This window comes from Canis aureus, chromosome 10 (assembly GCF_053574225.1).
Source record: "Canis aureus isolate CA01 chromosome 10, VMU_Caureus_v.1.0, whole genome shotgun sequence".
In the NCBI taxonomy this organism is placed as follows: Eukaryota; Metazoa; Chordata; class Mammalia; order Carnivora; family Canidae; genus Canis; species Canis aureus.
Genome location: NC_135620.1, coordinates 35,637,520 through 35,709,608, shown reverse-complemented (window position 1 = coordinate 35,709,608; position 72,089 = coordinate 35,637,520). Strand labels below are relative to the sequence as shown.

At 38.2% G+C, this 72,089-nt stretch overlaps 1 long non-coding RNA gene across 3 annotated transcripts; it reads right to left on the bottom strand.

The window, feature by feature from the left end:
• Positions 1–25,369: 25,369 nt before the first annotated feature.
• Positions 25,370–45,112, bottom strand: LOC144321648 (uncharacterized). Of its 3 annotated transcripts, XR_013387242.1 has the most exons (5): positions 44,790–45,112; positions 41,158–41,306; positions 39,694–39,961; positions 30,877–31,012; positions 28,969–30,347 (listed from the first exon to the last, which is right to left on the bottom strand). It is a non-coding gene; the product is annotated as an uncharacterized LOC144321648 (long non-coding RNA). The 3 variants fall into 3 exon arrangements; XR_013387241.1 differs by lacking the exons at positions 28,969–30,347; positions 41,158–41,306 and adding an exon at positions 25,370–25,591; XR_013387240.1 differs by lacking the exon at positions 41,158–41,306.
• Between the last annotated feature and the right edge of the window lie 26,977 nt (positions 45,113–72,089).

Here is a 72,089-nt window from a genome sequence, read left to right as displayed (position 1 = left end):
AGCCATTAAAAAATAGAATAATAATCTTTTACTGAATCTTTAATACTCTAGAATTAAAAGTTCTGATCTTGCAAAGCTGAACTTCATACTCAAAATTAAAATGATCTCAACAAATACTGTCCCTCACAGTTTATGTCTAAGTAGCCTGCAAGCCTTCTATTGTTGGGCACATTAGGTCCATTAAACCTAAATATCAATTTTGGGAGAATATACATCTTTACTATGTACATCTTTACTATTCTTATAATTCATGAACATGGTATGTTTCTTAATTTATTTTTTAAAGATTTTATTTATTTATTTACGAGAGACACAAAGAGAAGGCAGAGACCTAGGCAGAGAGAGAAGCAGGCTCCATGCAACTCAACCACTAAGCCACCTAGGCATCCCTCTTAATTTATATAGATTCCTAATTTCTTTCATCAGAATTTTGTCATCTTTAATATATAAGTCCTGAATATATTTTGTTGAATAAGAGTAGTAAGAGCAGACATTCTTGCTTAGTTCCTGATATTATGGGGGAAAGTATTCAATCCTTCACTATTAAGTATAATAATAGCTGTAGAATTTTTGTAGATGCACTTCATCCAGTTGAATAATTTCACCTCTATTTCTTATTTTTTAAGAGTTTTTTAATGAATGGATATTGAACTTTGTCAAATGCTTTTCCTGCATCAATTGATACAATCATGCCATATTTCTTCTTTAGTTTCTTAATATACTGGATGACACTAAATGACTTTTCAAATATAGAACCAGTCTTACATCCCTGGAATAAACCACAGTTGGTCATGGAGCCATATAAGTTTTTTTCACATGTTGTTGAATTCTGCTTATATTTTGTTACAGATTTTTATTCTATAGTCAGGATGGACATTGGCCTGTAATTGTCTTTTTTTTTTGTTGTTGTCTGAGTATCATGGTAATACCAGCTTTATGAAATGAATTGGAATGTATACTCATTTTCTGGTGGAGTGTCCTAGTGCACCTGGGCTGCTATAACAAAATACCATAGACTATGCAGCTTATAAGCAACAGGAATTTATTTCTCACAGTTCTGGAGGTTGGAAGTCTGAGATCAGAGTGCCAGGATGGTTCGGTAATTGCCCTCTTTTGCTTGCAGGCTTCTCCATGTATCTCACTTAACAGAACAGGATAAGAAGCTCTGTGGAATCTCTTTTTTTAAAGAACTTTAATTCCAGAGTGCCTGGGTAGCACAGTTGGTTAAGTGGCCGACTCTTGGTTTTAGCTCAGGTCATGATACCAGGGTCCTGAGACCAAGTCCTTCATGGAAGTCCATGCTCAGCAGGGAGTCTGCTTGAGGATTCTCTATCCTCCTCTCCCTCTGCCCCTACCTCCTCACCTCCGTTTGCTCACTTGCTCTCTCTCTCTCTCTCTCAAATGAATAAATAAATCTTTAAAAACAAACAAACATTAATTCCATTTAAGGGCTCAACCCTCATGACTTAATTACCTTCCAAAGGTCCAACCTCCTTACATCACCATATTGGGCATTTGAATTCTAAAGTGAATGTTGGGGATGGGGAACACCAAACATGCAGACTGTAGTAAAGAGACTGTGTAGAATTGGTGCCAATTCTTCTTAAGTTTGGTAAAATTCCCCAGTGAAAGAATTTGGGCTTAGAGATTTCTGTTTGGGGGAATTTTTAAATTATAGGTTTAATATTCATTATAGTTGAAAGATGATTCAAATATGTATTTCATGTTAAATGAGTTTTGGTAACTTATGTTTTCCAAGTAATTGGTATATTTTATCTAAATTGTCAAATTTATACATGTAGATTTGATGTCTGCAGAGTCTGTAGTGTTATCTCTGTTTCATTTCTGATATTGGTAATTTGCATCCTCTCTTTTTTTTCTTTGTTAATCTTGCTAGAGGTTTTCTAATTTTATCAGTCTTTTCAAACAATCAGCTTTGCTTCATTGATTTTTCTCTGTTGTTTCTGTTTTTGATTTCATTGATTTCTGATATTGTCTTTATTATTCCTCTACTTGCTTTGGGGTTATTTTGCTTTCCCTTTTTTTTCTTTTTAAGTTCTTTAGATGAAAGCTTAGATCATTGATTTGAGACTTTTCCTTTTCTCTAATGTATATATTTAATTTCTTTGTCATCACTGCTTTAGCTATGTTTCACAAATTTTGATATGCTGTATTTTCTTTTTTTCATTTAGTTAAATGTATTTTTTAAAACTTCATTTGAGACTTATTTTTGTTCTATGGATTATTTAGATGTGTGTCATTCAGTTTCTAAATGTTTTGGGATTTTCTTATCTTTTTTATTATTGGTTTTCAGTTTAATTCCATTGTGGTTAGGGAATACCTGTTATAAAATATATATTTTTCAAATTCTATTGAGGTTTGTTTTATGTGAATTTTTCTATTTTTACTGTGAATATTTCTTTTCAGTTCTATCAGTATATTTTAGAGTTCAATTCTGTATTTATTTGTTTACTTTTACTGTACTCATAGTTCATCATTTCCCTTTTTTTCTTGGTTTTCTTTGGTTTGAATATTCTTCTTTAGTATCCCATTTTTTGATACATTTGTAGTGTTTGGAGTATATAACTTTTTATGTCTTCTCTTTCTTTGGTGGTTGCTTGTTTTATTAAATAATACATACACAACTTACAGTCAGCTAGTATTGTCATTTTACCCATTCAACTGAAATATAAAAACCTGACCTTTCTTTACCCTCTAGTGGTTACAATATAATTATCTTAACTATTTCCTTTACATACATTTAGAACCACATGATGATGCTATTTTTTTTTGTTTTATATATCAAACATAATTTAGAAAACTCAATAGGAAAAGGAAGTCTATTGTATTTACTCATATTTTGCTTATTTTGCACTTTCATTCTTGCCAATATTCCAAGACAACTTCGTGTATCATTTCCTTTCTGCTTAGAGAAATTCCTAATTTTGGGGGGTAGGTCTGCTACCCTAAAAGTGAAAATTATCTTACTTTTTTAATCTGAGAATGTATTGAATCTATCCTCCATTTCTGAAGAATAATTTCATTGTATATAAAATTCTGAGTCAAAGAATGTGCATCACTTCTGTCTTCCATGAGTTCTAATGGAAGCCCACTGTCATTCAAATAGTTTTTCCTCTATAGATAAAATGTCATTTCTTTCTCACTGCTTTCAATATTTTATTCTTTTGTCTCCATTTTTGTATGTTTAATTCTACTGTTTCTGTGTGTGGAATTTTCTGTTTATCATTTTAGGGATTTATACAGGCTTTTGAGTTCATAGGTTTGTGTCATTTGCTAAATTCAAAAGTTTTAAGCATTTATTCTTCAAGGGACATTTCAGGCCTACTCTCTTTTCTCCATGCAGGAGTCTGATGAAATGAATGCTAGATCTTTGCTATAATTTCACAGGGCCCTGAGACTATTTTTATTTTAAACCTATTTTTCCTCTTTTGTTCGGGCTGCATAATTTCTTTCTTTCTGCATTTCTCAAAAAAGGAATTGGTCCATATAGTATTGTTGAATTGGTGTCTCCATTATGCCATTCATTCTGTTGAGCCCATTCACTAGGTTTTTTTGTTGTTGTTTTTAATTTCAGTTATTGTATTTTTGGGTTAGCAGAGTTGCCTTCCAATCATCTCCTTCTTGACATATTTTTTGTTGTTGTTGTTAAGAGAGAGAGCATACCTGTGTAAGCCAGCAGGGGGTCCGGATGGGGGCGCCATGGGCAGGAGGGCAGGGGTAGAGTGACAGAGCAAATCTTAAGCAGGCTCCACATCCACCCTGGAGCCTGAGGAGGTGGGGCTCCATCTCACGCCCCTGAGATCATAACCTGAGCCAAAATCAAGAGTCAGAGGCTTAACCAGCTGAGCCACCCAGGTGCTCCCCCTCCCTCCTGACATTTAGTTTATTATTTTTCAGTACTTTGGTTTCATATTTATTTTATTCCCCCAAACTACTACTACTTATTATTATTTTATATGGTCACTGCTTATTTAAATTTACTCATGTTTATCATTTTTGTTATATTACTATTATTTCTCGTGTGCCACACTTTGATGATTTTATATTTCTTCTTTCTGAATTAGATGGTAGAGTTGTTCCTTCAGCAAAGGTTTGAGTACAATCCTCTAAGTCTGTATACGAAAATATTTTTATTGAACTCTCTCTCTTGGCCGGGAATACCAGGCTGACAATTATTTGTTCTCAGCTCAATAAAGAAATGACTCTATTGTTATTTGGCTTCTACAGTTGTTGTTGGGAAATCTGTTTCTATAATTTACATTCCTTTGAAAATTATCATTTTACTCTCCTTGCATTGAAAATTTCTTCTTTGTCAGTTATGTTCAGAAATTTTAGTAAAATGGTTTTGGGTGTGGATTTGTGTTTATTCCATGTAACTTCCTGCACTTCTTAAATATTAGAATTTTTCCTGTATGATAATTCTTGAAAATTTTCAGTGACTATCACTATTGTTCCACTTACAGACCCCTTTTCCCTCACGCCATTTCTTGCCTGTCTGGTTTTATTCCCTATCTTCAAATGATCGATTCCTACAAGGTACTTTGCTCAATTCCTTAATTTATGACTTTAATAATTTTAATATAGTTACATTGTAATCTTTAAAACCAATTTCCATTAACTGAACTTCTTGGGCATCTGAACTTTATTTCTTTGAATCTTTCAAGTCATATTCAAGTTGATTGGGATCATATGTATGTTGTAATTTAAGAGTGTGGCTTATACCTCGACAACCTGGGCCCAGAGAGTGTCTCTCTGGAGAGCTTTTGTGTTTCATGTTTTGAAGTGTAAATAGATAAAACAAAATCAGCTGGAAGATAATGGCTCCTGAAGTGAGATGGTGGGTACTTAGAGGTTATTATACAATTCCCCCTACATTTGTATATATTTAAATGATACTAAGATAAATAATTTAGCCAGTTCACTTCCTCCTGCAGTCATTGAAATCAATTTGATCTCCTAGGTAGTTTCAGCTTCTGTGTATAGATAGGGATGAGTTGCATTCTTAGGCTAATATACTGCATGATAATGAGAATTCCCTATACCTTTCTTTATTTGCTTATTCAACAAGTCCTCATTAACTGCACTATGCTAAGTGTGAATGACACTGACACAGTCCCTGCCCTTGTAAAGTTTATCTAGTAAGGCCATCAGATTATCACTAAGGACTATATGCCAAGAACAGAGGAAGAGAGTTGGAATGTGAGGGAGCAGTTCAGGCATGCACAGATATCGATTAAGGGAATATTAACTGGAAGACTAGTATGTGTTAAACACTGTGTGAGGTGCTGTCACTTGGATATGTTATTTAGAAGGATCAATGTCTTGCTGAAATGACTAAACAAATTCAGTTCAAGCAATGGGGTAAAATAATTCCGTTTTCACGAACAGAAAACACCCATCTTGGTGTTATTCTTGATCACCACCATCCAGTAGGCACGCTGCTGTGTAGTTTCTGTCACCATGTCCAGTCCTCACAAGACACTGCAAAGTAGGTGTTTTTGAAATGAGAAAACTAACTGAGAGAAGTGACTGAACAAGTTTATGGAGCTGTTAAGTGTATGAGCTAGGATGTGAATTGAGGTCTATGAGCCTCTAAATCATGTTCTTTCCACTACATCATGCTGCCTCCCAAGTAGACAAGTGCCTTCTCCATGGAAATGTGGGATCCTTAACTGCCTAGATATTTTCATATTGTGAGTTAAAGGCCTGCGTGATGTAGGTGCTGGGAAGCATTTAATTCATTATAATAACGGCTTTTTGTCGTTCAAATATTTGTATATTTTTTGATGACTTGCCTTGGTCCCATGTGAAGGAACTTTTGGAAGTGTCCTGCTGGAGTGTCAACATCATTGCTAAATGTTAGGCTCTGAATTTTATGATGTAAATATTTACAGGGTATGTGCCAGATCACCAGGGTAACCAGCCAGTTCTTGTCCTGGTTTTGGAATATTGGGGTCTGAAGACAGAGGAAGAAGGTGGAACAAACTTCCAATGGTTGGTGACAGCATAGTGTGGCTCAGAAGTTTGGCCCCTTTCATGTTCCATGGGTTTACCTTCTTGACCGGAATATGGTTGGTAATGACCGCAATCGTGATGCCCAACACCAGCCTCTCAGAACCTGCAGCTGTAATTTACAACTTTCCTCATGTCAGATGACCGGCTTTGACCTTGCCATGCTTTAATCCTACTGCCCACCTTGGGAGACTAAGGAATAGCCCATTTTTCCTTAGCAGAAAATTAGAAAAATAATCACATATTTGAATGAAAAAAATCAAAACCTCTACCAGTTCAGATCTTTCTCCAAGCAAGAGATTTCTGGAAAAGGAATAATCCACCAGACATTTTTCCAGAAACTCTCACTTCATTATCCCTGTAAAAGAGTTTAAATTGCTGAATTGCCTCCCTCTGTGCTGTGCCTGTTTAATTCTGTCAATGGTGTTATATAGAAATGCCCAGCATCCAAAACTTGGGATTTATTAAAACATAGCTGAAAATAATACAGACCCTTGCCAGTTACCAAAAATAGTTTTTTTTTTTTAATTCTTAGTTTGACCTCTCACAACCCTATAATTTAAACCATTTCAAAAACTTTCAAAAGATATAAGAGCATGGTCTCTTATGCAGATTCCCTCAATTTTTCTTACCTGACACAGTATTTTGTAGAATAACATATTTCCTTAGACTGTCAAATACATAGAGAGGACATTACTTCATTTGGGCTGTTTTCTGTTATTTTAATTAGAAAATTTTTCAATAGTTTTAATGGATATATAATTCCCTCATTGGGATTGTTTTAAAGTCCTTATGTAAGAAAGATACATATAGGGGATGATGTGCTGAATCTATACATTCTCAGAAATTTTCACATAAGCTTCCAGAATAAAAAAGCCTGTAGGTGAGTAGCCCTCATGAAAAAAAAAAAAAAAAATCACAGTAAAATCATTTTAAATTTGAGAACGTGCACATTTCTTGATTTGGTTCCACTTCTTCACATCTCAGGGGAAATTCTCTTTTGGTTTCAGTACTTAGTTGAGGCGATTTTCAAAATATTCTATTAAGCTGATTAAGATAATTCACTGCTGCAGGTGTTACCCTTATACAGTGAACTGTTAATAACATAATCATTCACACTTGCAAAGTGATTCAGCATCTGGTTCAAAGCTCCCTCTTCTAGGGGGCCTGATAAGTGCTAGAGAATTATTCTGGGGAAAAATAAGCAATATCACTAATGGTATGCACCACAGTTGTCACAGAATGTTTATTGTTTCCATCCCAACTTCACTGTGTTTAACTGGGGAAGCCCTTGTGAAATGTTGGTGGAGAAGCTGATGAGAAGACATCGCACTTCCATGGTCCCCTTCAGATCACGTATTGTTATTTTGAGCATTAATTAGCAAAATCACAGGCATAGTCAGGAAGAAGGGAGTGGGCATGGAGTTGAAACACACTTCAGAGCAAGACTCAAGGCACCAGTTTACAAGAGGAAGCAAAGAAGATTGTGTCTAATTAGAACTTCAGGGGTAATTTCAAAAGGCCTAGTGTAATTACCTGAGCGGGAAGTTAGCCAGATGGAGGATAACACCTCTAGTTAGGAGAGAAAGTTCTATTTATATTCACAAACTCATTCAACTATAATTTCTAAGTACCCATGAAGGAAAATAAGATTTCTACCTTTCAAAATGTTGTGTTAAGTATATTTCAAGTTTCCGTGAGCCATGTTTTTACTAAAATCTGACATCATTAAACAACAAATGATCTGCTAATCCAATATTAAATCCTGTCTCATTTTGAGATAAAGGTGCAAACTCTGAAATCTCTGTTTTTTTGTTTTTTTTTTTTTTTTTTTAATTTTTATTTATTTATGATAGTCACAGAGAGAGAGAGAGAGGCAGAGACACAGGGAGAGGGAGAAGCAGGCTCCATGCACCGGGATCCTGATGTGGGATTTGATCCTGGGTCTCCAGGATCATGCCCTGGGCCAAAGGCAGGCGCCAAACCGCTGTGCCACCCAGGGATCCCTGAAATCTCTGTTTTAAGGGGTCTTGCCTTAAAACCTAATGAAAAATATCTAAGAAGTCATCACAGTTTTTTGATGTTTTGATCATTGTGTATGTTAAAGATGGTTTTCAAATTCATTCTTTTCTAAACAATCTTTTGAAATTTAGTTGGTAGAATATTATAACATAAATTATTTGGTAGATTTGGGGAGCCCAGGTGGCTCAGCAGTTTAGCGCCACCTTCAGCCCAGGGAGTGATCCTGGAGACCTGGGATCGAGTCCCACGACGAGCTCCCTGCATGGAGACTGCTTCTCCCTCTGCTTGTGTCTCTGCCTCTCTCCCTCTCTGTGTCTCTCATGAATAAATAAATAAAATCTTTTAAAAAATAAAATAAATAAATTATTTGGTAGATTTAATTTAAAATTTAAAAATACGCTAATTTCCATTAGTTCATGACAAAAAGAAAATATTATTCTTAAAGAGAAAATTAATGTGAGAGAAGTGATTAGCTCCAATGTTGCATAACAGTGTGGTCAAGATAACTTAGAAACACAATCTATTTTTTTCTGATAGGCACACATGTAGCATCTTCCATGCATATGCTTCCAGAAAAGAAAAGCTTGCTCTGAAATTTAATAGAGCCATGTTGACAAGGAATAAAATGTTAGATTTCTTTATATTCAACATATATGGCACATTTAAATTATTCTAGGCAATTTATTTCATATGCTAAGCCTAAGAATAGCAAATAATGAATATTTTAATATGCTATGTAGTGTAGCTGCTTGCTGCTTTTATATTCCAGGTGGGAATTATAGAGTCCTCTGCTTTTACTCATGAGCTCCTGAAGATGGTGTGGCCAACCATGATGTGAGTTTAACTACTTTCTCTTGTCAATGATTTTAACCTGACACTAGGTCAAGGCCATGGAACCACACCATTCTCTTTGGAGAAGACCGACATTTGCTTTGTCTACTAGGTCATGCTTATTGTATGGAGCAACTCTACAACATGAATTACCTTCGTCTGCTAGTCACTGGAAAGTCTGCTCTAATCAGCAACGGTAAACACTGTTACCCTCGGGGATAAAAAACAGAGAGGAGGAGGAGCCCAGCAGCTGCCTATGCATCCTGCTAACCAGTAGCAGGCATTGGGCCATGCAACAAGGACAAGTGTTGTGGTCAAGAACTTTGAGCAGAAGAACGATAATAGAAACTAGAATGGTCATGGCAAGAAAATGAGAAGGTAAGAAATGAGACAGAGGTATGCTTTCTCCAACCATGTCGTATGGTTTTAGAACTCACAAAAGTGGCATTTCCAGGAAGGACCTTTGTCTTTAGGACTCACTTGGCTACTGTCTCTCTCTGCCTTAGAGGATGCTCACTGTGTGGAGAGGGGTGGAAAGGAAAAAAGTTTGCAGAGTCCCAGGCACTACCCAAATTCCCAAGTCTAAGTTATATTTGAGTAGCAAAAGAAGTAGATCTCTGATTCTATGAGTTTCCATGTGATGCTTGGTTCCCTGGGCTTCTGCTCAGGTGCAAACACCACTTTCAATTACCTGCCGGCAAGCTCTGGCACTTGGCTTCTCAGTTGCCATAGAAAAGGGCATGTGGTGGGCAGGGATGGGAAGGAACCCAAGAAGACAGTCAAAATATTGGCTTTGTGGTCATCTTCTGGCTTCATGAAATCAACTGTTGCATATCTGGTTAGGCAGAATTTAAGTTGCTGTTACTCTGACTGAGACTTAGAATCAAGGAGAATAAGGTAGACATTCTCTTTTTTTCACAGGCTGAGTGTCTTCTTTAAACTGAGCCTCTTTGGCTTACAATTTCTGATTCTAATTATCCTTTCTCTTAACTATTATTAAAGCTTATATTGATCGGCCATAGGGTATGTAATAGCATTTCACTAAAATCAGAGGAAAGACTAGAAGTATTTACTGGAAATCTAATTTTGCTAAAAGCAAAGCATCTGGTGAGTTCCTGACTTCTTTAGCTTAAGATTTCTAGACCCAAGAGGTAGAGAGATTACAATGATCTGAATGTTTAGATCCTCTTTTTGGCGGATTGGGATAATGTGACCATGTAGCCTTTAGTAACTTGATAAATCAGGGAGGGAGAGGCTAAGCATAATGAGATAGGCACACTGATAGAGGAGGAGGGTAGGAATGAAAAAGGCAAAACAAACACACAGAAAAAGGACTACTTCCAGGGGCTAAAAATACCTTGAAAATAGAAGTGGCTGATAACAGTACAAAGATGTCAAAATTTAAACATGCCTGATCACAATAGGGAAAAAAATAGAAGCACATAAAGCAGGACGATTTATTGGAGGCATATGTGTAAAAGGCAACCAGGAAGCCTTCTGACCAGGAAGACTTTAGAAATGACACAAACCTTAAGAGAGTGTCAGAGATGCTAGATTGTAGGATACGCAGAAGCACTGAAAAATTAGGGGGAAAATGTAAAAGAATGCTTTAAAACCAATAAAATTATTTTTCAAGTTGAAACAAGCTTTAGAAGACAAAGAATTTTATTCTCAATAGTAGGAATAGAGTGTACTTTTGTTTTAAAGATGTGGAAATGGAGCCCCAGAGGCAAAGGTATAACCAAGAGCACAGAGCAGATAAATGGAAGAACTCAGACCACAATGTAGTTCTTCTGAATGTGTGTCCTTTGTTTTCCCCACTGCTCAAACCATGACCTTCTTACCAGGTGACTTATAATATCTCAAGTGCTGCTCTTAGGACTAAATCCCAACTCAAGAAGTACTGCATAAGTGATCCCTGGCTGAGAAGCAGCAGATTTGAAAATAACTTCGCTTTTGGGGCCCCTGGGTGGCTCAGTGGATTAAGTGCCTGCCTTCGCTCAGGCTCAGGTCATGATTCCAGGGTCCTGGGATGGAGCCCCACGTCTAGCTCCTTGCTTAGCGGAGAGTCTACTTCTCCCTCTCCCTCTGCCTGCCCAACCCTTCCCCTCCGCCCCCCGCTCATGCTCTCTTTCTCTCTCTCTCAAATAAATAAATAAAATCTTTAAAGAAAAAAAAAAAAGAAAAAAGAAAAGAACTTAGTTTTTCCCACAGACTTACTAGTCTATTCCTTACTCAATATCGTGTAAACAATCTTTGATGGTACTTGTTCTACTATACTTTGGCTAGACAACTTCAAGAATGCTGTATCATTTACAAGTCATAGTTAAAGCAAAGAGAGGCTATAAACCTCATTCAGAAGAGTCTAGAATTAAGAAGATTTGAAATGATGTCATCTGAGCAAGTTCTAAAGCATGAGTTGCAAATTCAAGTACTTACAGTACCGAGGCTACCAATATAAATAACTGAAATGGGATAGGAGCAGAGAAATATTTCTCTACTGCTAGGGGAAAAAATCAGTGTGAGCCTGATAAACAAAACCTGGCAGTCTACCTCAGAGCACATACTCCAGGAGAGAATGACAGGGCTGTGGCACACCAACCCCAGGCCCATTCTAACAAAGGCAAGTACATCTACCTCCAGCCAATTACTAGAGTATAGGAACGCTTACCCAGTGCTATCAGAACTCCTCATTTTTTCAAGGGAAAACCGAAATTTGGGTATTTGTATAAAATTGCCTAATTTTTATGTATTGGCACAATTAATAAATAAGCCAGTAACAACAACAACAGCCACAATCAGTGTGTGCAATGAATATGCCATTTCCAAACTTGATCAGGTCCCGAAGCCAACAATTTACTACCTCTGAACTGAAGGACTTAGGGATGTTTATTCTGAACAAGAGACATTGCTAATGGTAATTTCCATTTTTAAAAAGGGATATTAGGTAACAGAAGGAATCAGTTACTCATTCTACATGCTGAATGCAAACTGACACTTACTATGTGTAGAGGTAGAATCTAAGGAAGAACCTTCTCAGAGAGATGGCCAAGGATGTTCTCCAGAGGCATTGCCTCAGTGAACTGATTCTGTTGCCTATTGAACGACATAATACAATTAAGATGATAATCAGGAGAGATACACAAAACCACAGGAACATTGCCCTGTGTGTATCCAAACCACAACATATCTTTTTCTCAGATAAACATAGAGCTTCAACCACTGGATTTCAAGAAATGTCTAACTTATCTGAAGGAGGTGAAGAAAAGAAAGAGTAAAATGATAAAGGAAATGGGGCTACTCCTTTCTAGGAACAAATATAAAAGATGAAAAATCTTTAGTCAGTAAATAAGATGTGGAGGTGACATGATTATAGATCAGTCCTTAATATGCTAATGTGTAATCTGTATTTCTTAAGGTGTTATGGTGCTCTGACTTCCCTGGACTTATTTGCACTGGTCCATTGGAACTTCTTGGCTCCCTATGATGTCTAGGGATGTTTATGGGGTTCCTAATTCCATGGAAAATGAATCTTTGGAAGCTTTGCTGTGGCTCATAATTTTGGAATATTTGAATGACAGGAACTCAGAGATCACCTAGTCCAATTTCTCATTTTCTGATGAAGCAACTAAGGCTTTGAAGAATTAAGTGATTTTTATCAGTTTCCCAGATAGAAGCAATGAAACTGGAACTCATTAATTCAACTCCACACCATTTCTTTAGGCCACGCTTCTCAGTCTTTAATCATGGACGAGGGCTCCAGCTGAATGTCAATTTCAAATCAAGGAGGAAGAAGGTGAGCACTCCTTGAGATTAAGAGAGAGAAAGAAAGTAGTAAAAAAATGGCAACTCTACACCAAGAACACTGAGAAACAAACATATAAATATTATTAGTAAAATAAATATTACACCAGGTCCCCGTGCCTGTCTGCCTTCTCAGTATACCTGTCACCGCAGATCTGTTCTAGAGCTAGCTTCTTGTCCAGCCTCATATTAGGTTTAAGTAAATAATAGGACCCCTGAGCTCAGGCAGATGTAAAAGTGTTGAACAGAAAGCATTCTAGTGTTCATATTTCTGCTTAGAAGGAGATCAATTTACAGATTAGAAGTTAAGCAGGAAATGACTCTTCTCATTAAATGGTGTCTTTCAGCATTGCTGTGACTAAAACCACTGATCCCACAGGAAAAAAATGCATGGTCCAGGAAGAAGGCAGACATAGTGTGGACTTAGAGACAGCTATTGCTATGCAACCGCACAGATGTTGTCATTAGCAAATGAAGCAGCTTTGGTCAAAGGAAGTTGGATGTAGGAAAATTTCTCTTATTCATTCGTTCATCAAATACTTATTGAGCATACATTCTGGGTGTGTTAGGGCTACTATAGTGGATTAAGTTCCTGCCCTCATGAAGTTTTCACTCTTGTTGGGAAAAGGGAAAGAACAATGCACAAATATAAATCAAAATATATAATATAAAGTCAAATAATAATAATTGTCAGGAAAAAATAAGTAATGTGAAGCAAGAGGAGACCAGGAAGTATGCAATTTCAGAGGTGATATTTGAACAGAGATCTAAATAAATTAAGGAAATGAAAGAACAAATAAATGGTGGAAGAATTTCTGGGAAAATGTATGCTCTGGAATAGCAGGGAGATCAGGAAAGTAAGCCCACGAGATACCAGCTATTCAGAATGATAGCTAATGATTAGAAAGGCTATATTTTTAGTAAGTTTTTGAATAAAAATGAAAAGTTAGCAATGATAGCCCCAAAGCAGGATGTGAAACTCCAGTTTAACACAGATTATGGAGAAAATTTCATGGAGCAAAACTAAGAGCTGTCAGAACTAAAACTAACTACTCAGGCAACTGGATGGCTCAGTGGTTGAGCATCTGCCTTTAGCTCAGGGCATGATCCTGGGGTCCTGGGATTGAGTCCCACATCAGGCTCCCTGCACAGAGTCTGCTTCTCCCTCTGCCTGTGTCTCTGCCTCTCGCTCTGTGTCTCTCATGAATAAATAAATACAATCTTAAAAAAAAAGCTACTCATCTTTACTACTTGCAGATTACTAACAGCTTATGTGGAAGAGCTGTACATTAATATTATATACACATTTACATATGATAAAAATGATTAGAATTTTAAAACACCATTTGAGTATAATAATTGTGAATAAATTCTTTATCTTCATAACACTGAGGGTAAAGAATTCCTTCAGATACTTTTATTCAGAGATGCCTACACAACCACGGTCATTATCCCAGTGTCTACTTTCATGATCCACTGGAGTGTAGATTGATAAAAATATTCTGGCAAGCTATTAGGGTTTAGTGTATAAAGGCCTTGAAAAAATCCATGCCATTAGACACAATAATCCCACTTCTAGGAACCCATCCTAAGGAAATAAACAAATACAGACAAAGATTTATGTGCAGGGATATTCACAATAGCTCTATTTATAATAGTGAAGAATTAGAAACAGCCTAAATGTCCAACAACAGAAATTATGGTGCATCCATATGATGGGATATTTTGCAACCGTTGGAAACTGTGACTTCAGAGATTTTTAATAAGAAGGGGGAATTCTAATGAGCTCAGATAAAATGGGAAAACTTTTGAAAAGTTATGTATATAAAATGTACAAAAGATGTATGTGTCCATACCTATCAAGGAGAAAAAACTGAGAGGATAACTCCAAATAGCTGAGTAGTAGACGGACAGATAGTTTTTACTTTCTTCATGCTATTTTTCTCCAATTTTCCACATTAAGAACCTGTCACTTCTATATACTAAAAAGCAAAGAATGTGAACATTTGACTCTCCTCAGACGGCTCCCCTTGGTGAGGGTGGAAACTTACTCTTTCTCTTAAGTCTTCAAGTTGGCTCTAGCAGATAGCATCTTGGTATATTTGTCCTGCTGATGTCTAGGGCCAGAAGTTATATGTCTTGAGTCTAAGAATTTAGATTCTTTAAAAAAGGATACCTACGTCCCTGCCAAAGTTTTCCACAGTTCATCTTATTGTATTTCCAAGAGATGCTCTTTGAAACAAATATTTCCTTGGTAAAATATATTTGGGAAATGCTACATAGTATATCCTCCTCTTAGAAGCCACATTGCATAGTAAGATATTCAAGTTTCCAAGATGTACTATGATATAGACAATGAAGTGAAGTTGTTTACCCAACATATACCAAACATGATGAGAAAAAGCTTTTTTGTTTGTTTTTTTGTTCATATGCTTTCTTGTAACATTTCTTCAGCACTAGAGTTCCATGGGAAACACTTTATAAAGTACAGGATTACATGATTTTGAGAAAGACAAATGGTCAAAGGACTCTCAAAAATGGAGTGCTTGGGGGAAATGTTTTCAGAATTATTAAGGACTGAAGCCTTTTAAGTTGATAGTAAAAGTACAACCATGATTTAACTTAATGTTTCCATTTTACTTCTATTAGAAACCTGATTCTCAACAGGATCAAATCATATTGCCTGTTTACTCATAAGCCTGGATATAGACTGAGAATGATTCAGTTTAGTTCTTTGAATTTAATCACTTTGTTTTGGAGGAAGAAACCTCATGATTTGGTTATAGCTTCACTTTTTCTTTGTGCCTGCATATAGAGATAGAACAGCCTAGTAATAATTTAGCATCTATGGATAGAATGAGTGAGTTGAAAAATGTGTTACTGCTATCCATCGCCTTGAATACAGCAAGAAGGACACAAACCTTGCTACGTTTTTGTAATAATTTTATCACTGAAAAAGACCTTAAAGTAGTCTCCTTCAACCCTTGTGTCTTCATAAAGCTGAGCATTTTTTTAAAGATTTGTTTATTGGGGACCTCAGTGACTCGGTGGTTGAGAATCTGCCTTTGGTTCAGGTCATGATCTCGGGGTCTTGGGATCAAGTCCCTACCCCCTCTGCCTATGTCTCTGCCTTTCTCTGTATGTCTCTCATGAATAAATAAATCAAAATCCTTTTTAAAAAAAGATTTTTATTTATTTATTTGAGAGAGGGAGAGCATGAGCGGGGGTATAGAGAGAACGAGAGGAATCCTCAAGTAGACTCCCTTTTGGGCATGGAGCCCAATGCCAGGCTCATCTCAGAACCTGGAGACTGTGACCTGAGCTAAAAGCAAGAGCCAGATGCTTAATGGAGTTAAAGTTGAGCATTTTGAATCTCATATTCAAGGGAAAAGCAAGGATGTTAAGTGACATGTTCAGGGTTACACAGCAATGCTTAGTCTTCATCCAAGATTTCTTGGCTCTTTGCTTCCGGAAAGGAAGCAACGGCAGTGACTATCTGAGCTGACAGACATGACTGGGAGCAGGGCCAGCCACCAACTCCAGCACAACATCTCATTTTCAGTCACTGTGATCCTGTGTCCACCTGTGGGAGCCCAAAGTCACCAAGTCAGCCACTAAAGATGCAGGACTCAAACGTAGCTCTTCAACATCCCCTCTGCTCTGCTGTCCTTGGAACTGGTATTTGAACAATGTTCAGGTTTTTAAATCAAGGTGTACTGTTCTGTCATGAATAGAGTAATTAAAGAAAGCCAGGGTGACCAGGATCTCCCCTACCTATTTGGAGCAGATAAGTCTCCCCATTGCATGAATCAGAGACACTCAGGAACAGGACACACAGCTCTTAGGACTTTGCAGAATCTCCTTCGGCAAGTTACAGCTTCTAAAGAGAAATCTCCCTTCTGCCTTCTTCGTCAGGATGCCTCAATGATTTCTTGAATGGGTTTAGACTTTACAAAAGACAGAAAGAGCCAGAGTCTTTAGGTGCTTCTGTCTTTAAATCTTTCGAAATTCCTTAAGTAGGGAGTTTAAAAGCCCAAATGCTGCCTTAAATTATAAGGAGAGGGGTGCCTGGGTGGCTCAGTTGGTTAAGTGGCTGCCTTTGGCTCAGGTCAGGATCCCACAGTCTTGGGATTGAGCCCATGTAGGGTTCCCTACTCATCAGGGGAGTCTGCTTCTCCTTCTGTCCCTCCCCCACCTCGTGCTCAGTTGCTCACTCTCTCTCTCTCTCTGTCTCTCTCTCTCTCTCAAATGAATAAATAAAATCTTGAAAAAATTATAGGGAGAAAAAGTAACAATAAAATAAAATAATAATCATTATAGCTACTATTTACTGAGTGTTTTTTGTCAGTCCCTCAAATACTTTTTCACAATTTTATGTAATCCTACCTTATGAAATAGATCTTAGCCCCATCATATAGATGACAAAAATGAGTCTTAAAGGAGTAATAAGTATCCAGCCCTACCGAGGTCACCCATCTCATGAAGCATCAGTGCCAGAGAGTGAGGCCCCCCATTTAGTCCCCCCTAAACCCACACACTTAATATCGCATTATTAACTTCCAGAACTTCAGAATGGGATCCTCTCTCCTCACAAGCTAAGATGGTAGTATGTTTTGTATCAGTAAAGTTGGTTAGTTCTTAAATTAATGGCATCAATGAAGCCAGATATCAGAGCTCTAGTTCGTGTGTGGGCTTGTTGATTTCTTTCCTCTGGCCACAGAGTGGGTCTCTAATCTCAGCCAGCTGGCCACCACTTAAAATGTGCTGTTAAGAGACTAGATAGCAAAACACTCTAGATGGCTTTGTGAAATCTACCAGAATTACACACACAAAAATGACATAAGGTCAAAGTACTGCTATTGTTGGTCAGTGCCATCATCTCCGCACGAGAAGGACAGGGTTATATAAAATCTCAGAGTTAAGTCCAACACTAAGGAACCCAGAGGGTCAAGCACAGAACTCTGTTTGTTTATGACATGACCTTAGTGGAGTAGCTTGTTTCTTGTGGATATCTGTCCAGATTTCGAAAATTCTGGTTATTACATTTTACCAAATGTGGTTGCAGGCACCAAGCATGCTATGAGGAGATGGCTGGCTCGCCCACTGATGAAAATGGGTTGACTTATTAAAATGTCCACTAACAAATATGTAGGAAATGGGCTTTTTCCCTTTGGTTCGATGAATATTAAATCAGTGTTAGAAATAAGGAAATACTGGTTTCAGCATACAATTAGAGAGTTTAAAAGGTCAGTTTGAGGTGTTTGTAACAAACTGGAGTCAGAGTGAGGCAAATAAGAAACAGAAATTTCCTTTTTATTCAGATAGAGATAAAAAGTACATGGGTAATTGCCTGAAGATTATGCTAGTTTTCAAAATGAAAAAAAAAAAAGCTTCTCTGATATCACATGAAAATGTAGATGACACTAATAATATAGCACATAACGTTTCTTCTCAAAAACCTTTAAATTTTACAGTTGGTTGTAAAAATATGCACAAATATAATGGAATCAAAGTAGCTTGACACTGTAAACATTTTGCAAGTTTTAACTGGAAAATCCGTTAGCTTAAAATCCTACTTTGAAAAGTACTTAGTCGAAATAATTGCATACCTTGAAGGAACATGGCCATAGGTCCAGAGCCAGCCTCTTTCCTTCTCAAAATTAGTGGGTGATGCTGATTTACACTCAGCCATTGGCCGTGCACAACCTCTAATGACATCTTCACAGCTGTTACAATCTAGTGGTCCAATACACCATGAATTTCAAATACTTTGCCAAAATTACCACTCCATTCGAGCACCTCTTTTTTCATTAAAAGAAAAAGGTTTCGATGAAACGAAGAATGGAATTTTTTGTGTGCGTGCAATGTTGAAAATTAAAAGGAGAAGGACAGAGCACAGAAAGCACTGAGCGCAATTAATCAGATGGCCAAGTTCTTGCCAAGGGCATGAGAACCAAATGCTTTTCTTTACTAAATCTAAATCAACGTTTGTCTGGGGCTATCATTTCATAATTGTACTTCTCATCCTGCCTTAACTTCCTTTTCTTCCCCTTTAAACACCATTCCTCCGTAACTGCTGCTTCCATTCCCCCCAAGGGCCTGCCTCAGCAGGCACAAAAGCTCGCTAATGCTGGGTGAAAGTTGGCACTTCATTCGTCATTCACTCCCCTGAGCCTTTATATTTTTCACCCACAAAGACAGATCTTGGAGATAGATAGAGCCCTATCCTTCCTTAATTTTGAATTTCTTGGCTTTTGTCACTTGAAAACCAGATCCTTCGTGTTATTTAAATGTGACACTCCCCCCTTCCTTGGGGTAAGGGGAAGGGTAAAGAATTTAATGTTATTTTTAACTCAACTATCTTGTTAACCTTGGGGGACATCCCTGGAGCTGAAATCCATTCAAGTAATAATAGATCAGCAACTCATTCCCTGCCGAGAGCTCTCTGCCGAGTCAGTCTGGAAAAACTCTTTAAAAGCACAGTCTCTGCCTGGCGCTTTTCTTTTGGTTTCTGTGGAATTTTTCTTAGTAACAATTTTTAGCTGAAGGGGTTAGCGACAATTGTAAACTAAGGAGTACTGAAAAGGGAGTGTGGTGGGGAGGGCTGTTGGCCGCACTAATTAAAACAAAGCCTGCTTGTGTGAGCTGTGTCCCACCCTCACCCCCCTCCCCTTGGTGCAAAGGGGCAAACAGCACAAGATCCTCTCTCTCAGCACACAGTTTTCCAGTCTGCAGGGACTTATATTTTTAAATACAATTAAAAGTAATGCCCCTTTGTTGATTATACTCGCCTTGCCAAACTTGAGGACCCCCAAAGCTGCCAAACATTTACTTTCAAATTTTGTATGCCAAGCTGCCTTCCAAATGCTGTCAATCTCACAGAGGGCAGGGCAGCCTGTGATTACCAGCTTCCCAAAATTCTAGTAAGCTGCTCCGACGATATTTCACATGGAGGCTGGTTCGGAGACTGAGCAGATCAAGCCAGAATCTGGTGTCACTTTCATCTTTAAGAGGGAGATAGAATTGTTCTTGCTTCCTGATAGAGTGCATGAGCTTGAAAGGGGAGAACACCAAAGCAAACTTCCCAGCTCTGTGTGTGCAAGCAGCAGAGACTGTGTAGTCCAGACCCAATTCAGAAAGACTTGTCAAATGAAAGAGAAATGCACAAACATGTCTGTACTTTGTCCTCTGAATTTTAAAAGCATCTAATGTTACATAGCTCATGTGAACTTTATTTAAAGCACAGCCATTCACCAAGTACTCCCTTTACGGTTTTAGTGGCTGTCCGTCCTCTCTCCTTGCTGTTCACCACTGATTATTTTATAAGCTTTTTTGTAGGGGTGGTGGGGGGCAGTATTTGACTTAACCTTTTAAATGTAGCTTTCTTTCTGACAATACAGGAAGTAGAATGCCAAAGGAAAACTCTGCATGGGGCGGTGGTGGGGGTGCAGGAGACAGGCACACTATTGGAAATGAGTCTTGGGAAGACAGTAAACTAATTTGGGAGTTTGATTTTTCCAATGTGACTATCTATAAAAGCTAAGCGCCAAGTTTTGATTCCTAGGTTTTATGAGGTTGCAGAAGTACAAAACTAATACTTGGCTAGGTGTTTTTTTTTTCTTTTTCTTTTTCTTTTTTTTTTACTGATGAAAAATGCAGGCATGAAAAACAAGGTGTAGCATCCGTTTTCAATTAAAAAAATAAAAATTTAAACCTCTCCCTCTGGGCCTGGTACTGAGCCAGGTAAGGGAATGGGATGGGTGTAGTCACTGAGAAAGTAGTAAGATGAAAATACCCTCCTGCTTGAAGTAACTTTATATTTCAGAGGGGCTCCCCTGCCTCCATTCCAATAAAGAAAGTTACACTGTACTATCATTTTATTTCAATTTTTCTTTAAAAATTCACTTATTTTAAATTTTACTAATTCCCAAAGGCACTGGATTTGATTTCTATTTTTTTCTGTGCATCTCTGATTTCTGTTCGATCCCACAGGGGTAAATATTTGACATCCAGCCATTCCCAGGGGTGGCAGACCAATGTACCAAACACAGAGTCGTTTCAGTTCACCAAGAGATGAAGTCAGGCTCCAGGGGATAAACAACCATCCATAAATAACCTCTCAGAAATAGCCTGAGGAACATGTCCTGCAAAGAAATCCTGGCTCAGTACATTCTATTTTGTTTATTTTGCATAAAAGTTTTCTTTGTCTAGATTTGCACCAGCATAAAAGCACTTTCAGCAAATCATGTCGTTAAAACAAAACAAAGCCAAGTTTAAGAAAAAAAAATCCCACCTGAAATTAGTTGCCCCTTGAAATGCCAGGAGAAAACCAACTTACCTGTCATTCTAATGACTGAAGAGTGGTAAGAAGAGGAAAAGGACATGGAGAGCATTCCATGCCAAGTACTAATATTCATAGCCTTTGCCTGAAGCCCAGGGCCTGAATGGCACAGCTAGCTGAACGCATTTTCAATTATCTGGCTCCTAGTGGTAAATCCAACTGTTGTCATTAGTAGGGAGACATGCTTCAAGACTTAATATTTGGCAGAGATGTAACTGACCCATCAGTCCTGCAAAATAGCTTGAGTCACTTTTCAATAATATGGAGGAAATTATCTACTTTAAGATCTTCTTTGGGAACTTATTTTACTGAGATGAATTCAGCAAGGGGAGGGGTGGTAGGGAAGTGTTAGATGGATCTGCACTCTATATTGTGTTCACTTTTGAATGCCGTCATTTAACTCAATTTCACCATTAGTGCCCAAAGAAGTGATTCAATTTATATGTTGGGATGACTTATGTATATAAATCACTTTCAGAGGGTTAATAAAAAGAATACAGACTCCAAAGACCCCATTCCCTACAGGGTGAATTAGTAAGAATAATTTTTATATTAACAATTACCTCCTAGATTTTTAACAGTCAAGTACTTTCATTGCCGTGAATCTTAATCAGTTTTTCTTCTAATTTCTTTGGGTTTCTGTCTTCTTTATTTTATTATCACCACTGTAGGTCAAATTCTTCTCATTTCAGAAATGTATCATTATAACATCCAGCCTCAGGACTGACTTGACTGCCTTCAAGCTCTCCCTGCCACTACATCCCCATCTCCACCTCTGGGTTAATTATCTGAAAATCGTGCTTGACATTATGAATTCACCCTGCTTAGAATTTGTGTTGGCACCCACTTCCTAAGGGAGGAAGTCCAACCTCTGGCTTTTCTCCACTCTTTTAATTTCATGTCTACTTTCCTCACTAACCAAACTTGCTAGGGAGCAATCCTTTAAAATCTCTCATGATCCACTGCTTTCACCTTTATTTATACAGTGACCCTGCTTGGAATGTCCCTTCTTCAGTTTGAAGTCTTGAGGTCTACTTTAAGCCCACCCTTATTCCACTATAACCTGTTGTTTTTCTGAAGTGCTATGAAATAATGCATCACTTACTTTGGATTATTGGTTGATCACGCTGACATAGCTCATAACCTTAATTAGATGGCAAATTCCTTGAAGACCAGAACTGGGTCTTCCAAATTTTTGTATTTCCAAGCAGTGTTTGTCCACAATTAGTTTGAAAAAAACAATCCTTTCCTTAGGAATGTTTGAGCTACTTTATTAACATGTGGTTATCAAGAACATTTCTTCATGGAGATAGTTTCAGCTTCCAAAAGAGTGAGGCCATTTTCAGCCTCTCTTAACTGATGGAGGGGATGACCTCTCTAAACAGAACCAGACATGGGATCCTGGGATCCCAGAGTCCTGGGATCGAGTTCCGCATAGGGGCAAAAATCTATGGAAATGAGAAGAAAAAAGACTAGCTATTTTCTCTTGTTCTTAACTCAAGATTCTGTACATCCAAGAAGGGATTCTTACTTATAGGGTTTCAAAAGCATATCTGTCACATAAAGAACTCAACAAGGAAAGAGTCAGTATAATAGATAGCAGACTTCAACAAATTAGCCTTATTATGTAGCCCAGATTGCCTAGATTCTGCTATTAATTTCCTTTTGATATCTTGAAGCTTTTGGTAAAGTCACATTGAATGTTACAGTCTTGTCTTAGCTAACCTACAGAAGTCAAAGGAATGGTCATCATTGTTAGGAGAGAGTTTTTCCCATTGGTGGCCAATATGTTGGTGGCAACAATGGATGGCGAGACAGATCAACCCTAGAAGTATGTTGTACAACTCTCCTCCTCAGCAGGAGAAGACAAAATCAAGAATTCTGAGTTTTACGTGATTTTTCATTTAAGTAAGAAAAGTGGCAAGTAACATTTCTTTTTAAAATTCTTGTTAAAATATGGGCAGCCCCAGTGGCCCAGCAGTTTAGCACCTGCCTTCAGCCCAGGGCATGATCCTGGAGACCCAGGATCGAGTCCCACATTGGGCTCACCCTATGGAGCCTGCTTCTCCCTCTGCCTATGTCTCTGCCTCTCTCTGTGTCTCTCATAACTAAATAAAAATCCTTTAAAAAATAAATTCTTGTTAAAATATGTATGATACTGAAGTTTTCTAAATATTTTTTCATGTATTGATGCGGTTGAAGCAGCTTAAAAATTTATGCTTTATAACAGATATATAGAGAGATGTTTTCATTTTCCATAGCTAGAACTTGTTCAGAAGCTTCTATTTCTACATAGTTGTGGAAAGAAGTTTAAATTTCCCAATCAATGGGATGCCTGGGTGGCTCAGCAGATGAATGTCTGCCTTCAGCTCAGGGTGTGATCCTGGAGTCCTGGGATCAAGTTCCACATAGGGCTGTCTACATGGAGCCTGCTTCTCCCTCTGCCTGTGTCTCTACCTCTCTCTCTTTCTGTGCCTCTCATGAATAAATAAATAAAATCTTAAAAAAAAAATTAAAGGTGGCTAATTATTTGATTGGGAAATTTTTTTTTAAAGATTTTATTTATTTATTTATTCATGAGAGACACAGAAAGAGAGAGAGGCAGAGACACAGGCAGAGGGAGAAGCAGGCTCCATGCAGGGAGCCCAATGTGGAACTTGATCCCAGGACTGCAAGATCACCCCCTGGGCCAAAGGCAGGTGCACAACTGCTGAGCCACCCAGGCATCCACCTTTAAGTTTTAAGGGAGACTTTTCCATATAATCAGTCTTTTGTGGAAATTCTCAGTTGTTTGGCTTTTCTTCCCCATTTTTTCTTTTCCTTTCTCTTGAGGCAGCATCTGGGCACAGAAGAAATCTTCCATTATATTTTAGACTCAAGAGAATGAGGTGAGCCATTGCTCTGTGATTCCTTACCTCACATTATATTAAAAAAAAAAAATTAATTCAAAAAACGTAATCCTACATGTAAGTACTAAAAATTTTTAAAAATCTATTAAAAAATAGGAGAAAATTCTTTTTGATTTGAGATTAGTCAGAGTTCTTAGAAAAGACCTAAAAAATATAAACTCTTAAATAAAAATATTGATGTATTAAACTTCATCAAAAGTATAAAATCTCACAAAAGACACTGTGAAGAAAATAAATACATAAGTCCCAGACTGGAAGGTAATATATGCAAAGTATTCTGTATCCAGAATAGATCAATAACTATCACAACCAAATAATAAAAAGAAAAACCTTAAAAAAATGAGAAAAGATTGAAAAGACTCTACCAAAGAAGTGATACAGATGTCAACTAAGCATATAAGAAGAACCTTGGGCAGCCCGGGTGACTCAGCAGTTTAGTGCCACCTTCAGCCCAGAGCCTGATCCTGGAGACCTGGGATCGAGTCCCACGTCAGGCCTCCTGAATGAAGCCTGCTTCTCTCTCTGCCTGTGTCTTTGCATCTCTCTTTCTCTCTCTGTGTCTCTCATGAATAAATACATAAAATCAAAAGAGCTATTTAAAAATAAATAAGAAACTCAACATCAGTAGTCATTAGGGAAATTAAACTTAAAACCACATGAGATATCACTACATACTTTTTAGAATGGCTAAAATCAGAGACAGGCAATACCAAGTGCTGTGAGGATGTGGGGATGCACAATGGGAAAGCTGCTCTGGAGATAGTTTGTCACTTCTTTAAAAGGAAGGAGAGGCTGCCTGCTTCCCTAAGTCTCCATTTCTTGATACTCCTTTAGCGATAGTTGAAGATGGCAATAGGCTTAGAACACTACATTCTGCAATCTCCCTTACTAGTTATCTATGGGACTAAATAGTTGTCAATAAAATGTAAGCAGAAATTGTTGGGTTGGAATTCCAAGGAAGCTCTTTAAATCATAACTTTCAACAGAAGTATAAAGCAAGACACAAATGAGACTCACATATGTAATTTAAATCTTTCAAGTAGCTATATTAAAAAAGTAAGAAGAGGAGCACCTGCGTGGCTTAGTGGGTTGAGCTGTAGGCTTCTGATTTTGGCCTGTGATCTCAGGGTTGTGGGATTGAGCCCTGTGTCTGGCTCCATGCTGCTTGCGATTCTGCTTGGGATTCTCTCTCTACCTCTGCCCTTCCCCCTGTTCATGCTCACTCTCTTTCTCTCTCTCTCTAAAATAAATAAATTAAATAAATAAATAATTTTTAAAAAGTAAGGAGAAACAGGTGAGGTTAACTTTAGCAATATACTTTATCTAACCCAATATATCCAAAATGGCATCATTTCAACACAAAAATCAACAAAACAAAATTATTGAGATAATTTACAAACTACTTTTTATATGAAATCTTCAAATTCTGGTGTGTATTTTACACTTTCAGCACATTTCAGCTCAGACTAGCTATATTTCAACTGTTCAATAGCCTCATGTAGCTGATAGTTACTGTATTAGAGAGCACAGTTTTAGATAGATAAGCATTTTTTTTTACCCTCTGCCTTACTTCCTTCTGAGATGGAATAGATTTGTGTTGGCTGGAGTTTCGGCAGCTTTTCTAGACCATAAATTTTCTTGAAGTTGGACACTGTGGAACAGAAAGGTAAAAGGTATTTGTTTCTGGACATCTATGTAATTGCCTTACTAGTCCTTAGGCTGCCAAATTATAGAATTTTTTTTTTACATGGCTGTAATAATATCAAACAGCATAAATTATCCAAAGTCATTCTTAGTAATAAAGAAGGCTACTAGATAATAACAGATGACAGAAAGTGCATTATATTGGTTAAAGGCTTATTTTTAGGAGCTATGTATCTAGTTGCAATCCTGACATTGCCACATACTGATGTGTGAACTTGGGGAAATTACTTAAGCTCTTCTAACTTAATCTCTTTACTCAGCTATAAAATGGAGATAATAATATCTCCCTCTTAGAGTTATTGTAAGGACTCAAAAAAAGTTCATATATGTGACATCCTTAGATTATGTGTGTCACATAGTAATTACTTTGTTAGAGTCAGCTGTCATTACTTCATTAAGAAAATGTAATAATTCTGAACTTGTATGCACCTGATAATGTAAGCTCCAAATATACAAAGCAAAATTGACAACAAAATTATAGAGTGGTTGATAAATCTACAATCCTAGTTCAAGAGTTTGACAGACACATTTCCCAATACCTGACAAATGGAGGAGACAGAAAAATTAAATGTACTTAAATGAATGAATGTGATTAATGTGTCTTGGGTAAGCTTCACATTTGATGATTTTTCAAATTTGAATCTATGCTTTCTGAAAACTATTACAAATATGAAAACAAGTCAGTTTAAATAATTTTTATTGGGGAAAAAAGAATGCTATTTTCTTATGTTTACCATGCTATTTATATTTGGGGATAAAACATCTATATGCTTAACTCTAGTTTCCTTCCAGTGAATTCACACACTAAATCTATAAAAATGTGTATTTCAATTTGACATAAATCATTAATTTCATTATTTATTTATCATATAAATATTCAGATTCTGGTTACAAACTCTTAACTTACAGTGTATATCCCTTAGCAAAATAGCATAAGCAAATAGTGGATAATGCTTTCTTTGGAGGTTGATGAATGTTCTCTTCAGTAGGAAGTTTCTAATACAGCTTTTTTTTTTTACCCTAAGCTATTCCCTTAGTCCGTCTTCCAGTAAGACACAGCAGGTGGAAATAAATACAAACGTCCTAAGTGTTAAAACACTTTCAGTGATTCCTATTTATAATATCTCCTTAAAAGTTTGGATATTTTCACCCCAACTTTTTACTATCTTTTTAAAAATTACCTCTGTTTACCTGTTTGTTTCACTGAGATAATTTGTCTCATTTGTGAAGAATCAAATCGAACAGGATGTGTTAAAAAAACAAAAAACAAACAAACAAAAAAAAACAGCATTAGGTAAATATTAGACTAGAGCCTGAGAGATGGAAAGAGAAACAGAACTCAGCTCAAATTTACTAAACAATCTCAATCGTACAGAAACCCCAGGCAACTAAAATACCCTCTGGAGAGTAACATTTCATGCTTAGGAAGAAGTTATTTACTTCATGCAGGAAAGTACTTTGCTCCAAAGAGGGGCCCTGGCTCACCATAATATTGGGTTTGGCCTATCATGGGACTAGACCTAAAATATTTTATGTTCTTAATTTATTTTCTCCCACATCTGGATTAAGGATAATTTTTCTAGACCTGAATTATGGAAAATTTCTCTTGTCAAATATATATGCCATATACTTGACTGTAAACATATTGGTCTAATTGCAAAATTTACCACTGGGGAAGCTAATTATTTAAGGTGTGGGTCCAAAGTAGAATTTCTCCACCTTTATGCAAACCACAAACACATATCTCTGGTAACTTGAAGTGCTGAACTCCCCTGCAAGGCAAAGAGGCATTTCCTGCTGGGCCCTCCCAGGGGGAGGCCCAGGCCTTTGGCTGGGGGTTGTTTCCACAGGCTGGAATCTTTTTTTCTGGATGTGGGGGTCTTCTTAAACACAAGGGAGTTGTGGTGGCCCTTTGAGGTTGCACAGGGAATTATTTGAGTGCCTCCTTTCAGTTTCACTCATATCCCTTAGAGTTGTTATAACAAGGAACTCATTCTCTTGTTAAGCGCTTCTTTGGCCATGCCCTAGGCCGGGCTATTGCTGAACTGCCTCCTGTCTATACCCCCCAGGTTTGCTGGAGCCAGGAGAGCAAAAGCGAGGGATTCCCTTTTAGCTTTTTGTGCCAGGCACTTTTATAGCTCTGACTCATTTTTATTTTTCTCCTGGGAAAAAATTAGGAGTTTTTATTGTCTCAGAGCACAACTTCTCAAGCTCAAACTTTAATGGCAAAAACAAAAACCAAAATCATGCATATTACTAAAATAGAAATGTTATTGCTTTTATTTTTTAAAAATGTCAATGCCAATGCAGAGAGCAAGTATGAATGCTTATGAAAGAAATTTTTAATTGTACCATATATAGAAAAAAATTTTATATATTCAGTATATATTCTTCAGTCCACAGTGTGTACTAGCCTGTATTAGTCACAAAGACTGTGAAAATAAATAACACTACTTAGTTCTACTATGAAAATATTCACACTCTCTCCTGGGAAATGTATGCAGCAGGGTGACAGGTATGTAAATATATAATTATAATGCAATGTATATGCTACTGTAGCTCAGAGAAACAGTAAACTCTGACTGCTATGTCTTACAACAATTGCATATGGTAAACAGTATTTGATGTGGGTCTGGAAGGAGCAAGGAGAAAAAGCACTGTTTCTAGAAAGTGGAGACAATATGTAAAAAAAAAAAAGGAACAATGACAAAAATAGCAAGGCATGTTTGGGAAATAGATAGTATTTTGGTATGGACAGGAGGCAGTGTTCAACTGATGGAGTAATGCTAAGTGAGTCTGGAAAAGAAAACATTATCCAGGTGATAATGCATGTTAGATGAAATGTTAAGGCTTTGGTATTTTGTTCTTTAAACAATGGAGTTTGCCTTTGAAGTCTTAAAGAAGGAGAGTAATAGGATTTTTTATTGAGCACTTACCATTTGCCACACATTGTTCTAAGTGCTCTAGATAAACTTACTCATATAATCCCCATTAAAACCATACAAGGGAAGGACTACAATTATAGCCACTTTACTGATGACCCTGGACAAGTCATCAATTTCTTCGTATTTTCAAATTGATCTATAGATCCTACACAATCCCAAGCAAAACCACAGCTGTCTCTTTTTATTTAATTTTTAAAAATAAATCAGCAAGCTGATTCTGCATTCATTTAGAAATGTGAAAGTCCTAACATAGACAAAACAACTTTTATAAAAAAAGAACAAAGTGAGAGGACTTATACTACATAATGTCAAGATTTATTGAAGCTATAGTAATAAAGACAATACAATATTTACATTCAGATTGACAAGTAGAATAGAGTCCAAAGCTAAAGCCTCATATATATTCATATATATGGACAACTGTTTTTTGTTTGTTTACAAAGATGCAAATGCTATGCAGTGAGGAAACTATAGTCCATAGTCTTTCCAATAAATAATACTGTAACAGTTGGATATCCATAAGCCAAAAAAAGGGACTTTGATTCATATCTCACACCATATAAAAACTTAATCACATGAATCACTCACTTACATTTTAAACCTAAAACTATAAAACTTCTAGCAGAAAACATAGAAGGAATTCTTTGTGACCACAGATTTGGCAAAGATTTCTTAGATACGATACCGAAGTTATTATCTGTGAAAGAAACACATGATAAGCTGGGCTTCATCAAATTTAAAAACTTCTCTTCAAAAAAATACATTAAAGTAATAAAAAGACAAACCCCAGATTGGGAGAACATATTTGGAAAGCATGTATCTGATAAAGGACTTGTATGCAGAATATATAAAGAACTCAAAAATTCAGTAATGAAAGCACAAACTGCCCAAAAAAGAGATGGCAAAAGATCAGAAGAGATACATCTCCAGAGAGGATATGAAGGTGGTAAATAAGCACATGTGAAGATTTCAACATCATCAGTCAATATGGAAATGCAAGTTAAAACCAAAATGATATACTGTTACATGCTTACTAGAATACCTTAAATTAAAATGTTTGACCACATCAAGTGCTACCAAGGATATGGAGAAACTAGAACTCTCAAACACTGCTGGTGGGAATGAAAATTGGACAGCCATCATTGATTAACATTTTGGTAGTTTCTATGAAGCTAAACACACACCCATCATATTATCCAGCCATTTCTCTACCAAGTATTCACCCAAGAGAAAAAAAAGCATACATCCGCGGCACCTTGGTGGCTCAGTTAGTTAAGTGTCTGCTTTCAGCTCAGGTCTGATCCCAGAATCTCCAGATTGAGCCCCACATTGGACTCCCTACTCAGTGGAGCATCTGCTTCTCTCTCTGCCCCTCATCTGGCTCGTGCTTTCTCTCTCTTGCTCTCTCACTTTCAAATAAATAAATAAAATCTTAAAAAAAAGAAAAGAAAGAAAGCATACATTCATACAAAGACAAGTACATGAATATTCATAGAAGCTTAGAACTGGGCAAAACTCGAAAGGTAAACATGGATAAACAAATCACGGTATCTTTATACAACGGAATGTTGCTCGGTAACAAAAAGGAATAAACTACTGATACACACAACAACACAGACAAATCTTTCAATAATTACTGTGAGTAAAATAAGTCTGATAAAAAGAGTACATAGTCTCTGGTTCCATTTCTATAAAACTCTGAAATGCAGATGCTTCTGCGGTGACAGAAAGCAGATGAGTGGTTCTTAGGGAGGAGAGCTAGAGAGATAAGAGGTAGAGATTACAAAGGGGAACAAGTAAACTTTTGGGATGATGGATGTGTTCATTATCTTGATTGTGGTGATGGTTTCACAGGTGTACACATATGTCAAAGCTGATCAAATTCTACGCTTTGAATATTTGCAGTTTATATTATGTCAATCATTCCTCAACGAATCTATTAAAAGAAAAAAATTTAGTGGAAAGATGTCTGAGTCGACTATGTGATTTAACATTAAGCCTGGGGGCAGATCTGTACACGTGAAAGCCACCACTACAATGAAAAAAGGATCACTAGTTAGTTATTTATATGATTCTTTTATTTGTTCATCCAGCAAATATGTATGAAGTACCTGCGGATGGCAACAGTGCTGGGTAGGCCTATACCTAGACAGATGGCAGAGGAGAAGCTAGAGTCCCCCTGCCCTCTATTGTTTAGTCCACAAAAGCAATATAATAGAAAGGCTGAAAGAACAAACTTCAGAGTAGGAAAATCTCTCCAAGAATTCCCCAAAAGACTTCCACTTACTTTTTCATTGGCCAAGACTGGATCGCAGAGTCAATTTATAAGTTGCAGAGTCAGAAGTCAAATCCAATTCCAGAGATTTTGTTTTACCTTCTCCATTGCCATTCGATATGGAGAAACTCAATGCTAATTAGAAAGGCTGAAACCGAATTGAAAGATATTAACTCTCTTACTAGGGATTTCATGCTGTTGAAAGTCATATCCGTGTACCACGTAAAATCTTCCTTTGTACCACCAGGGTGATATGTACCATCCTGAGAAACACTAGACCAAATGTTCTCTAGACTCTTGTTTGGCACTAATACCTTAAACTCTCATATTCTGGGTTTTGTCCGCGTGAAAGTAGAGGAGAAGTTGTGCCAACTGTAATTGCCTTAGCCTTCTTTATCCTACCGGGAAAGGATAACATGTTTCTGTTGGGTCATGGGATATAATGTAAGGTTCCACAGGGTGCATAATAATTAATCATTGTAGTCGTCACTTTTTTCCTTCTATATGTTCCTGGAGGTTGGTGGTGGATGTGAGGATGTGGGGGACTAGGATGTGGGAGGCAGCAGGAGACTGGTTCAATCCTCCTTTGGTGAGCTCAGTACAATAGAGAAAAACTGCTTGCTGAAAAGGAGTGCCCGCATGGGCAAGTGTGTGAAGCACAGTGGCTCCTTTAAGTTTCTTGGGCAGGATCTTGACTCTTTTTTTCTTTTTCTTTCTTTTTCTTTCTTTCTTTCTTTCTTTCTTTCTTTCTTTCTTTCTTTCTTTCTCTCTTTCTTTCTTTTTTTTAGCTTTTATGTGTTTATTGATGAGAGACACAGAGAGAGGCAGAGACATAGGAGAGGGAGAAGCAGGCTCCCTACAGGGAGCCCAATGTAGGACTCCATCCCAGGACTCCGGCTGGGATCACAACCTGAGCCAAAGGCAGACGCTCAACCACTGAGCCACCCAGACGCCCTGATTCCTCTTATCTGGTGTTGGATTAGCCCCAATTTCTAGCATTACTTTCACTGAAGAAGAGTTTCTATCCAGCACCTTACTCAGATCCAAAATTGCCAGTTCTACCATCCAGCAACTTTCAAAGGAGACAAAGTAATTCCAAAGTAGAATGTTTTGGTCTCATGGTGAAGATTCAGAGTTATCTTTGAAAGTTGTATGCAGAGCATGGAAGTGTGATCACTCTGCGTCGTACTCAGCAACACGCATGCATACAACTGTGACAGGCCTGAGTCACCATTTTGTTTTATTCTCAAAGGGGCTATTTCTTAGGGCAGTTTTCTACTCTCTCTCAAGAAGATGAGACTGAGAATTTATCGGGCCTCTCTCCTTCTTCAGATTTGCCTGTTTTCTCCCCAGCAGGTTATATAACAGAAAGAAGGGCTTATTTATTATGTTCAACAAAAAGGTCACATCCATCTTTTCCCCCAAGGCCAACAGCCTGCTTCCCTTATAAGTACAAAATTAAGCAAGGTCACTTAAAATCTGCTCCAGAGTGATGACCAGAACCCATGGCTGCTTCTATTAGTGGTGATAAAAGAGAAAATAAACTCTGGGAGGGCATCTCATTTCATTACAGTTTTACTGGGGATCATATTCCAATTGGCACTTTTTCTTTTCAGTATGGTCTATTATAAATAAACCACACAGAGGCTTCATTTTAATTTTTTTTATTTTAAAATATTGGGCCTTGGGAGGCTGAATACACTTTTCAATGATAATCGCAGTAAGAGAAGCATACAGCACCCATAGTGATTCTACAAATCGAATGCCTAGATACCCTCCTGTAAGAATACAGTTGGGAGAGGTAAGTAAACAGAAGGTAGTCTTTCTGTGTTTCTTGAAACCAACTTTACAAGAACAAAGGTAGTAATTAGGATTCATTTTCTCTCCTCATCAAGACTGTGCTTGGCCCCTCTGCTGAGCCAGCCTTTGCAAGAGATGGCATTTTTAATCAGTGATTGATAGCACCCACAGCTTTCAGGCAGGAGAATGTTCTTAGTGACCTCTTCAGGGTTGAGGTACTGAGTTATGTTTCAAAAACTTGACAGTGCCAAGATGTCTAAGCTTGTGAAGTTTCAAGACCAACATTATCCCGAATTGGTTGATGATTTCAAAATGTAGATTAGCTTTGATGATGGATTGGAAGCTACAGGAAGAAATTATGAAGGAACGGTACTTCTAAGTTAAGAAAAGCCTTTTGAATTTGTTTTTAGAAAACTGACCCAGCTTATTTCATTGTCTAAAATCTTACTTAAATTGACCCCATGGGATTTTCCCTGAGTTTCCCAAGGTTTGTCCTTGACTCCATATATTTTCTGTCTTTGGTTTTCCTTAGTGTTCCCATATACTTCCACCTCTTAAAATAATCCTTCTATACCAGACTCTAAAATCTCTCTCTTTGTGGGGGGTGTCTGGGTGGCTCAGCCGGTTGGGATTCTGACTTTCAGTTTTGGCTCAGGTCATGATCTCATGGGTTGTGAGATCATGGGTCATTGGATAGAGCCGTACCTCAGGCTCTGTGCTCATTGAGGGGGTCTGCTTGGATATTTTCTTCTTCTCCCTCTGCCCCTCCCCTGCTCATGCTCACTCTCTCTCAAATAAGTGGAGAGATCTTAAAATAATAATAATAAAATCTATCTCTTTGGCAACCACACCATGCCTTTAATTGTCTACTGTTTGCACCATTTGGTGTTGAATACTTTAAACTCAACATACCTAAAACTAACTAAATACCTTGCCTTCCAAATATCCTCCTCTGATATGAGAATATTGTCATATACTCGCCATCCATGCCCCAAATCAAGGACTCACTGCCTTTCCTCATACTGGCAGGACCTATATTTCCTCCCATTGTCAAGGACCACATTTCATCATCCAATCAAGGACAATGTTCTGGAGATTCTGTTTCCTAAATTCTGTCCAAATTTGCCCATCTCCAATCCCACTGCCACCCAGCCTGCCTTTTGCACTGGCATCTAATTTGGCCTGTCTGCCACAACTGTCTCATGTATCCTCTCATCTTGTGCATCATTACAGAAATCACCTTGTTATGTAAAACAGATCTGATTGTGTCACGGCCCTGCTTTGATATTTAATGGTTCCTTGGACCATCCAGCTCTTCCTTCTCATGTATTGTAAATGAGGCTCTTACTGACTTGAGGGAAGGCTCAGAGGCCACCAGGATTAGATCTTCTGTTTCCTGGTTCTCATGCAGGTTGGGTTTTTGCTCTCCATTCTTTATAGAGCTACCCACATTCCAAATAGAGCTACCCACATTCCAACGTTTTTTAAAAACTTTTTTTTCATTAGCATAGAACCTCCCAATTAAGTTCATTTATACAATGTGCTCTCCTAAGCACTTTAGATATATTAATTTATTTAAGTTTGAAACAACCTAAAACAAATTTTCCTGAAACTTGAAAGTTGAAATATGCATGAGAGGCACTATATAGAGACACCCTTGAAAACATTTTTACTGCAAGATCTTATCCATCACCTAAGTGAGAGTTCTTAGAAACCCCAAGAGGTTGGGATGATGTCAGGACTTCATTTGAGGGTTCTAAATTCCCTCTACTAATATGTTTGCCGTCCCTTTTTCCATCTGGCAGGCTTTAGCTTATTAACTGTATATTGAGGATACTGAACTCAGTGGGTTATAAATGCAAGGCAGTCATATATTTTCTGAGCACTGCTTTAAAAATAAGGTGGCACGTGATTTGGGGTATGTAATTCGACCTCTGTGTGTCTCCATTTCCCTTCTTAAAGACAGGACAAATAATGTTACCTACCTCACAGAGTTGTTTTAAGACTTAAATGTATTAGTACGTATAAAATGTCTAAAGCAGTACCTGGCATATAGTAAGCACTCAATAAAAGCCATAATTTTTATGCCTCTATCTCCCCCTCCAAACCAAGCTCTTTGAATCCCAAGAGCTTACATAGTGTCTGGCACATTTTGGGTGCCTCCAAAATATTGGCATAATAGTGGAGATGAAGTAATCAAAATAAGGATTCAAGGAACTAAACAGAATTTGAAGTTGATTTGATCACATAATGCCTTTTTTCCTAAGGATTTCAAAATAGCATTCAGACAATACTTGATTCTCCCGGGAGACAATGACTACAGATAATATCTCTATGACAGAATAATTTAGCTGGATTCAATCATGGAGAGATTCAATTACTTTCCTGTGAACTACTAGAAGAATTTGAACAAAGACTTCACTGGTAGACAGTGAGAATTCTAAACACACTAAGATATCAGAATCAACCTTTGTATATTTCCTTTAACTGGTTTTATCCCAAAGACCAAGTTTCAAAGATAATAATTCCACAGAACTCTGAAGGATTTTATAAGATGCTTTTATGTCAGGTGCTTTGGAGAGCAAGTAGATCATGTTACCTACTTCCTAAAGGCATGTTCCAGTTGTATCAGGATGCAAAAGCAAAACAAAAACAAACCAGTATTTCTTTTTCTGCATTATACCAAGCAGAACTGCTGAGTAGGTGTGGCTTAATTTGTCACCAAGTAAGTGCCCTCCCTCACTGTTTATCTGAGGGTCAGAAAAACAAAACCAAAATTAAAAAGGAAGAGCAAAATCAATCATCGTTATCTTTATCTTGCCAAATAGTCAAGTATTTAGCACCATGTAGACTAAACATCTGGGTGATGTTTAAATTTTTCCCCACTTTTTATCCACATTTCTACCCAAAGATTGAACTCTGCATGGAAAGGCGTAACCATTAGCTTACAAAAGCTGAATTAACAGAGTTAATCATCACAGAAAGTATAGTTATTTGTAGAATTAGAGGTGGTCATAGGGGAAGAAAATGAGGAAATCCTAACCAAAGTCAGTGGTTTTGTGGCTGGCTTTTTCTGGATTTATACTAATGAAAAAAGAAATGTGCTTCTGTCCAGAAGATCAATTCCAAAACAAATAAAAACATTGTCACACTAGCCTTAAAGAGATGCCCTCACTTTCAACAAGAGCCTGGGAGGAGGAAGGTCCTTGGAGAATTATCTAGGAGTGGATGACATACAATTTTGTTTGCTAAACATTCTTGACCTTGTGTCCTCTATAAAAAAAATCGTTTCTTTCAGTGCAGCTGAGAAAGCTGTGATTTTGCTGTCTAGTCCATGTAGGCCTGCCTCCTACATCCTGGTGAACACGGGTGTGACTTAATTTCCAAGGATAAAAGCAAAAGGTGGCAGGCTTAGCCATCTCCTATCCCAATGACTCAAATCCATTGCCTCCTGCTTTCTCATGTAGAATCCTCCACCAGGAAAGCCCATCATGTGATTTGTAATTTTTTTTTTTATTTTTTATTTATGATAGGCAGACAGTGAGAGAGAGAGGCAGAGACACAGGCAGAGGGAGAAGCAGGCTCCATGCACCGGGAGCCCGACGTGGGATTCGATCCTGGGTCTCCAGGATCGCGCCCTGGGCCAAAGGCAGGCGCTAAACCACTGCGCCACCCAGGGATCCCCCATCATGTGATTTGAGCTCAAAGTTTTTGAGTGTGTCTAAGGCGCTGCATGTAAAACCTATCTCTGGTCCTGTCTTGTTTTACCCCCTTTGCCTACCCTTTGACTTATTAGGTTCCACACTGCCAAGGCGCCCTATGGTATCAGGAGGCACATTTTGATGTAATCCTACCACTGTTGCCGGAGCTATCTAAGCTAGAGGATTTATTAGTTGTGAACGTTCATTTTTGTTTTTCCTGGTCCACTGCCAGTAAATAAGTCACCCAAACCATGGCTGAGTGTCATTTGATAGGAAAAGGCTGGGATCACAAGGAAGCCTTCTGTCTTTCAACCAAAAAATAAAATAAAATAAAATAAAAAAATAAAAAAAGAAGAAGAAGAAAAAGAAAACGCACCACCACCACTACCACCACCAGCAGCAGCACCACCACCACCACCACCAACTGCTGAGGTAAGCGGTGTCAAACCCAGCTGCATCAACATGACGGTGGTGAGACGAATGAGAGCTTTCCCTGCTGGATGTGGAGCTAGCCAGCCACCGGCCTGCAGACCCACTGTCACCCCCCGGGGAACAGATGTATTAATGCAAGTGGCAAGGGACAGCCCCGTCCATTTCCATCTTTCCAGCTCACGAACGCGGCTCATCTGAAAGGTGCCTAAAGAAGACAATCTACACCCAGGCACAAATGCACACGCGCATATACACACATGCACACACCCGCACACTTGCACACGCACACGCGTGTTGTTGGGACGCCACTGGAAGAACCTGATGGAATTATGCCGCGCGTGGGTCGGCGCCCCGCAGGCTGGCGTACGGGGCCGGGAGGCCTGCGCGGGCTGGGGCCGGGCCGGGCCTCGGGAGGCCCAGGCGAGGAGGAGGCTGTGGGGGTGGGGGGGGGCTCCCGCCCGGCCGCCCGCTCCCTGTGGCTGTTGCCCGGGCGATGGCTGGGGATGGTCGGGAATGCCTGGAGCCGGTATCCTTCTTTTGGACTCTGGGATGCAGCAGAAGGGGGTGGATGGCTTTTCTCTTTCTGTGTCTCCCTTTCATATTCAGCAGATTAGAGCGGCGGGTTGCCGTGGCGACCACGCGGAGGAGGCTGCGCACACCTGCACCGCGGCCCCGCAGCCAGCGTGCACCCGGCGGCCGGGCAGCTCCTGGCGCTCCTGGCGGGGGCCGCGCAGCCACAGCCGCAGCAGCAACAAGGGCGACCGGAGTAAAGGGGGAGGGGAGAGGCCGGAGGAGAAGGAACCCCGGAGGCAGGAGAGGAGGAGAATGCGTTCCCAGCTCGCAAAGTGGCAGCGTTGCTCTTTGACCCGAGGGGGCGAGGGATGCAGGCAGCCCAGAAACCCTGCCCGGGCGGCCGGCGGAGCTGCTGGGGGGCGGGGGGGACGCGGGGGACAGTCACCCGCGCTCTACAGCCCCCGACTGCACACACCACGGAGGAAGCTTCAGCTCTTACTAAGTAACAGGGGAGATGCCTGCGAGGAAAGTTAGCCTGCGATTATGCAGAGCATCTGCGGTGGGAGAAATACCATTACGTCTTTTCCTTGTAGTTTGCAGAGACCCGGGAGAAGGAGAGGAGGAGGGGGCGTGGGGAGGAAGACCCATGAGCTCCTGAAGTTGGGGAATGCTCTGGCAAGGCTCCAGGTTGCGCTAATGAAGAAGTCAGCTCCACGCAGGGTCCGGGCCTCACCTCTCCCTCGCACACCCCGGGCTCTGCCTTCAGCCTGCCCCTTCCTTTCTCCATCTGCCTCCTCCTCTTCCCGTCCTTCTGTGATTGCCTTCTGCATTGTTGTCTCTGTTTCCATTAACAAAACAGCCCGGCGCATTAGCCTGTCCTAAGCACTCCACAATGACAATATTTACAGAAGGTTAAATAAAATATGTATAGAGAGATGGATAGTGAATATGCAATAGACCTTTTGAACTTAGAGCATGCTGGGTTGGTTTGTTTGTTAAACTAGATTCTCCAGGCTGCTTCAGCTATTTTAATGTCTCTCAAACCATCCACTTAAAGGGAAAGATGATTAGAGAGAAATAGTCTTTAAAAAAATGTTCCCCTCTTTTCCAAGCAATGTGATTAGCAGGCAGTGCGCCTTATGTCTTCCACTCTCCAGTATAACTGAAACCAAGAACATTTCCTTGGGGTGACTGTGTCACAACAGGCCGAGATGAGACGACTTCCCATCAGCACGTTTACAAACCACACTGTACTGTTGTTCCTGAAATCTTTACATAGCCTCATATTGACTCTCACTGAAGGAGTTTTGCAAGATGACCTAATCTTGGAGTATAGCATCTTTTCAAACCCATGTTTATGGGTCTCTACCTTTAATAGAAAGTTTATAAAAGCACTATACTAGGTCAGGGATTGGTAAACTTTCTCTGTGAAGGGCTACATATTTTAAGCATTGTGATCCATACAGTCTCTGTAGCAACAACGAAACTCGGCTATTGTAAGATGAGAAAAACCCCAGACGACATGCAAATCAAAGGCACAGCTATGTTTCATTAAAACTTTATTTACAAAAACAGGCAGCAGGCCCATTGGGTCTGTGTGCCAGTTTGCCAACGCCTGCACTAGATCTCTCCCCTTCTAAGTGCAACATATTGAAAAGGTTAGAATGCTCGCTAACTCTTAGAAAATTTCACTGTTCCGATGCCATCCTTTTCTGTCCGTAATCTTACAGTGATATCTAATAACGGAGAACAAACAAGCAACAGGGTAGTTCAACTGAAGAAAGTCTCCAACCTGCTCACGTGACTAGAATTTCTTGATTCCGTTAAAAAAAATTAAATAACCCTGAATGTAAACTAAGAGTATGTATTTGAGCTGTTACAGTATATGTTTGCCTCGTCTTGTAATGCGCGATCTTTTGGCAAATGAATGGCCAAGCACATTACATTTAGAAAGAGGAGAATTTGTGTTTCTTGATGGTCATGGATTTCAAAGGCCTATTTGGTGCCCAATTTCCTATAGAGTCTTGTGCCAAAATGCCTTTTATCACGGGGAGGCAAGCAGTGCATTTAAACATATTTTGTCGACTGGGCACCATATGTAGAAGTGACAGCCAGAATTCCGTGCCAGTTCTCTTTCAGAGGGGAGGATGGGTCTACAGAGGTTCAAGCATCTTACAATGACTTATGCCTGAGAAGTCAGCAGGTAGGGGGTTGACTCCACGATGCTAAGTTTCTTTCTGAGAATGGTTTCTTTCCTAAATGTGGATTTTAGGAAAATTATTACTGTCTCTGAAATTTATTCTTTATTTTTAGGAGTTGTATATGTCATTCTTGCTATGACTCTGTACACAGACAGCAGAAGGAAGTGGGAACATATGCTCACCTCATTCCAGTGTATGAATTCCAACGTGGATTATAATGTTGAGGCCCCATATGTGGTCTTATTCAAGACTGAAGAGCCCATTCTTTGGGAATTACACTGATATCTGATTAGGAGTTCTGAAAGTTTGCCCTGATGCAAATCCTTGTCTGTAAGTGGTGAAGTTTGTCCAGGAAAAATATTTCTGTTGTCTATCACTGGGCGATAAATGAGGATTGGGAAGGCTGAATCCCAAGCTGAGTAATCATATTCCAAGGCTTTCCCACAAGACCTGGGGGCAAGAAGCAACAAGATGGATCAGAAGACTAAATTTTAATTTTTTATTTTTTTTATTTTTTTTATTTTTTTATTTTTATTTATTTATGATAGTCACAGAGAGAGAGAGAGAGAGAGAGGCAGAGACACAGGCAGAGGGAGAAGCAGGCTCCATGCACCGGGAGCCTGATGTGGGATTCGATCCCGGGTCTCCAGGATCGTGCCCTGGGCCAAAGGCAGGCGCCAAACCGCTGCGCCACCCAGGGATCCCCTAAATTTTAATTTCTTGAGGAACATCCCAGAAATAGCTATGGTAAGAAACTCGAAGAAAGGCTAAGCTTTGTTTTGGTCTGTCCAGTTTGGGGCTCAGATTATTGTGATTCTTTCCAACCTGATAAAGCCAGAGACACAAAGTTATGTTATTTATTATGATCCAATTTAAATGTATTCCCTTGTTACTGCAGAAAGACCTAGCACTACTTTGTTAGGGACATGAAGGCAGACAAATTAGCCACTCAGTCCATAAGACATGAAAATGAGGATTATCTAGAAGAAAAGGATGTGGTTCCATTTTCTACAAAGAGTAAGTATGCAAAAGGATACAGAATGAATGGGAGATTCAAAAAAAGGGGGAGAGATTCCCCTCCCTCCAGAGGACAGCTTTTGTTGAAATGGAAAGATACAAATGATCAGTCTTGCTCTTCTATTCCATCAGCAGCAAATATAAGGTGAAACTACCAGAATGTCATGCCTGAAAATCCAGTAACAACATTACGCTCTCATTTTGTTTTAATTTGTGTTCAATGCAAAATAAAATAATTCAGGATTAAGATTAAGATTAGACCGGGACAGTGCCCATAATTTCATGTTAAAATGATGAGGAATTTTCACCAGAGTAATAGGATCCATTCCAAGAAGCCATTTCCCGGATGAATTTACATAAACAGAAACTTTTGTTGTTACTGAGAAAGTCAGGTATCAGTAAACTCTCACTCAGGGAAATATCATGGGGCCCTCATGAAACTTAACATTCCCTTTTACTCCTTAAGACTGATTGGGGAAGTGACCATCGGGTGCTTTTTTTAGAGCTTTGCTGGGGGGAGAGGTTGTTGCGTGGGAATGTTATAATTTATGGAAATGGATTATAAGAGAAAATACACGGGTTCGAGTTTCTTTCTCTGTGTCCTGCCAGGTTAACTTTGGAGCAGATACCTGGTGAATCTTTGTCTGACAGGAGGCACTGTTTTGGACAAGTGTACTCTGTGATATTCAGATCATCTTCCACCCAGTTCTGCCGCACGGTGAGGCCTTGCCTGCCACGGAGTGTCAGGACGATAACTGCCTCTAATTGCTATTCCCATCTGTTGTAGAGAAGAAATAAATGTTTGTGGGTGGTTTTGTTTTTTTTTTTTTTTTTTACAAAAGCAGAAAAAAATGATAAATAATATGCCTGGAGAAAAACCACTTCTTTATCAGCCCTAATATCAAATAGTCAAATCAGTGGCAAGGGAATCAATTCAGAGACAAGAAATAGGTTTTTGGTAACTGAGGCTTGACTCTTCAACTTCAGGGCTAACATCAAACTCAGATTAACATCTAATGGAGAACATACTGCTGGGGAGAAGAGAGACAGCAAGTATAGGAAACCACGCTTACTGTTTACCAACAGCGTGCCACGCCAGGCACTCTAACTAATATCTCTAATGCCTATTGGAACCCTGTAAAATAGGTAAAACTACTCCATTTGCAGACGTGGAAACTGAGCCTCAGAGAGCTTACAGAATTTGCCCAAACCTATGGCTGGCAAACAGGAATTCAAGGAAAATCTGTGAATTGGACATCGTTGAGACGGCCTGTCAACAAGAGTAATAATTCCTTAGCTTACGTAAATCTTGTAAGAATGTAACTACCTGCAAAGAAATTTTAAAAACATCATCTCTGACAGCCAATCAGAACTACCATAAAAAACAAAAAAGTTTTAGTTTCATAGATATAGGATTGTAACTGACAATAACAAAAAATATAAATATGTTCCTGGTTCCTTAATTTGCTAATAATCATTACCACATTAATGACCCTACCCCAAGTTGACCATTTTCTGAATTATAGTGACATACATAAATAGACATAAATAGAAAAAAAAATCATTGTTTTTCAGGGTGAATTCAAGACCAAAAAAACCACACTTTTTTTTGGAATTGTATAATTAATGCAAAAGAATATGAAGTCGATATAATGAGTGCCCTGAAAGGGAATGAGAATTCAGTGTGGTTCTATTCAAAATAATGATTGAATTTAAATGATTGTAGTTTATGCTGGAAGGAAGGAAGGACAAACAAATGGACTTAGTGGGTCATACAGAAGACATTGGGAAAAAGTCCACTTTCCTTCATATGGTAAAAATTGTGCATTGAAAGGATATTATCAACAGTCCTTTAAAACTTCAATAAAAGAAGCAATAAACTTTTCCTGAATACTTGATGCCCAGAAATATGAAATTAAAAGTTCTGGAGCCTTTGTTGATTTTCTTGAGAGGGGACAAAAATGGCCACGGGGAATTCAAACTGCCTTGTCCTTGAAATGCTAATCACAGCTCAGCGAAGTTTCCTGGGACCTGGGTAGTATATAAAGCACGGCCTGCAAGGTCATAAAATATTGGGAGCAGCTGTGGTGACCTTGTTCATAAGGGCTCCAGGTTCTAAGTCTGGAGTATAGTTCCTGAATATTCCCCTCTGTGGTGAGAAAGTCAAGTAATTGGGGAGATTGATGAAAAGTCCAACTGCTGAAAATATTTGCCTCTCTGCATTTTCCTTCAATTCAGTTTGAGTAACCAGGTATGTATGAAGCATCTTGTCAGGTATAATAAAAAACACTGGAGAAATAAGGTATAGTCTTGCTCCCAGATATCTCAAATAGCCTGGAAGGAGAAAGCAACAAGCATGCCTCTAGAAATTTGCCACCCAAAGGCAAGACCTCTTACCACATGCTTAAATATTTCAAATATGTAAATTATGCTAATAGTGTTTACATTAAATCTGTTCTATCTTCCAGTCTTGAAAACAAAGAGTCCTTTTATTAATCTGGAAGACCAGATTGACATTACAGGTGTTAGATTCCTCAGAGCTCTGCAAGGAACATGGTGGCTTTCAGAGAATGGGACATGGGTTCCCAGTCCTTTCAGGACTCCATCCTGCCTGGGAGCCTCAGGCACTAGCTGACACCCTTGCCTTTAATCATAGGCTCTGCCTACCTACTGTCCTCCACATACACCCTGCAACCAGCCTCTCCTTGGGCTTCTTGGGCCAGGTATTGGTAGCACATTCCAACTTCTGGAGAGAAAGACCCAAATAAGAGGCTGGCACAGGTCTAAAAGTGGCCTCGGGGAACTCTAGGAAGAAAGTTCTGGAGTCTCAGGTGCCTGGAGTATGGTCTAGACAGGGAGGCATAAGCTACAGGTGAGAATAACCCTTGGAACCTCAGATACCTGCCATGGTGGAGGGGCACAGCCTGAGGAAAGCCAGAATTGGGCTTTTCCAACATGGTGCCAGAATGGGGGCTGCTCTTGCCAGGATCTGAGGGCAGTATTCACAAGGAAGATGTTAAAATTGGACTAATATAATATGAATTCCTCATAAGTATTATCAAAAGATTTTATTTCAGGTTAGATTTCATTGGATTAGTATTCTTCAAATACTATGGAGAATAAGAAAAAGCAAATGCTAAGCATTTCCGATTACTTATGTTCTTTGACAAAATAAAAACTATGGAAAGGGCTCATTTTAAGTGTACCAACTTTTATAGCTGAATTTGTAGCCACTTACTGGTCTATTAACTCATTTTTAAAATAAATATAAAAATCACTATCATCATGTTATGTTTTTTTTAACCGGAAACTTTTTAACTGGAAATTCCAAAAATTTCATTTTTGGAATCGTCTTCATGTATGAGCCTTCTACATTTTTTTCCATTGTAACTGGCAAAGAAATTTCTTTCAGGAGTCTCTATTTATTTCATTGTGCATTTCTTTTTCTGTTTACCATGACTGTTAATCATTTATTACTTTAGTCTTTACCTAACCAAGCCTTTGATCATTGTGTTCATATTGACTTTCAGGTACATTAGTCACCAAATGGTACAATCACTCTATTGCCCTTGTTTTGAATGACGTCTTTTTTTTCTCTACATTTTTCTGAAAACTCAGTCTTAGCTCCCAACATGGACTTTTCTCTCACCAGTTCCTAATTGTATGGTATATCCTTTTCTGCAACAATACATTGTAAATCAATTAAAGATGAGTTCTATTTTATTCCTTTTTTTCCCAGATATAACTTTTTGTATTAATATATTTAAGGTTCTCTACCTGGAAATGTATTAACCTATGATTTGAGATAAGTTATTCAAAACTTTAAGTAGATTCTTTCAAGTCATTTATTATTTTTGAATCCCAACTGTATAGCTATGCTTTACTAAAAATAGATCTGCAAATTTCATTAATTCTTTGGCATATTCAGGCTCCTTACTAAGTGCATTAAAATGGAAATGAGATGATTTCTCATTTTGTCAACAATTTTCAAAGTGACATTGGATAAGACCCTTCTTACTAATTATAATTTAGTCTCATTAAATTTGAGCCTATCCAGTTCCTAAGTCACTCCCATGTGTAGTATATTACGAACCCAAGGAAGGTAGATTATTGTTGTTCACTAGTTAGCATGGAGTTAGTATATGAGATTTGGCTCCTTAATTTGGAAAAGTAAATTAGTGGAAATACCACGCCAAGTCCAGATTGAAGGTTGGCCTTCAGAGAAAGAAGATAGGTAAGGTGGCAACCTACAGACTCTTACCTCGGTGTGGCTGCTGAACACTCTCTTTTGTTCCCTTAGCAGGTGGCAAAGGAAGATTATTCAACTTAGATCCAGGTCCCAAGTTTCACTTCTAACCCTTAGAAACTTCCAGATTTAAACAAATTACCGACCCTCTTTGGGTCTCAGTATTGATAGTTTATAAAAATAGAATAATATAATATCTTTAAGGTCACTTTTAACTTTTATGATCTATTCCACAATGGTTCTAGCAGGTCTGAAACTTCTCCCCATCAGTTAGTTATGAGTCCCTGAAAGGCTAGACCATGAAGATTGGAGCATTATCTCTAAACGCCCACAGTGAGGACGCGCTGGCCACTTTAACAGAAGTATGTACTTTCCGCACAGTGACCAGTGACTAGAAGCAGAGAGTAAGTCTGAGAACATAGGAACTTAAGGATGTAGAATCAAGGAGAGTGGGCATGGGTAGTGAAGAGGAGAGTGTCAGAGGAAAATACGAAGCCGCTGAAGGCATGTTGGCTAGGGACCTTCCTGTGAACATGGCCTGCCAATCATTGCAGAGCTCTGAGGTCACTAAGTTAATGTGGACTGAGATGTCAGTAGTGCGTGTAACAACGTTATACAGGTCTCTTATCTTTCAATGTGGAAGAGAATTGAATCAAGTACTAGATGGATAATGTCCCCTTGAGACTGCTTGATCCCACACTATCCATCTATAAAGAATCACATCCATCATTAACACTCAAGTCCAAGGCTAACTCCTTCAAGTGTCTTCTCTGATGTCACTGGGCAGAGCTAATGTCCTCTTCCGCCACATGCTGAGGGCATGTTACCACCACTTCTCTGTGTTCTGTCTCATTTGGCATCATGTTAACAGGAGGTGTTCCAGTCTGTGTGTCTCTCTTTCACGTTCCCCACCCCTCACCTGCAACCTTGTGAACACGCCAAGGACAGTAATCCTTCTCTTCTATTTCTAATCCTTTCCAATGTTCTGCTCCCCTCCAGACCTTGCCTGAGGATTCTCTAGAGTCTCGCCGGGAAACCAGAAATTGAATGCCAAGGTGTCTTTTCCTCTACGTTCCTGGTGTTATAATCCAAGTTTGCCTTCGGGCAACGTAAATAGTCCTAATTTGAGGAAGGTTGTCAAGTGAGGGGAAGCAAGAAAAATAGAACGACTAAGAGTTCTCTGTCTTATCTTGCTATACTTGAGTGACAAACTTGGCTCCTAGTTGATAATAATAATTATCATTCTCATGTGTAGTTTTTGTAGGCAGCACCTTAAATGGAGATTTCCATCAAAATCACCAGATAGGTCTTTCGCATCTATGTACCTGCGCCCAATGCTGGTGTTCCTGATTCAGTAGGTTCAGGCATCTGAACACAGAAAGGCTCTCCAGGGATCTGGTGCACAGAACAACTTTAGGTGGGAAGCTCTTATCACTTACAACTCAGGGCTCTGAAACCACAGACTTGAGTGTGACCTCGGGCAAGTCATTTAACTTCTCTGAAGATTACATATATACACATTCACAGCATTTTATGCTTTAATAAATTGTGGCAGAATTTTCATCTGGGTTAGAATGAATGAAAATGCCACTGTATTTCAGAGAGCATACTCTGTGTTTAAAGCCAATATCTGGACAGCCCGGGTGGCTCAGCGGTTTAGCGCTGCCTTCAGCCCAGGGCATGATCCTGGGGACCCAGGATCGAGTCCCGCATCGGGCTCCCTGCATGGAGCTTGCTTCTCCCTCTGCCTGTGTCTCTGCCTCTCTCTCTCTGTCTCTCATGAATAAATAAATAAAATCTTAAAAAAAGAAAAAAAAACAGTATCTGGGAACAGGTGCTAGCTTTTTGTGGTTGTTGGTTTTTGTTTTGGTTTGGTTTTGGTTTGGTTTGGTTTTGGTTTTACTGAGATATAACCAACATACAACTAGATTTTATTTATAGCCAAAATTTTGATTTGATCTGTTATCTAGCACTACTAATCAGTTTTGGAGTTAAGAAAATAATATGGTTTGTTCAGGTTCAGCTCCCTGACAATCACTGTTTCACACTGTTGTCTCTACCTAGAATTAATCCACCAGCTTTCACATTTTGGGAAATGTTATTTTCTTCCCTCTACCACCCCTCAAGATTGTAAGAGTTATTCTGTAATATTTGTGACTTTGAAGGATGATGTTACTTTATAAGGAGGAATATTTTTCTTTCTGAATCCATTTTAATTTACTTTCTCAAATGTTTCACACTTCCCAAGAACGTTCTTTCCAGTGAGTGTGTGGATGTGTATCAAGAGATGTCTTCTGGCAATTGTGTTAATAGTTAATTTTCTGGTTCCCTGATTTGAAAACATGTTACTTTTTAAAATCGTTTTTCCACACCTTTTGTAAGCTTTTCTCTTCTAACCTAGAATGTTCCTGCCTGATCTATCTCAATTCTCCCCATTCTTCAGGTCCCAATTTATATTAAGATCTTCTCTGATCTCTCCTGCTCTTTTCATAGCTACCTTTCATTTTGTCTATGAGTTATTGTCTATGCTGTGTATTTAACACTTACCATATGCTCTGGTGTTTTTTAATATGTTGTTTTAAGAATATATCTTGTCTCCCTAATTCTTTAACCATCACATTAATGGAATCTCTGTGGAATATTCTTGTGCTTCCTCCTTAGTGCCAAGGAGTCTTGCAAATAGCACATGCTATTACCCTCTAAGGAATAATGATTGAAGAGTATTGCTCTTATATATAGTAAATAACTATGCATGGTGTTATTAAAGAAGATATATCAGAGCATTATTTATTTGGGCAGAAACAAAAGATTCCTTCCTACTAATGTTGACCAATGTTTTGGCCTGACATTCTGCTACCAGGGAGAATTACTTCAAGAACTTGATGACTGGAAATACCAGGGTATCTTCCGTTGACATTAGGATTAACATGGTTTATCTCAGTTATTCAGAAATAAGAGAACCAGGTTGCATATTCTTTCCTTTCCTGTAAAAAAAAAAAAAAAAAAAAAAAGACTTTCAAGTCTAGTTCCCAGCATATTATTTCAGTTAGAGTCCAGTAAGATTTACTGGTCTTCCTAGATGTCAAACACCTAGGTCCTGGTTTTGTCCTAATTGGATTTCAACTCTGTCTGTCCAGAGTTGAAGCTTCCCAAGGATTCCTAGAAGCCTATTTCTTATCTACTTCCTCTCCCAAGGTTTCTGGCAGCTTCACACAGTGGCTAGAGCTTCTCATGAAGTTCCTGATATTGTTTCATGCTCCTTTTCAGAAGGCAGGAGAAAGCAAGGGGTCTTAGTGTTATTCAAGGTTCACCATTGCTGAGGTGGGGGTGGGGCTTTGGGCAATGGCTCACTAGGAAGTGAGAGTCTTTCTCACTGAAATGCTATTCAAAGCTTTATCTACTTATAAAGACAAAGACATTGTTCTCCTCAGCCTTGTAATCCTAGCTCCTGTCACTTTGCATACCACATAGTTGGCAACTGATAAGTACTTGTTGAATAAATACAGGAGATGAGATGCTATCTCTTCCAAGAAGCCTTTCCTAGTCCACTGAGTAGAACCGATTACTTCCCTCATTGTGTTCCAATGCACCATGCATCCTCCTTCTCTTATTAAATTTATCTTAGTGAACAGCACTGATTTGTATACAGTAGATTTACCTTTCTCAGTGATTCTTTGATAACAAGGCCTGTTTTACATATTTTAGTATTTCCAACACCAAATAAGCATAGTGCTTAAAGAAAAAGCTCTGTGAAATTACTACCTATCTTCTGTAAGGGTATCATCCGTAGCATTATTTACTACATTTCATAGTATCCTTTTAAGAAGATTTTTTCCAGAAATTTCTCTCCATAATTATACCCGGAATATATGTGATTCCCTTAGACAATAGTTTTGCCTTCCATGAACACTATATTTTGTGTCTTTCCAGTAATATTTGGACCTATCCATAGTAAGGATTCAGTGGCAAATGCTTTTGCATTAGTCTTACTCTTGGCTCCTGTAAGTATCAGCATTTTTCGCCTTTGCATTTCCTGCCTATTTCTGACAGATGCTATTTGTTGTATTTATGTGTCATATAACCTCCCTTGGATCCCTCTTTCAAAGTAAGATGGAATAAAAGTATACACATATAAAATAGTATGTGTACATTAAAGTTACTAATGCAGTCAACAAAATGAAGCCAGAAACCATTGAAAAATCAGAATTAAATACAATACACTGTTCTAAATTTCTTTGACCTGAAGAAGTTATAGTCATTTGAATTTGGGATAGACTGAACATGAGTAATGGATTGGGAGGTGTCAAAACTCATGCAACTCTTTGGATGGTGCCATTCTCTGAATTAAGGAAGAGAGGGGGAAGTCCTGATTTGGGGAGGCACTGACAAAACTTAACAGTAATGCAAATAATAATTATCATAACTCACAGCCCTGGATAGCTTCATGTGGTTCAAGAAGCAGTCTGACACAAATGACAGTTATAATAATGAACGTTTGTATAGGGATCTGAAGTTTATAAAGGCTATTTCATTTGTTTCTTACAACAAAACAAGCCTGTGAGTTGGCAAGGGCCAATATAATGTTGTTCCTATTCTGCAGATGAGGAAGTTGAGTTTCTGAGAGGCTCAAGGACTTAAAGGGTGTTGTTGAAAGGTGTGGGGTTCTGATTTGCTGTCCTGTGGCCAACCCATTTTATTGCCACTTCTAGGTTGGAAGCACATCATAGCCAGAGTGAGGGGTTGAGGGGTAATGTAGCTTTTTGGTTGTGTGGTAGAGGAAAACAACCACTAAAATAAGCATTATTATTATTTAAAATCTCCCCCATTCTTCAGGCTTTATGACACCATGATTATTTCCTGTGAGCTGCTGGCAGCGGTGACCTGAAGCTCCAGCTGCCTGATTTATTCAGTGTAACTGTTTCTTAGTCTTCCAGGTGAGAGCTCCATTGAGAAGAAGTTTGATACACCTGAACATTTAACTGGATTCTTTTTTTTTTTTAAGATTGATTGATTGGTTGATTGATTGATTTATGATAGACATAGAGAGAGAGAGAGAGAGGCAGAGACACAGGAGCAGGCTCCATGCCAGGAGCCCAACATGGGACTCGATCCTGGGACTCCAGGATCGCGCCCTGGGCCAAAGGCAGGCACTAAACCGCTGAGCCACCCAGGGATCCCCCATTTAACTGGATTCTTAATTCTAAAATAATCTTAAACAGAAGTAGTAAAAGACATTTCTGACACAATCTGCCTGTTTCTGAGTAAAGTATGAGCAATAAGCATGTGATAGGCATTAAATATTGATTGACTGATTGATTAACATGTAGGTTTCATAGAGAATAGTAATTGATAACCAAGGCTTGGAAATATTGTCAGACTTCTGGGTAGAGCTATTTGTACACACCATGAGCAAATTATAGCTCACAGCACGCATGTATTTGAATACAAAGAGATAACTTTCCAGTTTGATCTCGTGTGTCTCGTGGAGGATAACCAGAAAACCAGAGGCTGGACTCAGGCAGGAGAGGGTTAAGTCCAAGACCACAACATGATTGTACCTTAAGTGTGTGGCCTCTTCCTGAGACTGACATTTCCTGATTTCTCTATCTTAACCATTTTGCTGGATTAAATGCTGAGTAGTAAGCCTTGACACACCTAACTGGTTATTTGTCACAAACCCCAAGTACACGCACCTTCTGATAAAAGATCACAATTATCACAAGATGACCACCACTGTCAAATTGCCCGTGGAGTTCCTTCTCGGTGCTCTGTCTAGTAAGAAAGGTTTTAGATGGGCTCCAGGTCTGAAAAATGGTAACTAAGACATACTTGCAAGTGCTAGTTCTTGTCCCTAAATCAAAAAAGACCAAGGAGGCATTAGAGAAAACATGACGCTGACTCGGTTTTCAGACAGATTTTCTGGAAATCTGTGACCTCCACCAATCTTCAGGGGAGATAAAAAAAAAAAGTACCATACATTTCTGACTGTTTGGGCCAGGCTCCCTTAGTCAGTTCTCTATTTTTCTTACCACCCAGAGACTGAAGCATTTGGCATACGTGGGATCCTAGTATTTTGGAGCTGGAAGGGAAGCTCTCCCACCCTGGTTTTATCTGTAGGCTGGATAAAGGTTTGGGATTTAGCAATAGGCTTTGCTAGCTCAGCTTGTGAAAATCACATTCTTTATCAACTCCCCAGATGGTTTAGATCATTAAAAACACAACAAAACAAAACAAAAGCCCTTCGGAGTGTACACTGTGAAGATATTCTCTAATTTCCAAGAAAAATAAATATATGTCGAATTTCTCACAGATTTCTCACACTTTCTCAGTATACAGCCTGAATTGCTGTGCTGAATGGGGAACTTAAAGCCATCGTTTTTGAAACTGCAAAGCCTTGTGCTGAATACTTAACTTCCAGCAGCCCCTTTGCCTTTCTAGCTTGTCCATCAGCCCAACCCTAAGTCAGTATTTATCTATTGGGGCTTAGCTTAAACTGAAAAGTGGATGTCTTTATTCAATGAATTTGGGGCAACTGGCTCTCAATAAGCAACAAAAACAAAAAGGCTGTTTCAAGTCAAAGAGACCTCAAGAAACTATCCCACCATCTGCTGAGGAGAAAGAAATGAGCCTGTGGGCCAATAGCTCTTTATTGAATAGAAGAAATAGTATTGTCGTCTAAATTTTCTGCAACACCCTTTGGATCAAAATATTATAATCGCCGCAAATAGATGCAGCATAAAGATGCGGCCACACTTAATGGATCCTCAAAGGGCCAGACCACTGCTCGCTTGGAACGTGTACTGTCATTTGGAAGTAAAACTGGGGGGCTAAGGGGATTGGGGTTGGAGGGAGAAAGGGAGACCTTACGTTAAGCTGGCATGCACCAGTGGATAAATGGCTGGCATTTGCAGAGCTGCGTTGCAGGGGAGCTTTTAGCAGTTTGCCACTGCCAGCTGATGTCTCTGTGAACATCAGTGCCAAGAAGCCAAAAATGAAAGCAGGTGCAGGGACAGAGGAACTGAGTGTTAGGGAGGGGGGCAGGGAGGGGGTTTTTCAGCAACAGAACTTCTGTTGTTAAAAATTGGTTGCCTTCATTAAAACCTAAACAATGCCTCACTTTAACTCTGCATAACATTTTTAGCCCACTAGAATCCTGCACACACACTTAAGACAAGCCTCTTACATTTATGCACTGGACTAAGAGACTGTTTTTTTGTTTGTCTCTCTCCAAAGCTGTGGATTGTCTGCGAGACTGCTGAACTCTGATTAGAGCAGCTTTCCTTCCGAAGCCAGGAGCATCTGCTTCTGCAAGGGCCCCCTCCCCTCCCCACCCTCTCCAAGTGCCCCTCTTCAGAAAGTCCCACTTCTACAGAACCAGGGCCTGGGAACCGGGGATATTCCTGAACTCGGCCTGTCTCTGCGGAGCCCCTGGTGCCAGCTCAACTCTCCGAAATTCTACTTTCCGATGAGAAAGCAGACGGGACACAGTGCTGCCTGCAATTTGCATTCCCTCAAAAGCTCTAGGAGCCCACGACGTTGTTCCTGGAGCCCACCCCAAGTGACAGCAGGGAAAAACAATAGGGGTAGCCCAAAGGAAAAAAAAAAGAAATAAAGGTAAGGGTGCAGGACCAACAGAGGCAAAGGACTAAGGCTTGCCACAGGGCACAGTAAAAATTGAGAATAAAACAGAGACATCTGCCCCCCACCCCCACCCCCTGCCCTGCGCGGCTGAGCCTTCTCTGCATGGACTTCGTCAGCCACTGTCCTCCCACACTGCAGAATGTGAAAGTCATCTTACAGGGAGATAGGACAAAAATACAGATCACACGCAGCCCTCTCACAACTGTGATAGAGGGAGAGGAAACCCTGACAAGAGGAAACAGCAGGCAATCTGTGCTTGGTTGAAAAGACTCTGTGGGTTTTCTTTTCCCCCCTAATGGACATTACTGCAAAGGGAGAAATATAAAGTATGTCGGTTTGTTTTTACAGGCTTTTAGAAAAAAAGAAAGAAAGAAAGAAAGAAAAACCAGAAGTAGCAAGTCCATCTACAAGCCAGATGCTCCACACGAACTAGAAAGAGCTCGATCTCTTAAAATGATGATGCTACAACGTTGGTGTCAACAATTTTAATTATAATTTGAGATGGATGAGTATAGTGCTTCTTGGGGAATGGTAGTGAGAATTAGGTTTGTTCCTGGACCTTACGCTCGGGGAGTTTATAGTCAATCTCCGTTGCTTCTACCACCAAGTGCTACCGTCTTGTCCACCGTGGGTTTGGTTATTATCAGCTTTTAAAACCCAGAAGGAAGTTTATCAGCTTAAATCAGAAACATAGTTGGGGTCACATGCCAAAGAGTCAGTGGATGAAAAGGAACTTAGTTCATAAAGCAAGCAGAGTCGGGCTTTAATCTGAATGCAATATTAGGTTGGGACAATAAGAGACTGCAAAGCTTTGAGAAGTCTGAGGGAAGTGAAATTCTCTAATAGGAAGAAAAAACAAAAAACAAAAAATTGGCCAAGAGTAGGGAGACACATTCCAGGAAAAGAAGAAGAGATAGCTAATAACATAAAACAGCTTTTGAGCTCAGGACTGAAAAAAAAAAAAAAAAAAAAAGCAGCATTAAAAAAAAAAAAAAAGCATGTTCAACTACAAAATGTGCAGATTAAAAGATATATGTTCTCAGTATTATTGGGGATTTCAGTGAAATGAGCTCAAATCTTGAAGGGAAATTGAAAAATGTGTACCAAAAACTTTTTAAGTTACAGGAATTTATCTTGCTCAAATGTTGAGAGATGTAATATATTTATGTGTAAAAGAGTCGATTGTGGCAATATTTAAATGTTTAAAAATGGAAATATGCTAATTATCAAAATATAAGAGATTTACTAAGAAAATCATGGAATATACATATACTACATTTTAAAAAAGTATTCTCCCACAAGGGAAACTCTTTGCATATATTTGCTTAGTGAAGAAAAAAAAAAGAGCTTGTAAAACACCATATATAGGATGATCGTAATTACATGTGAAGCATCTATTCCAAAATGTTAACAGTAATTATTCTGAATTTCAGGATCATGTGTGATTTTTTTTCCTTAATTTTTCCCCATATTCCTTATGTTTTTCAAAAATTGTAAAATTAAAGTTTACATATTTTGAACTTTGTGTTGAAGAGTATTCCATATATAGAAAAGTGCACACATAAGAATACAGTTTAATGAGTTTTAATAAATGGATGATATCCATGTAACCAGCACTCTCATCAAGAAACAGAACATCACTAGCCCCAGGACAACATCCCTGCCCCTTCTGGTTTTCTCCCACAGGGATAAAACTCTACCCAACCTCTAACACCTGTAGATGAGTTTTGCCTTTTGTGTATTTTAAACAAAGGAAGCATGCAATATTTGATCATTTCTGTCCAGATTTTTTCATTCAACATTGAAAATATACTGTTTTAGCCAGGAGGTGCTAATAGGAAGTTAAGACCATTCATGCAGGACAGTTTGCTGGATCAGAGCTCTTGTGGTAGTTCCAGGCTCCATACCTATCCACCTCCCCAGTGTGTGCCTTGAATTTGGTATTGGACTTAAACCTGTCAAGATCTTTCAATTGCAAATGTTCTTTCCCTTCTGGAACTCTTCTACTATGTATATCTTCTATTAGGAAATTCATCAGTGCCATATTATTTATTGTTGTACCAACTTTTAATTATCTCCTTCGAGTTTACTTTTTCATGACTAATTCATATTTAACTACCAGTTATTGGATGCCTACTATGCACCAGATACACTATACCTGTAAGATAATATCCTCATTTTATAGAGAAGCTAAGGGATTTCTCCTAGGTCATAAAGCTGAAAGGTGGCAAAACCTGTCCCTACCTTGGTCCTTGGTTGCTATGCCAAATGGACTCTTCACTGCATGCTATTCTCTCATTTGCTCATATTTTATCCCTTTACTGGACTAGAAGGCCCTGGAGAATAATAATAATAATAAACATGTATTTACCTTTCTTTGGATTTTCCCTCCTAGGATAGTGCTTGGCATATAATAAGTATAGTGTGTGGTTACTGAGCATAATAAGTGTGATGACTTTTTATTTGATTTTCTAGCACCACAGGACTCTTTATAAAATATTTTCGTTTGGTGATCTGTCATAATGGTTTATAGTGTTAGCCACCAATATGACCTGAAATTCAGATTCTAATCATTTTGTGAAGAAAATGGGCTTGATAACTGGCGTGGCCAACAAATATAAGTAGAAAAGTGGACAAGGTGGGGCACCCGGGTGGCTCAGTTGGTTAAGCGTCTGCCTCTTGATTTCAACTCAGGTCATGATCTCAGGGTTGTGAGATCGAGCCCTGTGTGGGACTCTGTGCTAGGTGTGGAACCTGCTTGGGATTCTCTCTCTCCTTCTCCCTGTGCGCCCGCCCCCCACCCCCCACCTAAAAAAAAAAATAAGTACCATAAAAGAAGAAAAGTGGAAGGGTAAGCCAGACACAGTATTATAACTAGTGTATCTGATATGAAGAATGAATCATCTTTTAAATATTATCCTCCTACATATGACAAATTACCTTATGCAATAACTATGAGATGAATTAAAATAATGATCAGAACATACCTGTAGGAAGAAAAAGAAAATAAATATTTTAATACAAAATTAAAAGTAATAATTTGTATCTTTTTCATTACATTAACAAATATTTTAGAAAAAACTTCTAAACATTTCTATATGGGTCTATTGACCCCTGACCAGGAAAGAACGACAATATTACAGCCTTTTCCTTTAACTTTAAATAGTGCTAATTCATCAATGACTTTGTCAAAATTCATCTTCACATCTTCATGTTTAATATATAGAATAGGCAAACTTGTCCATCTATTTATATGCATATTTAATCCAATAACACATTTTATTAAATTTTAAATTCAATAAGTTTCTTTCACATAAAGTAATATGAAGTAACACATCAAATACCCGATATTACAATACTGTTCATGTCTTTGGTTTCAAATTTCAATTTTCAAATATCTTAAGTCAAATAATTTTAAAGACATGTTCCTATCCTTTGGTCTAAGAATTTTTCTGACCACTAGTTATTGAAGTAACTTAAGATTTATAACTTCATGTTTACAGTCACTGGACTTTCATTCTTTATTTTGTATCTGCTCTGTAAATTCAGGGAAATACAGTACCACAGGGGCTGAAGAGATGAACTTTGCAAAAGCAAGCTCTAAGAATTCCAAACTACTACAAACTTGAGTCAGCCCGTACTATGGCTCACTGTATAACTGAGACTCTTGAATAATTTCCATGGAGAATACAACATTTATAAAGGAATAATTAAAGGATAAGTGCTAATTTAAAGTTTATATACAGGGGCACCTGGGTGGCTCAGTCGGTTATGTATCCAACTCTTGGTTTCGGCTCAGGTCATGATCTCTCAGGGTCCTGAGCTCAAGCCCTGAGGTGGGCTCTGTGCTGGACAGGGAGTCAGCTCAAGGTTCTCTCTCTTCCTCTGCCTCTGCCCCTCCCTCGATCACATTCTCTTTTTCTCTCTAAAATAAATAAGTAAATAAATGAATAAATAAATAAATCTTATTTTTTTAAAGCTTGTATACAGTATTAAAACTCAACAATTGCCTCTAAAACTCATATGTTGAAGTCTTAACCTTCATTACCTCAGAATGTGAGTTGGGTCTTTAGAGAGAGAATTAAATTATGCTAAAGTGAGGTTAGCAGGGTGAACCCTCATCCAATATTACTGAGGTCCTTATAAGAGGAGACAGACATAGATGAGAGATCATGAGAGCACATGTATGTTTGGATGTATGGGTGCAGGCCTAGGGAAGACTGGAAACATGCTCACCACCCTCTAATGGGCAGTAATCCTTCACAAGAGGAGAATAGTGATTTCCATTTTTTACATTCACGCCCTTTCGTGTTGTTGGGATGATCTTTGTGACATGCATGCATTACTTATATAATTTCAAAAGGTAGTAAATAAAAGTGGGATCAATAAATGAGAGTTCTATATAATATAATATGAGTTCTTATTTATTTATTTATTTATTTATTTATTTATTTATTTAAGATTGTATTCATTTATTCATGAGAGACACACACACACACAGAGAGAGGCAGAGACACAGGCAGAGGGAGAAGCAGGCTCCATGCAGGGAACCCAACATGGGACTCCATCCCAGGTCTCCAGGATCACGCCCCCAGCCAAAGGCGGTGCCAAACCGCTAAGCCACTGGGGCTGCCCTATGACCTCATTTTTAAATTGAAGTTGGAAGACCTGACTATACAAGATACATGACAATCCTGTATGAATTTACAAGGGAGAGAGAGAAACAATGTGCAGACACTGTATGGAGGCAAATGTTTTAAAAATATAAGACTTGGGACACCTGGGTGGTTCAGTGGTTAAGCATCTGCCTTTGACCCGGAGTGTGGTCCTGTAGTCCCAGGATCGAGTCCCATATTGGGCTCCCTGCATGGAGCCTGCTTCTCCCTTTGCCTGTGTCTCTGCCTCCCTCTCTCTGCGTCTCTCATGAATAAATAAATAAAATCTTAAAAAATAAAAGACTTAAGTACTTTGCTATCCAATGATTGAATAGTCTAGCGCGTTGTTGATATAGGGTGGGAAAAAAAGAAAGTTGAAATCAGCTTAAGTGCCTTACAACAGAGAATTGAATAAGTGAGGAATGATATATCTATACAATTAAATAATATACGACTGTGATAATGAGTGATCCTGAGCTAGCTTTACCCACAGCGCTAAATCTCACAAATATATTGCTGAGAAGTAAGAGCAAGTTGCAAAAGAATATGCACCATATGATACCATTTATGTGAAGTTAAGAAACATGTAACCCAATACTCTGCACTGTTTATGGATATGTATTTATATAACACAATTACTAAGCAATGCATAGGAATGGTGAATACCAAATTTGGGGTAGAGATCAGCCTCCAGAAGAAAGGAGAAGGATTAAAGAAAGATACCTAGAGACTTGAACTATATTAGTTATGCTTTATTTCTTATGGTAGATGGTGGGTACATGAATCACATGATTCCTTATGACTTTATGAGTGAAATATTTCCTAGTAATAATCATAATAATATCAATATTAATAGTTACTTAGTACTTACAACAGGCCAGCCAATATGCTAAAGAATTAATGTGTATTAACTGATTTCTTCCTTGCAAAAGCCCTATCAGATGGACACCTATCAAATAGTCAGATGGACTATTTTTACAAAGAAGCCAACCCATCAAAGTCCAAGAAAGTTTGGTGACAAGTCTGAGATCACATCTAGTAAGGAAGGAACAGGGCTGAGAGTTGAGGCCAAGCACCAGTCAATATAGTTGTCTCTTAACTACTTGTAGACATACATGTGAAAACGGTTTTCAAGTGAGGTAATGTCTTGTCTTTTTTTTTTTTTTTTTTTTTTTTTAATGTAATGGGTTACCTGGTGAAGTAATGAGCTCCTCAGCTTTGAAAATGTAAACAGAGGCCCAAGTGTAAGATGGCTTGGGCAGCATTACACTGTGGTTTGTGGGAGGTTGGGCTTTGTAAACTGAACTTCCCTTCCAGTGCCAAGTCTCTGACTTTTTAATGTCAGGAAGAGTTTCTGTGGAGGAAAACACAAGGAGCTCTACTTTAGGCATGTGAAGTTGGAGGTAAAAATGTGGCTAGCAAATAGAGATGATGGAATTCAGTTTGTGTTACAGCTAGGAATTTGTTAGCATAATAGTCCAAATATAGACGTGGATGTGATTATCCAAGGAATATGGAGAAAGGAAAAACTGAAAGGCCCACACCTGGAACAGAAGACTCTATTTCTGTTTGTCGATTTCTCTCTCTCTCTCTCCTCTCTCTCCACATGAGCACACACCTCACATACCACACGAATGCACACTCACACACATGCATTTTGTTTTTAAAGTTAATATAAACGATTCTATTTCTCCTTTTCATGTGTGGATGTAATTCTCAAATATGTGCCAAGAAATGAAGAAATTACCCCTTTGAGATAGGTGCTAAACACATTCGGTTTCCAATCCAGCATACCTATCTACCCTCTCCATTGAATCTGAATTAAAATCTGAAGAATTTTCTTAAAAAGACACACACACACACACATGCATGCACACACATCTTGACTACTTTTCCTCATAATACATTGGTACTTTTAAAGAAGTAACTAGGTCCCAAGAGCAAATACTCCCCATTTCAGCCTCTTTATACACATCAATTAAGAAATAGCATCCTCAACACCATAGCACTTTTTAGAACTAAAAGTCCCTTGAACAATTTATAAAAGTATGCTATTTTTATTAAACGTTAAGACAAAATTTAATTTTACATAGTAAAGCTACTTCTAAGGAAATAGAGACATGTGTCTTTAGAATGCTCACCTTTGTATATTCACAGATTAACCCGCTAGACACAAAGAGGAATTTCTTTTTTTTTTCTCTGAGCTCAAGCAGGTCAGATCAGCTCACAGGCAAATGCATATTTCTCAACAAATGGATTATAACAATTGTCCTAACGTATGCATATTACTGTATGTGAGAGGAAGTGTTATTTTGATCCAATCCTAGTGGGATTTTGTTTTAGTTCCCCTTTAGTAGGGACGCAGCTGTTCCATCTTCTCTGGGGTTTTGCAGAAGTGGAGTGATTGAAAAGGAGAGCAGATAGAGAAATAAAGTGAGAGGGAGAAGGGAAGCTAATATTTATTAACTCTACCAGGTACTTTGCACTGTACTAGGCTATATGTATGAAATGCTCATGATAGGGGTGGCTTAGGGGCTAACTGTCTGCCTTTGGCTCAGGTCATGATCTTGGGGCCCTGGGATCGAGCCTCACATGGGGCTCCCTGCTCATCACTCTGCTCTCACTCTGCTTCTCCCCTCCCCTCCACTCATGCTCTCTCTGTCTCTCTGAACTAAATAAGTAAAGTCTTTTAAAAAAATACTCATGATAATTTTCCTATTGTTATTATCCCAATTTCCAGATTATACAACTGAGTTTCAGAGGCATTAAGTAAATTTCCTCAAAGTCAAACAGGACACAGACTCAGGTACATCTTGGCTTCAAAGTCCATGGTCTCATTTTTATCACCATGGACAAATAGAGTACTAGAGTGTTTATCCAGCAGAAGTGTCTTCTGTTCTTCTACCTCTTACTTAGTATCTGCAATCAAATCGAAACTGTTCTAAACTGTTGTCTAGTTATCAGTAGATTTTTTAATACCCATTTCACACCTGATCAGAAAAGAGAAATGTTTGGCCACAATTTTCTACCAGCATTTTTTGCATACGTTTCTTTTTGTAATGCTGAACATAATACTTGGAGTCACTGTACTTTACATTTCCAAAATGTAAATTTATTTTATTACTCAGTAAATATGAATCTAATTTGGTTTTACGTAAGTCATTCTCTATTTGTGCCAAATATATTCCATTCTATTATACTTTCACCAATTATTGGTTTGTAAGAATCCTATGAAAAGTTATATTTTTAGTGGTAAACTTCTTTAAATGAGAACTCAAAGGCAGTTGGAGAGTATGTCTTGTTTCCTGCTGTACCTCTGCACCTACAGCGGTGCCTAGCACAAAGGAGATAATCAATAAATTATCACTCCAGTCTGCTACCCCTCAGCACACTCTTATTCTTGTTTTTTCCACTAGCAATCAGTAATGAGAAAAGACATACATGAAATAACACAAGTCTGAGAACACACAAAAGATATAATCAAATTTGTTAGCATCTGCTGTGTTGGGCCTCCTATGTATGTTATACATATAATTTCTGCAACATTTCTGTGATGTTGGTACTGTTACTATCATTATTTATAATTGTCACTTAACAATTAAAAAAAAAAAAAAAAACAAGGCTTGAGAGAGTCAGCAAGAATTTTTTTTTTTTAAGGAGGCTCCACACCCAGTGTGGAACCCAGTGGGGTCTTGAACTCAAGACCTTGAGATCAAGATCTGAGCTGAGATCAAGAATCAGACGCTTACCTGACTAAACCACCCAGGTGCCCTAGCAAAGAATTTTTAATTTGAACTCAGAACTCTGGGACTCAAGAGCCCTTGTGTATAACCACAAAATAAAGTACTTCCCTTTAAGGAAATTAGGTAACTGATATATTACTGAAGTCATAGGTGCAGAGCAGGACAATTGACTAAGTGTGAGTCGGTTAACATTGTTAAGGCAAACGACGAATTGCCTTGCAGATGCGTCGGTTTGGACTGAGGAGGATTCACCATTTCTCCTGTTTTCCAGGAGCAGGGAAGGTCTGTTTCCCTAGGGTGCAGGAGCTATGTCTTCTCCCCACATGTCATGGCTCAGGGCCACTTCCCTTTTAGTGCTATTTGTCCCCCCAAAAATCCGTTCAGTCAGGAGACTTATAGTCCATGAGAACCCCTGGCTTGCCCTGCTCACTGGGAATACTAAAGTTGAGTCATGTAGAGTGGTAAGTAGAGAAAGAAGAGATTCTTTTCTTCCTCCTCCTCCTTTTCTTTGCTCTCTGGCCAGCCCACCTCTGCAGAACTAGCTCTGGGCCAGAGAACCACCTGGCACCTGAGGAAAGGGCAGTAAGTAGGAATGGCCGGAGGCGGCCACAGGGTCTGCAGAAGTGAGTGCAAAAGAATCAGCAAACAATCACAAAAGGACATCAAACAAAGAAAGGAAGGACCTGCCACTTGTGGTTTGACATTTTCCCTATGCACATAGTGTTTACATTCAGAATCAGAGTCAAATCATAAATTCCCACCAAGACTTTTATTTGGAACTCTTCCATGGTTCTTCCCACTTCATGGTGCCTTGGATAGAACATCAGCCACCCAAAATACTCAATAGCCCAATGACTAGTTTCCAGCAAAGCCAGTGTCCTTAAAAGGCAAATCACATGTCAAGGGTCTTGAAGAATTTAAAGTGAAGGAGATTGGCCTTATCCATCTGGGGGTATACATACCACATATAAAAATTATTGTTGAATTACCAACTTGCTTAATATTGCTTAAGAAAAATATAATTTAGAGCAAGATTGGAAGAAATTCAAATACCTAGCCACATACTACATGCACTCGAGATAAGTGAAGCACTGCTATTTATTCTTGCCTAATCTAATAAGCAAGGTAGTTTCACTTCTCAGACCTAAATAGAAACCAACATGACCACCTTCCTAGCATCAAAGATTGTCTGGACTGTTCACATTGGCAGTGCTTCAAGCTTGAGGACAGCAGAGCCATTTCAGCCTGTTCTCTGTACTTAGGTGCCAAGAATCCTTTAATTAGCTACTTATTTTAATTACTCTAAATAGAAACTTATCTGTTCTTGTGTCCTCCTAGACCGAAGGACTCAAAGTCCTCATATCACACCCTTAGAGAGAGCCTTCTCTTTAAGACTGCGTTACTTCTGTGGCTGGAACAGAAAAATAAGGAAAATATAAAAAGCCACAAGTCTGGCTCATGCATAACCCCATCATCAGTGCTCCATTTATACTGAAATAATTTGTTCAACAATCAAAACCAGACTCTGCTCTTTACAGTTTGAATTAGGTCAACTTTCTCTCTCTCTCTCTCTCTCTCTCTCCCTCTCCTCTCTCTCTAAGGGTCAAAAAACCCTTTTAAAAGCCTATTTGAATAGGGAGGGTAGTTTTTTAAAACAATTGCCCAGTGACTTCCTCAGACTGGTGTATGCTGCATAGCACACATCAGTAAGAGAATGAGAAAAAGTTCTAAGGAAGCTTGAAGGAAGCCGGGAGGAGTATGGTGAAAAATAAACCAATAAACAAAAGAACACAACTGTCAGCTGCCTAGGGCAGATCTGTGTCCTCTTACTCCTGGTTGTTGATTTGCATGCCAAGTACAGCAGAGCAAGGCCACGCCTTTGGAGACAAGCTGGTAGTAAATAATACGCCCTTTTATTCAGAACATGAAAAATCTAAAATTAGGTACATTTCATGAGATTTGGAGTACGATGTAAAACTCTTAAGCATCAAGAAGTCTAAAGCATGAATAAGATTACCCCCTGAAAGACATGTAAAATGTACTATTAATAGTAGTAAGGGATTCATGCATTTGCTGTAAACTGAACTGATGAGAAAAAACAGTGATAGGTCAGCAAAAGTACGTTTTCAAAATCATCGATTCAGGCAAGGCTTATGAAATGAAATTGTAGAGGATGGGACTTAGATCATCAGTCCTTTAATTTTGTACATTTTGAACATCATCCAAAAATATTAATCTGTTGTTGAAATTCTATGAAAGGGAGAGAGAAGAGAAATACTCTTCCTCTTGCCATCTCCTGCCCCAAAGCACTCACAACCTGCCCAAAATGTATCGGGACTACAGTCACAACCCTGTCGAGTACGCCCCCTCTTTTATTTGGGTTTTGTTTTTAAATCCCTTTACAGAAGATGAATATTTAGCAAGAGCATCACTTTTTTTTTTTTTTTTTTTTTTTACAGTTCTTTTCCTACCTCAATCTCTGGCTTTACAGAAGTGATACCAAAATCAAGATGAAAATCGAAAAATTCAAGCATGTATTCAATTTAGAGCAACAAGATTTGGCTTTGAAGAAAAGGCTCTTAGATTCAGGGTGAGGTTGGTAAGTTACAGGAAGAATTTTGCCTGTTGAAGAGAAACAAGGAAAATAGATTAAAATTAATTATTCATGCAGTCGTATTTATCATCTACCCTGTGCAGACTTTTAGAAAAATGCGAGTAATGGAACCACAGTCTTTTGTATATGAAAGTGTGCCTACGTTTTCTAGTTCTTGGATTTTTAATTTCATGTCACCCTCAGCTAATTATTATAATTTGTACGGCAGATAGGCTCATTAAATCATCTTTTTCGAGTAATGCAGATTCCTTCTTAAAAGCTAAACAAATCTCCAAACTTCCACGTTCCTCTGCAAAGCAAAGAAGCAGAAGCATAGGTCTTCCCCCAGGACAAAATGCCTGAGCACTTCTCCAGTGATGATCTGCCTGTGGCCTCACTGAAGTGGAAAGCATTCCGGTCTCCTGTTTGTTGAGAAAGATGATCAGTTTCTTTCATAGCATTGCATTTTCTGCAAATCACAGCTACTATTCACATCAACACACTATTAGTCCACACTGATCTTGATCATATATGATAATATTCAGTACTGCATTTTTACTCCATAAGTGCCTTTGACGACACACTTTAAGGATCTATACCTTAATTTCTAATAGCAAAGCCTTTTAATTTCAATGAGGCTGTTTGTCAAAAGTTTTAAGCTTTCTTTGTCACTGAAGTTGATTTCTCAAATGTAGAGACCCTAAGCCTATCTTATGCCTGTAGTGCTTCCATTTAAAAATAAGTCTGGGGGCAACTGGGTGGCTCAGTTAAGTGCCCAATCTTGATTTCAGCTCAGGTCACAGTCACCGTCTTAGGGTTGTGAGATCAAGCCCCCAACCGGACTCCGCACTGGGCCTGGAACCTGGTTAAGATTCTTATTCTCCTTCTGCCCCTCCTCTCTCTCTCTCTTCCTCTCTAAATAAATAAATAAATAAATAAATAAATAAATAAATAAATCTTCTGAAAAAAAAATTGAAATAACAATTACTTTCTCTGTTCAAATTAATAGTTGATTATGTTACCTTTAAAAAGGCTTCCTCCAAAGAATAGCAGTTAAAAAAATATATATATATATATAGGCTATGACATTGATTGAATATTTATTTATTTATTACTTATTTATTTATTTAAGATTTTATTTATTTATTCATGAGAGAATGATGAGAAAGAGAGGCAGAGACACAGGCAGAGGGAGAAGCAGGCTGCATGCAGGGAGTCTGATGTGGGACTCGATCCTGGGACTCCCTGGGTTGAAGTCAGGCGCTAGACCACTGTGCCACCCAGGGATTCCCTGATTGAATTTTTAAATAGGTAAGCTGTGATTACATAAGAAAGCAAGGAGGGGTGTAGTGTGGAAGGGGATATTGTATAAGTAAATAGGAGACAGGCTCCCAATGTGGCAAAATACAAACAGGATGTAGAAGTTGCAAAAACCAATACCCAAGTTTTCTGCTGGCCAGGGGACACAGGATTCAAATTATCTTTTCATCTGGTAAGACACCAAAAGAAAATAAATAATGGTATTTAGAATTATTTTTTAATGCAAGAAGTAGCCAAAATCAAAGTCAGAAGGTTAGATAACTCTTTGTTAACTGTACACAAGTGTTTTAGGTTAGTGTGCACACAAATACCAAATATAGAATATTTTTAAGTTTCACAATTATAAAATGAAATTCTCTTGAACAGTCTTCTAAGAAGCTTCCTCCAATTCCCAATAACTTTTAATGGGATAAATATATGTTGTAAAATAGGAGAGTGGATAAAAAGAACATGCCATAAATGTTTAAAAATCACAGACTGTACTCAAGTATCCCTTCAGCTTCTACCTACTATTCTGTATTACTAATTTCCTCTTTTGCTGTCAGAATCACAAATCATCCTTCAAGATTTCAATTCCTTTAATTTTAGGCATGTCAGAAAGTACAAATATTGTGCAATAGATAAAATATAACTGGAAGCCTTTTTAAATGGAATATCACTCTGAGCATGCTGGGTACCTGTCTTCTCACCTATAAAAGGAGTAGGGAAAGAATACAAGCTAAGGTCCTTTTCAGGTGAGAAATTCTATAGTGCACGCTTTCACATGACTATACTCAATATTAGAGGAAAACATGAGGGTAGTAACACCTGGCTACTTTCAGAAATGACTTTAAAATAGAGACCCCGGTAGGTGAGTATGGATAATAACCAACCCTTCAAGTCTTCTGCCAAAGCTCATGGACTAGGTGAGAATTTAATGGGAAGAGTAACCTCACCTTACTATGGAATTAAAATGGCGATGCAAGACCACGAGTGGCTGACATTTATTAACTGCTTCCTATGAACCAGGCACCATGCGGCACTCAGGTTGTACAAACACAAACTACGCAGTTAGCTCATAGGCCGGTGGAGGAGATAAAGGAGTGAACACAAATCTCAGTGCGGTTCTGATAAACACTGTGACAAATACCACAATAGAGATAAGTGCAGAATGCAATGGAATCACATGGAAGGAAACTGTTGTAGGCTGAGAAGGATCCACGGAGTAGAATATATATGCATAGAATCTTAATGTGGGTGACACTAGGTGAAGAGCAATTTATACTCTAAATGTAAATCTCTAAATTTATCGGAGAAAATTTCCCCTTCTCAATCTTCAAAGTTGTCTTGGATTCTTCTGGTCCTTTAGTTTGCCATATGCATTTTAACATTAACATCACTGTCCTGTGAAAATGCTGTCAGAATAAGGAAATTGAATTTATCTTTAACATGATGTCATTCTAGTCATAAAAACAATGTATCTATTATTTTAGTTTTGTTTCAGATCTTACCACAAAATTTAAAATTTTCTATACAGAACGACTTGTACATGTTTTGCTCATTACTCTTTTAAGTAGAATGTTCAACTACATTAGAAATGACTTATTTTAATTTATTAATGATCTATCAAATGTTATTTATTTTTTATATTAATCCTATATCCAGGAACTATGGTGAATTTTTTATTGGGTCTAATAGTTTGTCAGTAGACTTGGATTTTTTTAAAAATATTTATTTATTTATTCATGAGAAACACAAAGAGGAGAGAGAGAGAGGCAGAGACACAGGCAGAGGAAGAAGCAGGCTCCATGCAGGGAGCCTGACATAGGACTTGATCCCAGGTCTCCAGGATCATGCCCTGGGCTGAAGGTGGCACTAAACCACTGAGCTACCAGGGCTGCCCAGACTTGGATTCTCTATGAAACTATCAGACCTTTAGATAAGATACTCTGGTTTATTGTCCTTTTTAATCATGTGAATATTTAGTTGTTTTGATTTTTCTTTCATGATGTGTCCAGGACTTTTGAAACAATGCTGAATACAAATAGTTATTTTGAGCATAATTGTCTAACTTACATAAAAGAGAATGCCACAATTTTTTTTAAAGGTTTATTTATTTATTTGAAAGACACAAGGGAGAGAGAGAGAAAAAAAAAACATGAGTAGGGGGAGGGGCAGAGAGATAGGCAGTCTCCTTGTCAGTCAGGGAGCCCAATGCCAGGGCTCAATCTCAGGACCCTAGGATCATGACCTGAGCCGAAGGCAGACACTTAACCTACTGAGCCACCCAGGTGCCCCCACAAATTTTTTTTCATCAAGTATGATATCTGCTGTACTTTTATTTTTGCTACATCATGAATGGATGTCAAATTTTGGCCATACTCTTTCCTTCCTAATTTTTTGTTATAAAGGAAGCAAATGTATACAAATATGTAGTTCTTAAAAGAATAGTTAAACACCCCTTAAATACTCCCCCGGTTAAAGAATAGAACAGTGACAATATTTTTAAAGCCCTGTATCCTCCTCTCCAATTATATTGTCTTTATACCCCCAAAACTAAGGACTAGCATAACATTGGTGATAATTATTGACTTGATTTTCTTATGTATGTATCATATGTATGTCCCCTAAACAATATAGTGTTTAGTGCTGCATGTTGCAAAGCTTTATACAAATGGAATCACACTAGCAGTATTCTTGGTGATTTTTTTCCCTCAGTATTACAATTTTGAGATTCAGGTATGTTGCTATACAGGGCTATTCTTATTTACTTTCACTTTTGTATGATCTTCTATTGTGTGTACGTCTTATAATTTATTTATACAATCTACTATCAGTGGACATTCAAGTTTTTTCTAGTTTTCTGCTGTTACAAACAATACTTTTATGAATTATGTATTCTTATTTGTGAGAATTCTGTAAAGTATATGAGTAGTACTAGATTGTTCACTCTCAACATTACCAGAAAATGCCACACTATTTTCCAAAGCGACTGTGCCAATGCTCAGGCAATAAAGCATGAGAACTCACATTGAGCCACATCTTCACCAATGATTAGCCATTCCAGTGGTTTCAAGTGTTGCCCTACTAGTGGATATGGAAAGATGACACATTGTGGTTTTAATTTACTCTTCCCTGAGGTTGAACAACTTTTCCTATGCTTATTGGATATTCATATTTTCTGTGAAATGCATGTATAAGTGGTTTGCCCATTATTCTCCTGAGAGTTGGCATTTATTTAAGTGTTCAGGACACGAGTATTTTGTTAGTTACACGTGCTGTAACATCTTTCCAAGTTTGTGCTTTGCATTTTTAAATCTCTCTATATTTTCATTTATGAAATGAAATGACACCAAGTTCCTAATTTTGGTGTCATCAAAGTTATCTATCCTTTTATCTGGCTGATGCGTTTTTCACCCTTGTGTAAGAAAAATTTCCCAGGCTCAAATTTGTAAAGATCTTCTGCATAATAGTAGATTTAATATTTTGCATTTGCTTAAAGTCTGTAATCAACCCACAGTGAATTTTATATCTCATGTGAAGAGGGCTCTGAATTCATTTTTATATATAATAACCAATAGCCCTAACTTTTTTTATGAAAAGTCCATCTTTTCCCCAATAATCTCTAATACCATCTGTCATAGTAACTGTCTGTTTATGTTTGAGTCTATTTCTGGGAATTTCTATCTACTCTATTTTATTCATCTATTTGTCTCTCCCTGTGTTAGTGATATAGTTTACTAACTACTGTACCCTTGAAATAATGTTAATAAATGGGAGGGCTAGTCCCTAACATTTTCTTCTTCTTCAATTGTCTAGATGATTTTTGGCCATTTAATTTCATATAAGAATTTTAGAAGCAATTTATCTTGCTTCAAAAAATGAAAGATCAGTAAAAGGAAAATATTATTGGTATTTTACTAGCCATAAAACTAATGTGTAAAAAGGTGACAATTTTTGCAGTATGAATTTTTTCAATTCATGAATCAGTTTTAGGTCTGTATTTTACATCATATTTAATGTCACTCTACGTGATTTTGAGACTTCTATAAAATTACAGAAATAAAAGCAGTGCTGTATCAGGGTGCCTGGGTGGCTCACTAGGTTAAACATCTGCCTTTGGCCCAGGTTATGATCCTGGAATCATGAGATCAAGCCTCAAGTTGGGCTCCCTACTCATCAGGGAGTCTGCTTCTCCCTCTGCCTCTCACTCTCATGCTCTTTTTCTCTCTTTCTCAAATAAATAAATAAATAAATAAATAAATAAATAAATAAATAAATAAAATCTTTTAAAAAGACACACACAAAAAACCCAAAACCAGTGTTGTATTAAAAAAAGATAGATAAAAAGATCAATAGAATCCCAAAATACCTATGGATAACTGATTTTGTCCAAATGGGCAAACATAATTCAATAGAGAAAGTAAAGTCTTTAAAAAAAAACTAAAAGTGCTAAAACCATTATAGAATAATCTATATATAGAGTGTATATATATATGTATACATATATACATATATATATACACATACACATATGTGTATATATATATGTATGTGTATATATATATATATATATATATCAGTCCATACCTCATATCTATGCAAAAAATTAACTAAAAATAAATGATAGATCTTTGTCTAATATCTAAAGCTGTAAAATATCTAGAAAAAACAAGGAAATAATTCTTGCTATTTGGGGCTGACAACAATTTCTTAAACACACCAACAAAAGTATGGTCTATAAAAAATGAATACATTTGATTGGTATATTAAAAGATGGAAAAACTAAGCCTCAGACTAGGAAGAAATACTTATAAATCGCCTATCTGATAAATAACTTATATCTAGAATATATAAAGAACTCTCCACACTCAATAACAAGGGGGAAAAAAAACACTTTAAGCAACAGGCATAACAATTTGAACAGACATTTGACCAAACTGGAAAATAAGCACATGAAAAGATTAGGGAAGTTAGTCCTTAGGAAATTGAAAATTAGAGCCACGATGAGATATCACTACACACCTATTTGAATGGATAAAATGTTTTAAAATACTTACCCTAACAATTGCTGACATGGATGCAGAGCAATTGGAACTTTCACACATTGCTGGTGGGAATGCAACATGGCCCAGACACTTTAGAAAACAGTTTGGCAGTTTCTTATAAAGTTAAAAATACATTTATCATACAACCCTGCAATCCTACTCCTAGCTATTTACTCAAGTGAACTGAAACCTTATGTTCACACAAAAACTTATATGTGAATGTTTATAGTGACTTTATTTGTAATTGCACAAAACTGGAAACAATCCAAATGTTTGAACTAGGGACTGGTTAAACAAATTCTGGTACATCTATATAACAGAATACTACCAGAATAAAAAGAAATGAATGAGTAATACACACCATAGTGTGGATAGATCTTAAACGCTTTATGTTAAGTGAAGGAAATCAGTCTCAGAGTCTACATCCTGTGCTGTTCCATTTATAATACATTGTGGAAAAGGCAAAATTATGTGGACATAGAACAGATCACTGATTTCCACGAGCTACTGGAAAAAGGCTGATTATAAAGGGGTGGCATATTTAGGAAGGGATGTGGGTGATGGAACTGTTTGCTATCTTGATCGTGGTTGTAATTAGAAACTGTATGTATTCGTCAAAATTCACAGGCTAGCACAGTAAAAAAAAAGTGAATTTTAATGTGTGTGTTTTATAGCTTAATAACAAAAATGTATCTGATTTTATTTCACCTGACTTTAATATAATCACACCAACTTAATTTGGTTAGTGCTGGTATGTCTTTTCCTATCCATCTTTCTGTGACCTTACATTTAAAAGAGAATTTATTTTAAATAGGACATATATTTTTTTCTACTTAAAACAGTCTAACAATCTTTATCTTTTAACTTGGCTCCTTTATACTTAATGTCATTACTAATCTAGTTTGGTTTGAATTTACCTTTTTGTTCATCGTTTTGCATTTGGTCTGTGCATTTATTTTTTATTTCTTCTTTTTTATATTCCTTTGGATTAATTATCTTTTCCTTAAATTTTCTCCATTTTCCATTTTTACTCCAGTGCTCTTCATTTTTCAAGGCTATATCTCCTGCTTCTTTGTGGATAATTAGCCTTTGTTATGTGACTATTAGGCCTATATCCATATCCCCTATTCCAGTCTTCAGGAAGTTAATAACTTTGACTTCAAATTTTTCCCAGGTTCTAGGACCTGGAAATTTTCGCTTTTTTTTTTTTTAAAGCCCAGCATTTATTAAACATGCTTTTAGTTATATTTTATCCAGCACTTGTATGTGTTTGTAGTAAGAGGGGCTCTTATGAGCTCAGTTTTCCATTATGCAGAATCTAGAAGTGGAAAGGGCCTTAAAGCTAAGATTCGGAGGAGCTCCTGGGTGGCTCAGTAGGTTAAACATCTGCCTTTGGCTCAGGTCTTGATCCCAGGGTCCTGAGATTAAGCCCCACATCATTGGCTTCCCTGCTTGGTGGGCTCCTTCTCTCTTTCCCTCTGCTACTCCCCTTGCTTGTGCTTGCTCTTACTCTCTGTCAAATAAATAAATAATACTTAAAAAAAAAAAAAACAAACAAACTAAGATTTGGAGAATATGAAGTACTTCTCTGTGGCCAGAACACAGAGTTCTTAGTGGAAGAGGATGGGGAGAAATAACAGTTGAGCAAGAGTCAGATCATGAAAAGCCTCATATATTGTGCTCTATTGTGCTCATGATTACAGATATTCTGGCAAAAGCAATGGAACACAAAAGAGAGAGTTTAAACAGGAAAATGTCATGACCCGACATGTATTTTAGGTAGATTATGTTGGCTGCTTTGGGGGATCTAAGTTAATAATCATTGATTTTTGCATGAAGCCTCATCCTCTGTTACTTCCTTTTAGGAAATTCTGATTTGGGGGCACCTGGATAGCTCAGTTGATTAAGAATCCACTCTCGATTTCAGCTCAGGTCATGATCTCTGGGTTTTGAGATCAAGCCCTACAATCGGGCTCTGAGCTGGGTGTTGAGCTTGCTTGAAATTCTTGCTCTCCTTCTTCTTCTGCTCACCTCTCCTCCTCCCTCTAAAAAAAAAAAAGAGAAAGAAATAGAAAGAAATACTGATTCATGGCAGAAATTTCCAAAGATCTTTACAAGTTCCTCAAATGTTCTCTATTGACTGATTTAATTATCATGAGCATGTGCCACTTACATCATCAGGAAAAAAAAAATCCAAGATCTCTGGCTCCTAATTGAAGATATATTTATATATTCAGTTGGGAAAACAAACAACAAAAACAAAACCAAGGAACCAAGTGTGAACTACATAACTGAAGCTGAGGAATACTGAAGGAATGAATGAATGCCTTTGCGGA